The sequence below is a fragment of the Salmo salar genome, chromosome 09, assembly GCF_965601325.2.
Source record: "Salmo salar chromosome 09, fSalSal1, whole genome shotgun sequence".
NCBI lineage: Eukaryota > Metazoa > Chordata > Actinopteri > Salmoniformes > Salmonidae > Salmo > Salmo salar.
The window spans coordinates 134,852,938-134,923,326 of NC_138299.1; the positions used below are offsets into that span (position 1 = coordinate 134,852,938).

General features: G+C 42.5%; 6 protein-coding genes and 1 pseudogene across 7 annotated transcripts in view; 3 read left to right on the forward strand and 4 right to left on the reverse strand.

Moving 5' to 3' along the window:
- Nucleotides 1-6,881, reverse strand: part of itgae.2 (integrin, alpha E, tandem duplicate 2) — a 13,038-nt gene extending 6,157 nt beyond the window's left edge. The window contains exons 1-17 of the mRNA XM_014214327.3: nt 6,678-6,881; nt 6,468-6,570; nt 6,254-6,336; nt 6,064-6,137; nt 4,900-5,005; nt 4,646-4,741; nt 4,438-4,559; nt 4,151-4,299; nt 3,876-4,032; nt 3,604-3,739; nt 3,323-3,393; nt 3,018-3,144; nt 1,159-1,295; nt 854-991; nt 548-772; nt 278-417; nt 1-37 (exon numbers count right to left, since the gene is read on the reverse strand). The exon at nt 1-37 is cut by the window's left edge and continues 106 nt beyond it. Coding sequence (XP_014069802.1) covers nt 1-37; nt 278-417; nt 548-772; nt 854-991; nt 1,159-1,295; nt 3,018-3,144; nt 3,323-3,393; nt 3,604-3,739; nt 3,876-4,032; nt 4,151-4,299; nt 4,438-4,559; nt 4,646-4,741; nt 4,900-5,005; nt 6,064-6,137; nt 6,254-6,336; nt 6,468-6,570; nt 6,678-6,705 — 1,929 coding nt within the window. The 5' untranslated portion in view covers nt 6,706-6,881. The remainder of the gene's footprint in view (nt 38-277; nt 418-547; nt 773-853; nt 992-1,158; nt 1,296-3,017; nt 3,145-3,322; nt 3,394-3,603; nt 3,740-3,875; nt 4,033-4,150; nt 4,300-4,437; nt 4,560-4,645; nt 4,742-4,899; nt 5,006-6,063; nt 6,138-6,253; nt 6,337-6,467; nt 6,571-6,677) is intronic.
- Nucleotides 6,882-11,778: 4,897 nt separating this feature from the next.
- LOC106612918 (uncharacterized) lies at nt 11,779-17,077 on the forward strand. Its single transcript, XM_014214581.3, has 10 exons — nt 11,779-11,968; nt 12,258-12,442; nt 12,628-12,802; nt 13,226-13,321; nt 14,184-14,252; nt 14,506-14,532; nt 14,650-14,856; nt 14,991-15,038; nt 16,587-16,700; nt 16,889-17,077. The coding sequence occupies exons 1-10, from the start codon at nt 11,899-11,901 to the stop codon at nt 16,942-16,944; spliced, it is 1,047 nt and encodes a 348-aa protein (XP_014070056.1). The 5' UTR covers nt 11,779-11,898; the 3' UTR covers nt 16,945-17,077.
- A 5,529-nt stretch (nt 17,078-22,606) lies between these two features.
- Nucleotides 22,607-29,079, forward strand: LOC106612754 (putative ATP-dependent RNA helicase DHX40; annotated as a pseudogene).
- A 583-nt stretch (nt 29,080-29,662) lies between these two features.
- Nucleotides 29,663-32,921, forward strand: LOC106612810 (uncharacterized). 2 transcript variants are annotated; one of them, XM_014214325.2, is made up of 8 exons: nt 29,663-29,819; nt 30,058-30,177; nt 30,339-30,630; nt 30,706-31,618; nt 31,778-31,907; nt 32,024-32,130; nt 32,253-32,349; nt 32,449-32,921. In XM_014214325.2, exons 2-8 carry the CDS (start codon nt 30,076-30,078, stop codon nt 32,563-32,565), a joined length of 1,758 nt encoding a protein of 585 aa, XP_014069800.1. In that variant the 5' UTR covers nt 29,663-29,819; nt 30,058-30,075; the 3' UTR covers nt 32,566-32,921. The 2 variants fall into 2 exon arrangements, with proteins under 2 accessions (XP_014069800.1, XP_014069801.1); XM_014214326.2 differs by having other exon boundaries at nt 30,064-30,177.
- Nucleotides 32,920-38,381, reverse strand: LOC123723702 (uncharacterized). Its single transcript, XM_014214209.3, has 7 exons — nt 36,053-38,381; nt 35,592-35,715; nt 35,219-35,490; nt 34,963-35,135; nt 34,564-34,756; nt 33,527-34,094; nt 32,920-33,417 (listed from the first exon to the last, which is right to left on the reverse strand). The coding sequence occupies exons 3-6, from the start codon at nt 35,364-35,366 to the stop codon at nt 33,847-33,849; spliced, it is 762 nt and encodes a 253-aa protein (XP_014069684.1). The 5' UTR covers nt 35,367-35,490; nt 35,592-35,715; nt 36,053-38,381; the 3' UTR covers nt 32,920-33,417; nt 33,527-33,846.
- Nucleotides 38,382-39,331: 950 nt separating this feature from the next.
- On the reverse strand, nt 39,332-43,244 carry ervk-19 (endogenous retrovirus group K member 19, envelope). The gene is given in 1 exon segment (NM_001139925.1): nt 39,332-43,244. A coding segment is annotated over 1 exon segment (675 nt). The 5' UTR covers nt 41,810-43,244; the 3' UTR covers nt 39,332-41,134.
- A 1,073-nt stretch (nt 43,245-44,317) lies between these two features.
- On the reverse strand, nt 44,318-59,420 carry LOC106612809 (uncharacterized). The gene is made up of 15 exons (XM_014214321.3): nt 59,262-59,420; nt 56,032-56,361; nt 55,266-55,574; nt 53,976-54,269; nt 53,688-53,844; nt 51,898-52,067; nt 51,248-51,535; nt 50,789-50,952; nt 50,506-50,665; nt 50,033-50,314; nt 49,235-49,397; nt 48,328-48,488; nt 48,055-48,130; nt 46,850-46,883; nt 44,318-46,671 (listed from the first exon to the last, which is right to left on the reverse strand). Exons 1-15 carry the CDS (start codon nt 59,326-59,328, stop codon nt 46,501-46,503), a joined length of 2,826 nt encoding a protein of 941 aa, XP_014069796.1. The 5' UTR covers nt 59,329-59,420; the 3' UTR covers nt 44,318-46,500.
- Between the last annotated feature and the right edge of the window lie 10,969 nt (nt 59,421-70,389).

Here is a 70,389-nt window from a genome sequence, read left to right on the forward strand (position 1 = left end):
GGTCAGCTTGGGTTTAAACACGATGACAGGGATTGTTCTGGTAGAAATTCAGAGTTTTGAGATTATTCAGTAAATGAACAGCGCATATACTCTTTAAACAAGCTGCTACCTAGAACCGTAAAGCGATTCATACGGGGACAGCCAAAGAACCCTTAGGGGTTCTAGATAGCACCTTTTTTTTAAATAGCATTCTACTAAATGAAACAGTATACACATCTGTGGTGGACATATACAGTACAGAGCTTCCTGGACATATATTCCTGCTGTCTATACTCACTTCAGGACAGTGACAGTGCCTTGGCTCCCGACACTGATGTAAAGCTGTCTCCTCCCGTCAGCACTTTTTTTGTCAGAGAAGGCACTCACAGACTGTCCAAAGTGGTGGAGTTTCATCTCAAACTCTGCAGCTTTAATTCTCTAGAAGTAAGAACAAGAACAACACTATGTGTGATGTTATGTTTGGGTTCTGTATAAAGTCCTTTCACTGCAGGCATCAGGATCATAGCAAGAGGCTCTTTGTCAGCAAGCTAGACTTCTACTAAATCACCTGAGAGTGGTCCCTCAGAAGTCCTTCTTGGACTCCGTTATAGATATAGATGCTCCCAGAACAGCCACATATCTCATCGTCCTCCAGAGGAGCTCCAACTGCCACGTCATTGTATCCGTTTCCGTCCAGGTCTCCAACAGAAGAGATGGCAGAACCGAATCTGGCATATATGTAGCTGTCCAGCCCATGCCACTCCCAGGACTCCTTATCAAACTTACCCTGGGCCTGGGACACAACCCTCACAATCATCAGAAAAGTACAGTTATGAGCACTGAAATACAATTTTATGAATGCATTTCTACTGACCTGGTTTAGCTTGAAGATGATCACTCTGCCCTCCTCTCCTTTCTGGTGGAAGTACGGTGCTCCTACAAGCAGGTAGTCTGTCTTAGTGTCCCCGTTAAAGTCCAGGGCACATAGCACAGAGCCAAAGTAAGAGCCCACCTGTAGAGTGGAGATTTGGGTTATTATTTGTAACCTCCACACGATGGCAGTAAGCATCAGGTTGTGTACTATTAAAAGTGGAACCAAAGATGGATACAGTACCTGTCCAAGTTGATTTCTTAGATTTCTTGGATTTCACAATATATCTGTTATACACATAGACCTACCTGGTCACCCAGTAGTATTTCCTGCAGTTTGTGTGAAGTTGCAATAAAGACAAAGACCCCACCAGTCAGGTTGTGACGAGGGGCCCCTGAGATGTACAAAGTCCCTGAGGGGCCCATGGCAGACACAACACTGTAACCTGGGACACACAGACAGAAGTTAACAGAATACATTCAAGAAGGACTGCCAACTTTTGAAGAAAGCTTGGAGTGAGATATGCTATGTGAATTTCATTGCCCTTTGGCACAACCCCAAGAAAGGGCACTGAGAGTCCTCCCCCAGGAACATTGAACTGTTTTATAGCTAAGTTCCTGCAATTCTACATATTTTGACATGGCTTAGGCCTATGACTAGGGCGGATTTTTTTTCAATAAAAACCACAGGTCAGATGTATTCAGGATGCTTTGAACATTAAATGAACACTCCAAATTCGACGACTTTGTTACTTTTAGATTTTTGGGGGATGCCATTTAAAGCATGCAAATGTTTTTTAGGTGGTTTGACACTTTATTCAGGCGATAATGAAATGAGATTCTAGAAACAGCGGGAAGCTTGGAAGCAGGGACTGATCTCTGTTCTCAGGTGGAAAGTTGTATGTGGCATGTCCTGGGGAGTGTTTTCACTCCACCAAGGCTCTGCAAAGGAAATGTTAATATTAATGGTTGATGGCAGTGGGTAACCAAATTATATTTTGTAATTTGGGTCAACTCTCACTTTAAAATAGGGCTAATTTCGCAAAATCACCCAACCTTCAAGGAAAATCTAATGAATATAAATGTTCAGGTGGTTTATGCCTACTAGTTGAAGATCCTTGCCATCATCTTTCTTTACATAGACAAAATATGGTGCTTTGAGAGTCCCCTCACCATTTCTACCTAGCATGTGCACAACATTAAAATGTCAAAAATTATATTTGATACCTGGAGCATTTAATATCCCATGCTCCTTTTTATGACTATTCAAAACTGTCCATGAATGGCTGCAAAAATACAAGTAGGCATATCAGATTTCAAGTATGTGATTACACTTTCAAAATTTGGAAGAAGTGGAATAATAAAATGAGTGTGGGGAATAACAGTTGTGTTCCTGTTAGATTACATAAATCTGTCCCTACACCCTAACCAAATCATTATGTCTTGTCCCCGCTCTAGAATCGAACTTACACTTTTGGGTTCAAAATCTGTTTGTCAAAATGATTTTCAGAGTTACAAATCAGGTCACCCTACCAAACATACTGAGGACTAGTGAGGATTAAATCGACTTTAGTACATGCTGTCAAAAGGCTGCATTCTGCAATAGGGACAGGAGTTTTGAAATCAGAGAATCTGCGCCTGCAATTTAACATCACGAGCAGAACCTCTATCATTGTCCTGTCTTGCCACAGCAGGAGAGAGAACGTTCATAAAACAGCGCTACCATGCTGCTCTTTTTACTGTTTATAAACTCAGCGAAGAACGTTCTCTCTCCTGCTGTGGCAAGACAGGACAATGATAGAGGTTCCGCTCGTGATGTTAAATTGCAGGCGCAGATTCTCTGATTTCAAAACGATTTGGAGCACAGTTGGAAACTTAACACGCTGACTATTTAATGGACTAATTTGAAAAATAAATGCAGTAGTTTTCAATATTTGAGATATAAGAGGTGTGGCGTGAGAAGAGGGACACATTTGTGTGTCTCATGGCCAATGCGTGAGAGTTGGCAGCTCTGACCTTCAGTTATGGCCTCGGGATGAGGAATACAAAACAAAAACCTTCAGAAACTTTGTGTGTGAAACGGCATGTCCCATAATCTGTCGTGGACGAATTAAACTTTGCGAGAATTTTACTTCTGGGTAACCGAGATTACATGTCCCATAACTTACCTAAGTAGGAGAACCTTGACTCTGAGGATGACTCATTTAAGAAGGTGACCTTATTGTCCTTGGGGTGTTTTAAGATCACTCCTCCACTCCAGTCATTGGCCCCCACAGCGCCGAACAGTAAGGACCCCTAGGAAGAGGAGGGAATGGATTTTATAGCCAGATGCCAATAAAAAATTGAGAGTGGATAGAGATACTATTATGATCCTCAAACTGCATCTCATATATGGTCAGACTGCAGACTTTGGTCTTAAACCAACTAGAAAACCAGTGTGTAAAAAAACAAAGTTGAAACCCAAACAACTTACATCTAGTGCAATGTGATTACTGAATCCAGCCTCGGCGAGTTCAAATTGAAAGCCATCCCCCTGCTTGATTCCTGGTTCATAAATTGGAGCAACACAAACATTTTGTTATAAAGTGAGTCAGAAATAATATTTCTCATGGAGTAGGACGCAAACTGCACCTTACAGCCTGTCAGTGTTAGACTACCCTAGACCTCCTACATTAAACTGCACACATACAGTATATGACGATAATGGGACACAATGTAAAGGTTACACTGATGATTACAGCCTTTTAGTGTTACCTTCGATTCCTTTGATGATACTGGTCTCTAGCTTGGAGAGGATGCCCTCCAAGGCTTTATAGTCACCAACCAAGAACAGGTTACTCTCACTGTTGCTAATAATCTTCAACTCTTCTATTTTGATTTGATTACCAACCTGTGATTCATAAATGTACAGAGAAAATGTATGTCTTGACATACCAGAATATGAGCTAACTTTTTCATTGAATCGATTAAACCTGTTACTTTAGTCAGGAAGATTAATTAAAAGATACACAATAGTGAAAACTCACCCCAATAGCAAATCTGGTGATATTTTTTGTTTCAAGCAAGTTCTTAGCTCTTTCCAAATGTGTCTTATCCCAATAGGATATTGCTCCATCTGACACCACTATCATGATTTTCTTGGAGTCCTCTTTGGACCCATTCTCAGGAACGAAAACATGTTCACTGAAAATACAAATGTAAACAAATCTCAACAATGTAATGATATTTGCAATCTAAATTATCTAAAATATGGGCCTATAGTATGGTACTTACATTGTATAGATAATAGTATGGTACTTACATTGTATAGATAATAGCTGAAGCAGTTATTGTGGCATTTTCGATCTGTTCAATGTTTTTGACCGTTTCAATAGCTTTTGGCCCGTCTTTCTCATTCAATGACAGTTCAGTTCTGATTTTCGATCCATACTGAACAACAGCAAATTCACACTAAAAAGAAAAAACAATTTATTTTGTTATCACAAGAAAGCATTATCATTCATTTTATTTAATGCCAATTCAAGAGAAAGCACAGTTTTATGGCCAAATCTTTTGTTGAAGTGTGCATCAATGTTGATCAATACTTACATTGAAACATTTCTCCCAAACATTTTTCATCACAGTTGTGATGAAATCTTTTGCCCTTTTAAAGTCTTCGCTTTCAATGCTACCAGATCCATCAAGTACAAATGCAATCTCAGTCCCAGGATCTAAAAACAAAACAGCGATATTGTACATGAACAAAAAATCAGACATGAACATCACCTCCCTGTATTTGTAATAAATGTAGACCCACCATCCTTCTCATCATCCTCATCACTGTTGTTGTTGTTGTTATTGTTGTTGTTATTGTTGTTATTGATGGAGATGTTTCTTTCCAGTTGATCTACAACTTAAATTCAGAAAATGTAGACATTCGTTACTAACTTTACACTCCATATATGGCGCGGATGTACAGTGTGTTTCCATAGTCTACATTTCCCTATGTTCATCTGAGAGCTAACTTTTTAACAGCTGTTTCCATTGGTTCAATATCATAGGAATACCTACCTAGCGTGGCAGGATAATACACCTCATGCTTCAGGCCAGACAGGAGTGTACAGTTTGCATTAAGATCCTCATTCATGTTCTTCTTCTTCCTGACCTGTTGGCAGACCTGGTGAGAGGAGAGCAGAGCAAGTCATCAGGCCACATGGCATACTGTTGAGCAGGATAACTCTATGGCCCGATCAGTTTGATAGTGTACAAGATAACTTGCTTACTGACTTAATCCTCTTAATTCCTGGAGCAACATAGGGCCCAAGATAAAGACGATTTGAACTTTATTTAATTCGCTGGACAAACACCTTTCTTTGAAGATAAAAAATATGATGTCTGAAGTGGAACAGGAAACAAATCGGACATGACACTGTAAGGTACCAGGGCAGTGTATGGTATTTCCTACACCTTGTGCTCAAAAAGCGGATGTGGATGCCTGCGTGCATGCAAGTGTCTGTCTGAATGTGACCACAGTGACACTTAATGGTGAGAACACAACTAATATCTGCAGCAGACACAGTCAGAGAACACTCTCAATAATCTTATCAACAGAGTTTGAGGAAGCATTTCTATGCTAGACTTACAGACAATTATGTATTGTTTTAGACCAGAGATGTGGTCCTTCTCTGTGAGTCTATCTAGCAAAAACAATCTAACAGTAGCAGAAAATAATCAGTTACATCGGAAAAAGTGTTAACGGAAGAGTGGGACCCATTGATCATGCTGAAAGGGAAGTCATGTGAAAGGCAGACGTTACTAGCATCTGACGCCTACAAAGGAGGAAGCTGTGGCTTTGCTGAGAGACAATTGACTAGGCGACGATTCTGCTGCTACTCTTATGTGATTTACTGCTGTACAAGTACCCATGGCACCCACTCCAACCTGCAGCCCCCCCCCCCCCCCCCCCTAATACTTCACTCCTCACTCCCCCTCTCATTTATACACAGAAATGAAATACAACACAGCTCTTAGTTGTCTTGAACTACTATAACTATTTGTCATACAGCCAATATACTGTGTCATCATGTACAAATCATGGACAAATGTCATAAAAATTCATGACACTTTCATGAGTGACTTATTGTGAATGGCAAATTAAATGACTCAATAAAAGGCAACACAGCAGGTTAAATTGGTTATCTCTATGAATGTAGAAAACTGTTGTAGAATAAATACCATGTGCTGCTCCATCTCTCCAGTCAAACTGTTGGTTACTGCCACGATGGGTCGCAGTCCTTTACCTGCATTGGCTACAAAACAAGTTGACTTGGATTCAGCATATGGTTAACAAAAATAAGCCCTGAAATGTACTGGAATAACTGAACCTACTTCTGAAATTTGGATTAGCAAGAGTGGCATAGTTTACCTGAGATATTGACTTCTGTGCATTTTTCCAGACCACAACTGAATACTTTCTGGTGTCTAGAATTTGGTGATGTAACCAATACCCTGTTGAATTACATAAGAGAACATGGATAAGGAGAACAAAGTCTAGATGTAATACAGTACTGTAGGTCTATATGACATGAACACAAATTCATTTGACATAACATATAACAGATGATGCCATAGTGACTTACCCAGCTTTGGACTGAACAGTAGTTTGCCCAAATAGTTTATCATCATTCTGAAAATACTTTACTGGTTTTGTGAAAATGTTGAAGCCTGCTACTGTGCATATCACTGTAAAACAAAGAGATGTCAGGTCTGAAGCAATGATACAGACCTTTTATCACTCTTTACATTAATTGAATGAATGAATGCCTAATGCTCAAAAACAGAATACATACCAGTCAGCAAAATGTGTCCTCGAATCATGTTTCTAGTGGAACATGTTAGGTCTAAGAAAAATAAACTGCTTAAACCAAATCAGTCTGATTGTAACTTGCTTGTAACCTATCAAAAGTTTTTGATAACTTCTCATATATGCTCTTCCGTACACTGCACATGAAAAAAGTTATTCTGGTGTGCTCAATGCTATGAGGTGATGACATCACAACCTCATTGTCAGACAGACAGACAGTGGGGGTTGTGGGGGGTGGTGGCTCTTGCCTTGTAGTCATGTAAACCCTTGGGTTGTGTAAAAGTATGAGATCAATATCATGCCGAATGTTTTGTGAACACACAGCATGCATTTTGTGGTCATGTATCATGATCTGTACAAATAAGTACCAATCCACAAATGTAAATCACTTTCCACAAATGTAAATCACTATCCACAAACAAACACCTTTTGATTTGTATTTGTAAATCGATATATTGCATTAGAATGTTTTTAAAACTGCAGATATGCAGGTCATTTCCAAGGGCCTTAAGTAAAATGAGAGCCATAAAGATTTGTACCTAGGAGAGATATGGCAAACCTGCAACTTGTGTGTTCACAATACATTTGGCATGATATTGACCCCATATGAAAGTGCTTGACATGCAATACATTACATTACATACAATGTATCATTACAATACAAATACATTACATATAATACATTTAGTGTGAAGTGGAAACAGTAGGCGTGTATCTTCAGTTCTGTTTTTGTAGGGAGCATTGTAAACTGTAATTGATATTTTGATATGTTTCCTTTAACTGCTCTCTCTCCCTTGTCTCCAGCAGACCAGCAGAACTGAAAGTGGGTTTCAGCTGTATCTGGTCTGGACCACAGACAGTGACATTACTCTAACAAAGGTGACAAGAGGCCCTCTGTGTACCTCTACAAAGTTGCTTTCTGTCACCAGGGTCAACTATGAGAGCACATGTCTAACAACTTAGATTAAACAACAAACTAGATTGACAAACATTCCCCATTTTCTATTTAAATTGATGAAAGGTGTTGCATGAGATGTCTGATATGAGCTACTCAAACTGTGTTGGCAGATGTAGCATGGCTATGAAGGTTTTATGATTTGCAATGCATGAACCAGGTTGGAAAAGAAATTCAACATGGAAATGATTTCCTGGTTGTCTTCAGTGTCAGTCTTTGGTTTTAACCACAAAGTTATGTGTCACGTCAACAGATGATTTGTTTTTCCTTGTTAAAAAGGAAGCAAGTTGCTTGAGTTGTCATGGTGAATGTATTTTGTGACAACACACACAATAGTTACAAAAACTATAGTGACAAGACGAAGAGAGAATCTCCATTGGTTTTGTTCGACTCCTCGCGTCCTCTCCTCTGTCCTCTCCTTGCCTGCTTTTGAAAAAGGTCAAAGGTAATCACTGAGTGGAGGCAAGGAGAGAAAAGTGAAAACAAATGCGCTTCTATGAAATGAGACTCTCCTTCTCCACTCATGGGTCATCAAGCAAAAGACATCTAGAGGGGTGGAATCCCCAAATAAATGTGTAAAGTGCAAAAACCAATTGAACTAGTTGTATGCAAGACATTATAGATAAAAGGATAAGTAGCGTATCATTTTTAAATGTGTGCATGCTTTTCTCCTTCGAGAAAACAGCAGCTTATTCAAAGGGGGTGTGTATACAGTGAGTGAAAAAAGTATTTAATCCCCTGCTGATTTTGTACGTTTTCCCACTGACAAAGAAATGATCAGTCTATAATTTTAATGGTAGGTTTATTTGAACAGTGAGAGACAGAATAACAACAAAAAAATCCAGAAAAACGCATGTAAAAAATGTTATAAATTGATTTGCATTTTAATGAGGGAAATAAGTATTTGAGCCCCCTACAAAACATGACTTAGTACTTGGTGGCAAAACCCTTGTTGGCAATCACAGAGGTCAGACATTTCTTGTAGTTGGCCACCAGGTTTGCACACATCTCAGGAGGGATTTTGTCCCACTCCTCTGTGCAGATCTTCTCCAAGTCATTAAGGTTTTGAGGCTGACGTTTGGCAACTCGAACCTTCAGCTCCCTCCACAGATTTTCTATGGGATTAAGGTCTGGAGACTGGCTAGGCCACTCCAGGACCTTAATGTGCTTCTTCTTGAGCCACTCCTTTGTTACCTTGGCCATGTGTTTTGGGTCAATGTCATGCTGGAATACCCATCCACGACCCATTTTCAACGCCCTGGCTGAGGGACGGAGGTTCTCACCCAGGATTTGACGGTACATGGCCCCGTCCATCGTCCCATTGATGCAGTGAAGTTGTCCTGTCCCCTTAGCAGAAAAACACCCCCAAAGCATAATGTTTCCACCTCCATGTTTGACGGTGGGGATGGTGTTCTTGGGGCCATAGGCAGCATTCCTCCTCCTCCAAACACGGCGAGTTGAGTTGATGCCAAAGAGCTCCATTTTGGTCTCATCTGACCACAACACTTTCACCCAGTTGTCCTCTGAATCATTCAAACTTCATGTATATGTGCTTCTTGAGGAGGGGGACCTTGCGGGTACTGCAGGATTTCAGTCCTTCACGGCGTAGTGTGTTACCAATTGTTTCTTGGTGACTATGGTCCCAGCTGCCTTGAGATCATTGACAAGATCCTCCTGTATAGTTCTGGGCTGATTCCTCACCGTTCTCATGATCATTGCAACTCCACAAGGTGAGATCTTGCATGGAGCCCCAGGCCGAGGGAGATTGACAGTTATTTTGTGTTTCTTCCATTTGTGAATAATCGCACCAACTGTTGTCACCTTCTCACCAAGCTCCTTGGCGATGGTCTTGTAGCCCATGTGGTGGATGAATCAGAATTAGTTGGGTAACATAGATAATTAAGATGTTTTATTAGTATAATATGCTTATGTGAGATACTTGTCATTAGAAAGTGTCCTTTGGACTCTGGTGTCTTTCAGTTGAACGTTTCCCTTAGCTGGGGCTCAGTCACTTGGGGCCCAGAGAGGGGAGAGGTCAGACTTGTTTTTTACATGTCTCTGTTGCTATGCAGAATATCAGCAAGAGAGGAGGACAGAATGAAACATTGTCTTCATATGTGAATGTGTCTTTACCTATTCTTAAACCATGTGAAGGGATGACGTGATTAATGGGGAACCAATTATTTGTCTCCACAATGTCTGTGTGCAGGTCACTCCCCTCAGTGAGCTTGTCCAGGAGTGGGGACAAGAGGTGTCTTACTGAGGATGGGCCTCTATGAGATAGCACTGACAGAGGAGATTTATGGTGTATTTTGATAAGAACGCCTAAAAAGCATTCCAGAGGACATGAGCTAATGGTTTTGTACTATACCATACCAGGGAGGGAGGGTTCTAGGGAGACCAAATACCGGTCTATACAATGTTGATATAGCAGTTGCTGTCTGCTGTGTTGTATAGATATCTTTTCATACAAAGCTTAACCTTTGTGAACTGTTCCTAAGATTTGTGATTCGTCAATGTACATTGAAGCGGTGGGTTCTTGGGTATAAAATATCTCAGTAGCCATTGTGTTGGAACCTTCCTTTTTCAATGGTTCATTCGAGAGAGTGCATTATTGAAGGTCAAGTGCTTTTGCAAAAGTATCTTAATTATTAAATATGTAGTTTAACTCAGACTGGTGTGTTTGTAACTCTCCTCATTTGGTAATGTAGAAATTAGCCACCACACCCATTCCAGCCTTGTGTAGGTCTACAATCTTGTCCCTGACATCCTTGGAGAGCTCTTTGGTCTTGGCCATGGTGGAGAGTTTGGAATCTGATTGATTGATTGCTTCTGTGGACAGGTGTTTTTTATACAGGTAACAAGCTGAGATTAGGAGCACTCCCTTTAAGAGTGTGCTCCTAATCTCAGCTCATTACCTGTATAAAAGACACCTGGGAGCCAGAAATCTTTCTGATTGAGAGGGGGTCAAATACTTTGTTCCCTCATTAAAATGCAAATCAATTTAAAACATTTTTGACATGCGTTTTTTTTTATTATTTTTTTTTATTCTGTCTCTCACTGTTCAAATAAACCTACCATTAAAATTATACACTGATCATTTCTTTGTCAGTCGGCAAACGTACAAAATCAGCAGGGGATCAAATAATGTTTTCCCTCACTGTACACTCTTGAGTATTCTCTGCCAAAGCAGTTAATCAAGGGGGTGAGCAGACTCCTCTGTTTGCCTTCTAACGAATTGAGTTCATGCAGGAGAGGAGGACGGAGGAATCGAGGAGAGGGTTGACTTTTTCCAATTGAGATCCTCCAAAAGACCCAAATAATAATAAATACATTTATAATAATAATAACAAATAAATGGTTGATCTTAGTAAAATTTCTGCCTCTTTTATTTCCATGATCAGTCTTTACAATATTAATTTGTATGCATTTATTTTGTATATCTTTTCACTAGTCATTGTGTAGCACACAGGGATTCATATTGAAGGTGTGTTCATTACAACCTCTACTTTCTTGTCAAAAGACATGTTAACATGAGGACTAGAATAAAAAAATACTTTCAACCAAATGTTCATCTACAGTACATATGCTTGTGTCTCACTCTTGACTATCAACCCACCCCACGCTGCATCCATCCAACAGACAGAGGCCTTGTTAGAGAGTGTGGTTCACCACTGCATATCACTGAAGGCCCCCTTCAACAGGAAGGTACTGTGGTCTTCTGAGTAAGAAGACCACATCTGTGCTACTGCTCAGAACTTTGTTCCATTGGCTGCAGCTACAAATAGTATTGGGGTGAATACAGTAAAATAAGCATTTATGAACCTAAATTAACTATGTGTCATGCACATAAACCAGGTTATTTTAGTGCATGAATATGTTTCATAGTTGTTTATAATCACAGAAAAAGCTGTCTACATGAACATAATCTAAGTACTTGAGATTGTTATAACATGTGAATAACATGTAATAACGTTGTTAAACATGTTATAACATATAAAATAAATCAATTACCAGTTAAAATGTAACACTATATTAAATGTTTTCAGATATGTATAAAATGAAATGGGAAGAATTGAAAGAGGCACAGCTGCTCAGACAGGAAGTGACCTAATCGATTGCCTCTGTGTCTGAACTTAGTTGCAGAGGCTTGCCATTTACCTTGCTCATATAGGAGCTACTGGATGTATGTGCCTGATACTTTCACTTAAATTTCTGATACCACTCACTACCATATATTAAAATACAGAAAATGTTTTTGGTCAAAACTGATGGCTGTTTTTTCTGGATAGTATTATGTTATACCTCTGTTGCTTCAATGGGTAAGTGCTTAAGATAATGATAATATAGATATAGCATTTTATGTAGAGATATGAGAGAATGCATGTAGAATAGGAGAGTAGAAATTGAAGAGAAGCTTCCTGTCGTGAATGTGTTGTGCATCAGGAAAATAATGGTGTAATTTTTCAAACCCTATTTTTAGCTTACAATAGAAAAATGTATGTATGCTGCAGAGAATTTAACATAAAATGCCTGTATATTTTAACCATTACATTGCAACGTTTTGTCTATGAGCCTGATAATCGTCCAAACCCAAAACTCCTCCTTTAGGTAACAAACATTGCCATGACTCCTGTAACACATCCATCCTCCAGGCTACACTGGGCTCTGTGGTGCTCTTGTCATGCAGCTTTGGGTCTACCTCTCTGGGCATCAGCCCTGGCCATGGATGGGTGGTGTGGAACCAGATCTCTGGTTCTGGTGCCAGCCTGGTCAACATCACATCCTCTGGGAAGGTTGTTGCCGCCTTCAGTTGTCTGCATAACATATACAATACTAGCCTTATTTTTTAGCTTTGAGACTTTAGCCTTGTAAAAGCATTTTTAACCTTATTTTTAATGTACAGCTTTGTAATTTCTGCATGTAATGAAAAGCGCTCTTCAAATAATATGTTCATAAAATATGAATGTATTATTATCAGGTGGACTTTCTAGACCCTAGGCAGGGCAGAGTGAAGGCTTTCCCCAATCAGGGAGGTCTGGGGAACTTCTCCATCAGCATCGATGCCCTTCAGGCCTCAGACTTGGGTTCCTACTGCTGTGAGCTACACAGTAATGACCAGTGTCATCGAGTGGAAGTTGAGGAACTTGATCAAGGTAACACTATGCTAGTATCTACAGTAGTATATTGTTCCAGTGGCTCAGTTGGTTGGAGAATGGTGCTTGTAACAATACCTGAGTTGTAGGTTTGATTTTTCTTGTGACCTCAACCAAATATTTGTATCAAGAGAAAGTCAGTTTATTGTTACATTAGAACAATAATCTCTTATACTGTTGTATTCGGAAATCTAGGACCCTTTCAAGTCACCAGTAATGAGTCAAAATAATTGGTGCAGGCTTCATACTGTGTATGCAAACTGCAGAGATGCACTCTGTATGCACAGCATGTGGTTGGTATTTCCTTACACAATCACTTTATGTAAAGGCCAACCTATTTCTGGTCGGGTTAGACCAGGCAGCCCTCTTGCTTAATGTTTCCTGTAAGGTACGTGTAAATAAACCACCTCTTCCTCTCTTCAGACAGAACAGATCTCCAAGTGTTGTTTTTCTGCGTCGGTGGTGTGGCCGTCCTCATAGTGCTCCTGAGTGTCTGTTTCTGCTGGGTGAAATGGACACGTGAGCACCTCTATGTTCCTCTTTCTGACTCCCTCAGTCTTACTTCTGTACTGGAATGATATTGATGAAGCAGCTAGCATGGCATACTGCATAGTATAGAGTACTCTACACTGAGTACATTGACAGTTATTCAGGCTAATTTGAATCCTCCTATGAGCATTAAGCAGCATCCTTTCTTTCTGATGTAACTGTTATGATGCTGATTGGGCAACTTTGCAAGCTGCTCTCATGTGTCACATGAATTGACGCTGAAGAGACGAAGCAGGTACGGGGAATCAAACATTTACTAAGGAACGGACATGGAAGGGGACAGGAACAGATTCAGCACAAGGGTAACAAAGACAAAACAATTACTGCATCAGCAGGGAACAGAGCAGGGGAACTGACAAATATAGGGGAGGTAATAAACAGGTGATGAGTGAGTCCAGTTGAGTCCAATATCGCTGATCCGTGTGACGAGGGAAGGCAGGTGTGCGTAATTGTTGATGGCAGGAGTGCGTGATGCAGGGCAGCCTGGCGCCCTCGAGCGCCAGGGGGGAAGAGCGGGAGCAGACGTGACACCATGTCAGTTATGTAGCTACATATCCTACTAAAAAGATGTACATTGCACAGTTTAAACAGGCCTACATGCATGTCTTAATGCCACCCAATATGTGGCATTAAGCGGTGGAACATTTCAAAGTAGCTTAATATGTTTGTGAAATGTGATGTACTTGTACTTTCAATGAAGACATAACGCCTGAAAAAATGATAATCTTATAGCAGTGCCTTTTCTTGTTTTATTACCTCTATGGCATTTGAGCACCCCTTTCAAATCTGATTGAAACATGAAATTAATGTAGAATTCTGTATAATATGACAGGATCCATTAAACCTCCTGAGGACGTTGCATGTTGTGATGATGTTGGGAGAGACGTGACACAGAAGAGAGGTAAAAAACGTACACACACACACACACACACACACACACACACACACACACACACACACACACACACACACACACACACACACACACACACACACACACACACACACACACACACACACACAGTCTTATAATGTCCATGTGGTTAAGTTTATGCAACATTACATAATTCTATATTTACCAAAACAAGACCACAGTACAAAGTCATGGTGCATTTACAGACTGATGCTCACATCTGTTTTTTGTCTTACTTTAGGAGCCGGCAATGAGCGACCTATCTATGGTACGTTTATTATTTTATATTTACCATTTTCATTCAATGGACTGGAATGGAATTTTAATGTTGTTTTCTTTTCTACATGGACCTAGTTTGAACTGTTCTCTTCCCTCCTTTCAACAGAAAACAATGAGCACAATCCAACCAGAATGCAGCATGAACCGACCAGAATTCAGCATAATCCAACCAGAATTCAGCAGGATCCAACCACAATTCAGTATGATCCAACCAGAATTCAGCATGAACCACCAAGAAACCAGCACGAACCAGTTACATACCAAAATAAACCAGTGAGAGATTTGAGTGAGAAAAGAAGAGGGTTTCATAGAGGTGAGCTACACTTTATGTAACAGTCACCATTCTATAATCATTTTCCCTTGTTCAATGATACCAATATTTTCATCCTGCTTGGTATTCATGTTGCATTCAGAAGTAACTGAACTTAATGGACTTTCCTTCCCCAGAACTCATGAGCAGATTGCGCCAATCAAGTCTCGGACAGCATTACTATGGTAAAGTCAGAGATTTTTATCCTCTCTAGGGCTAGGTGGGACGAAATCGTCCCACCTACTCAACAGCCAGTGGAATCCCGTGGCGCGATATTCAAATACCTTAGAAATGCTATTACTTCAATTTCTCAAACATATGACTATTTTACACCATTTTAAAGACAAGACTCTCGTTAATCTAACCACACTGTCCGATTTAAAAAAGGCTTTAAAACGAAAGCAAAACATTAGATTATGTCAGCAGAGTACCCAGCCAGAAATAATCAGACACCCATTTTTCAAGCTAGCATATAATGACACATAAACCCAAACCACAGCTAAATGCAGCACTAACCTTTGATGATCTTCATCAGATGACACTCCTAGGACATTATGTTATATACAATACATGCATGTTTTGTTCAATCAAGTTCATATTTATATCAAAAACCAGCTTTTTACATTAGCATGTGACGTTCAGAACTAGCATACCCACCGCAAACTTCCGGTGAATTTACTAAATTACTCACGATAAACGTTCACAAAAAACATAACAATTATTTTAAGAATTATAGATACAGAACTCCTTTATGCAATCGCTATGTCCGATTTTAAAATAGCTTTTCGGCAAAAGCACATTTTGCAATATTCTGAGTAGATAGCTCGCCATCACGGGCTAGCTATTTTGACACCCACCAAGTTTGGCACTCACCAAACTCAGATTTACTATAAGAAAAATTGGATTACCTTTGCTGTTCTTCGTCAGAATGCACTCCCAGGACTTCTACTTCAATAACAAATGTTGGTTTGGTTCAAAATAATCCATAGTTATGTTCAAATATCCTCTGTTTTGTTTGTGCGTTCAAGACACTATCCGAAGGGTAATGAAGGGTGACGCGCCCGGCGCGTATCGTGACAAAAAAATTCTAAATATTCCATTACCGTACTTCGAAGCATGTCAAACGCTGTTTAAAATCAATTTTTATGCGATTTTTCTCGTAAAAAAGCGATAATATTCTGACCGGGAAACCCTGTTTTCGTTCAAAGACTCAAAATCTAAAATGGACTCTTCACGTGCACGCGCCCCCCCGTCTCATTGTTCTCAGATCGACCACTTACCAAATGCGCTACTGTTTTTCAGCCATGGGCTGCAAAGTCATCATTCAACATTCTGGCGCCCTCTGAGAGCCTATGGGAGTCGTAGGAAGGGTCACGTTACAGCAGAGATCCTCAGTTTTCAATAAAGAGAGTGTAGAAGGCCAAGAAATGGTCATAGAGGGCACTTCCTGTACAGAATCTTCTCAGGTTTTTGCCTGCCATATGAGTTCTGATATACTCACAGACACCATTCAAACAGTTTTAGAAACTTTAGGGTGTTTTCTATCCAAATCAGACAATTATATGCATATTCTAGTTTCTGGGCAGTAGTAATAACCAGATTAAATCGGGTACGTTTTTTATCCGGCCGTGCAAATACTGCCCCCTACCCTAGAGAGGTTAATGAGCAATTTACAGTATTCGCTTGCAGTGATCCTTTTATGAATTACATTGACTTGTCGTGAACTCTGACAGCAAACCAAGCAGAGATCAATGAGCAAGCCAGAGCTCAGATCGACAACCACCAAAGAGCAAACGAGGCAGAGACCAACCAGGAGGGAAGATTCCAAATGGACAACCGCCAAAGAGGTATCCTACGCACTATGCTTTACAGTAACCTCTGATACAAATCAATATGCACTCTAGCATTTTGTTATCAATGCCTTGTCTCCTTTTCATTGCAGGAAGCTTTTTTTCTTCCTCACAACATACTGTATAATCATAATCGTTATAACTTATCTTACATTGAGACCTCTCTCTCTCGCACTCTCTCCCAGAATGTGAATATGAAAACCCAATCTACAACAAGAATACAAACCAAATCAACAAATGATGGGAATGACGAGTATACTGGGTCTCAACACCTTGGTCTCATTTTTGTTTGGGTTGTATTTCTTTTTTTATATAAAGTACATAACATTGTCTTGAAAGTGAAACAAATATGAAATAAAGTAAAATCAATTTTGCTTCAATGGTTTGAGATTCTTTCATGCACCAATGAATCATCAAATGTGAATCAGAAAGGCTCTAATCAATGCAATTAAACCTAACGACCCCCAGCTGTGTCACCCCACCAGTGGATGGTCACCCAGGCCCAATGTCCACTGTTTGCTGACCATCAGAGATGAAGAGATCATTTGTTATTGTTACTCGAATCTGCGCGGAGCGAGAGGGATATAATCCATACTTTGAACTGCACTTTAAATAGACATAAATGACACTGTGAGTAGTCATAATGGGTATATGTCTCTCTACGTTCCTAAAGAGCAATTCATCCATTTTCCATTTAACATTTATGTCCAAGGTAAGTAACTTATGTATTCAATCCTGATCAATCAAATGGTTTTGGCTAATTGATAATGTCCTGTGTATTCAAATTCACACAGATGAAAATGGTGGACACTACAGGGCAATAGATATTACTCTTCAGTGCCACTAGCTCGTGGGAGTGTAATGGACATCGTAGTAAGTGGACCAAAGCGCAGCGGGTTGAGTGCTCATTATATATTTATTTTGAACACTTAAGAAAACCAAAAACATATGACCGAACAGGACCACAGACTAACCACAGCTATGCAATCACAACTTCCCACAAAACCCAAACAAAACACACCCCTCTATATAGGACCTTCAATCAGAGGCAACGAGGAACAGCTGCCTCCAATTGAAGGCCAAATCAATAAACTAAACATAGAACTAAAAAGACTACACTAGAACATAGAAATACACTAACATAGAACATAGCCCCAAAACCCCGGAAAACACTAACCAAACACCCCTCTACATAAACACACACCCCGAACCACATAAAACAAATACCCCCCTGCCACGTCCTGACCAAACTAAAATAACAAATAATCCCTTTACTGGTCAGAACGTGACAGGGAGAGACAGACCGGTTCGTTGTCTTTTCTGTTCCCTATTATGGCTGTCTCGTCAAAAGACAAGTCGGCTAATTATTTCCGCTAATATTCCATCTCTTTCTTTTTTTGCTGTAGCACATAATGGCTGACGTTAACCTCGCTTGTATTCTAATGTGATATTGCCAGCTTGACAGTGGTCATCAAGGCTATGCTAGATGAGGGCCAAGTTGAGATCACCAAGAGAGTGCCTCTCATCTGTAAAATGCATCCTGTAAGGTAACAAAATATTTGCCTTAATGTTATATAATGCAAAAGTTGCATTGTGGAAAGAATGTATTCAGCAGCATTATAGTGTGAGATTATATCAGTTATCAGCAGTCTGTAAACATTCCCTTCAGAGGAAATCAACAAGGTTGACAATCAACCATTGAGAAGTTCTCCTGGGCACTGCGACAAGGACAAGGTTTCTCATCACCATCTTCCAGAATGCCACTTTCTCCCATCTGAACCTGGACACAGTCCAGATCCCCTCCAGCCACAGTTCAAAACCAGAGCTGACCTCTTTGTTACCTTTCGCTTTCCATTCACCTACTGTGGCACTCAATCACAGGTGTGTACCATATTGATGGTCTATTTCTCTATCAGATCTCTTTCCCTATCAGGTCAAATTGATTATTTTCCTTGGGCCTACTTTCAGATTGTTGATAAAAAAAATAATCTATCGGCCTATTCCACACTAGCGTAGGCTGATAATATTTTTGGTATCAAATTGTTCTGGCAATTCTCACAGAAAGTTAATTGGTAGGAAAATGTTTGACATGCCTTTTACATTTGTATTACACAAACAATTTCTTAGAAAATCATGATGAAAGTGGCAATTTTAGGCCCTTTACAGCCCTTTACATGCCTCCTGTAAGACCCTATGACCCTATTCTGGTGTCATCAAACTCCTTATAGTGTACTCTCAAATGTAGAGGATGTCTAGACAACATTTTTCACAGTCATTTATTCAACATTTAAAATATTAATATCCTCTTACAGGTACTTCCACACTCCCTGACAGGAACCGCCAGTGACTGTGTGCTCTTACATGTTTATTACCAAAACCAACAACTACAAGCCAATTGCAATTGTTCACAGACAATCAATCCCTATTGACTTCTTTTTCAATGGTAAACCACTGGGTTCAGGACTTCTTGTTTCCATTGTCAGGTGTCCCTACAGTGGTGCCAGCCACAGGACTGTGTTTCTGCCAGTGGTCCGCAGTAAGGGAGTTAAGTATCCATCACATCACAATTGGTTTGTGGTCAGGCCATTCTCCTTTGTGAAATTCCATGAGTTTACAAAGTCTGAGTGCCTGTTAACTCATATACAACTCAAATTGCATTGTGTGAAAATTATTAGATACTTTTCAGTAACTGGGCGGTATTCGTCACCACTTTCTGGGCACAGAGGCTTGAATGCTCCTGTTTACAGTGAAAATAATGAACTTATTGTGGACAAACACTTATGTCAGTCAATTAATAACACTATCCCCCAGGTATACTTTCATTATGATACAGAAGTCTGCAAAGGAACCAGCTGCTCAATGCCCTGTAACAGAATAATTTATCGTATGAGTGAAGTGTTTACAAAACAGCTTTGGAATAGGTCCATTCTCTGGATTAATGTCTTATCAATAAGTCCCATGTCTATTCTCCCTAGGGAGGAGGTGAATGGGAGTGCTGAGAGAACAGCAGAGGAAGAGTGATCTGTAGCACACCATTGTCTCTGGTGGACCTGTCATTCTTCGGGTGTAAATAATTTGGGACACAGTTACTCTTGTTTTATTTTATTGATGTATTTATGTTTGACTGATTTGTAGTGCTGGAGACTAGGGAGCTCCCCCCATGCTTCCAATGAGGTGCAGTCCATGGTTCTGAATCAAATCAAATCAAATGTATTTATAAAGCCCTTCTTACATAAGCTGATATCTCAAAGTGCTGTACAGAAACCCAGCCTAAAACCCCAAACAGCAAGCAATGCAGGTGTAGAAACACGGTGGCTAGGAAAAACTCCCTAGAAAGGCCAGAACCTAGGAAGAAACCTAGAGAGGAACCAGGCTATGAGGGGTGGTCAATCCTCTTCTGGCTGTGCCGGGTGGAGATTATAACAGAACATGGCCAAGATGTTGAAATGTTCATAGATGACCAGCAGGGTCAAATAATAATAATCACAGTGGTTGTTGATGGTGCAACAGGTCAGGACGTCAGGAGTAAATGTCAGTTGGCTTTTCTTAGCCGATCATTCAGAGTATCTCTACCGCTCCTGCTGTCTCTAGAGAGTTGAAAACAGCAGGTCTGGGACAGGTATCACATCCGGTGAACAGGTCAGGGTTCCATAGCCGCAGGCAGAACAGTTGAAACTGGAGCAGCAGCACGGCCAGGTGGACTGGGGACAGCAAGGAGTCATCAGGCCAGGTAGTCCTGAGGCATGGTCCTAGGGCTCAGGTCCTCCGAGAGAGGGAAAGAAAGAAAGAGAGAAAGAGAGCATATTTAAATTCACACAGGACACCAGATAAGACAGGAGAAATACTCCAGATATAACAGACTTACCCTACCCCCCGACACGTAAACTACTGCAGCATAAATACTGGAGGCTGAGACCGGAGGGGTAGGGAGACACTGTGGCCCCATCCGACGATATCCTCGGACAGGGCCAAACAGGCAGGATATAACCCCACCCTCTTTTCCAAAGCACAACCCCCTCACCACTAGAGGGATATCTTCAACCACCAACTTACCATCCTGAGACAAGTCCGAGCATAGCCTACAAAGATCTCTGCCACGGCACAACCCAAGGGGGGGCGCCAACCCAGACAGGAAGATCACATCAGTGACTCAACCCACTCAAGTGACTCACCCCTCCTAGGGACTTCATGGAAGAGCACCAGTAAGCCAGTGACTCAGCCCCTGAACAACTCTTATTTGCACATTTACTGTAATAAAAGACTGACAAAATTGGCTCATTGTAGCAATCGAACTCTTGTGTGTAACCTGTTTGGGATAGGGGGCAGTAGTATTTTCACATTCGGATGAAAAGCGTGCCCAGAGTAAACTGCCTGCTACTCGAGCCCAGAGTCAAATATTTGCATATTATTAGTAGATTTGGATAGAAAACACTCTGAAGTTTCTAAAACTGTTTGAATGATGTCTGTGAGTATAACATAACTCATATGGCAGGAAAATTCTATCAGGAAGTGGGAAATCTGAGGCTTGTAGTTTTTCAAGTGATTGCCTATCCAAACTACAGTGTCTGTGGGGTCATTTTGCACTTCCTAAGGCTTCCACTAGATGTCAACAGTCTTTAGAAACTTGTTTCATGCTTCTACTGTTACTGGGGAGAGAATAAGAGCCCATTCAATCAGTGGACTGCCTGAGACCAATGAGTTCTTTACTGCGCGGTCACGCAGGCGCGCCATTCCTTCTTTTTCCTCTGTAATGAATACGCTATTGTCCGGTTGGAATATTATCGAATATTTATGATTAGAAAGACCCTAAGGCTTGATTGTAAACATCGTTTGACATGTTTCTACGAACGGTAATGGAACTTTTTGACTTTTCGTCTCTGGTTTTGCGCTCGCGCATTTTGCCTTTGGATAGTGATCTGAACGGGCGAACAAAAGGAGGTATTTGGACATAAATATGGAGTTTATCGAACAAAACAAACATTTCTTGTGGAAGTGGGAGTCCTGGGAGTGCATTCCGACGAAGATCAGCAAAAGTAAGTGAAGATTTATAATACTATTTCTGAGTTTTGTTGACTCCAGAACTTGGCGGGTAACTGTATAGCTTGCTTTGATGGCTGAGCTCTGTACTCAGAATATTGAACAATGTGCTTTCGCCGTAAAGCTATTTTGAAATCTGACACAGCGGTTGCATTAAGGAGAAGTGTATCTATAATTCTTTCAATAACTGTTGTAAATTTTATCAACGTTTATGATGAGTATTTTTGTAAATTGATGTGCTCATTCACCGGAAGTTTTGGAGGCAATACATTATCTGAACATCACGCGCCAATGTAAAATTGGGTTTTTGGATATAAATATGAACTTTATTTAACAAAACATACATGTATTGTGTAACATTGAGTCCTGGGAGTGTCATCTGATGAAGATCGTCAAAGGTTAGTGATTCATTTTAGCTGTATTTCTGTTTTTTGTGATGCCTCTCCTTGCTTGGAAAATGGCTGTGTGGTTTTTCTTGTTGATGTCCTAACATAATCTAATGTTATGCTTTCGCCATAAAGCCTTTTTGAAATCGGACAATGTGGTTGGATTAACGAGAAGTTTATCTTTAAAATGGTGTAAAATAGTTGATTGTTTGAGAAATTTGAATTATGAGATTTTTGTTGTTTTGTATTTTGAGCCCCATTGGCTGTTGGCGAGGTGTCCCGCTGGCAGAACGGGGTTCCGCTAGCGGAATGTCTGTCCTCAACAGGTTTTAATGCAATTGTACATTTTGTCATGAATTATTTAATAGTCGAAAATTGTGCATAAAGGCAATACTTCTGCAGGGACTTTTCAGACATGGGGAGCGCCTTACAGTAAACGTCAGGGTATTTGGCCACGACAGGAACCAATGAAAACATAGAATGCATTGTATCCGGAAGTCGCTGTGTTTCAGCGTTTGCCGACAGAAACGTGTGTAACTTGGAATCTTTACGACCTAAAAGTTTGAATATTGTGGCGGAGAGTCAGACCTACAACTCTATATAAGTAAGCAGTTATGTGTTTACTCTTTGTTAGTGTATACGTGTAATATAAGTTATTGGAACCAGCTATTGTCATCATTCCCCTTCGCATAGTTTAACAACAATAGAGTCCATCATGTCGAAAAGGACGGAGTGGGATACATACCAAGGGAGATTCAGACGAATCAAAGAACATGCCGATATATCAACATAAGGCCAAACTTCAACAGGCTGTCAAAGACAATTCATTCTTGGTTATCACTGGCGAGACTGGCAGTGGGAAAACGACTCAACTTCCCCATGGGACCTGTGTACAGAATTCAAAATTGACCCCAAGCCTCTATACCCTTTATTATAGCATTCGTCTATGAGATACCCTTATAGAGAGGTCTGAAAGGTTTGGATAGGTGTAAACTTGTATTAATTATGTAGGATTTTGGAGTAATAGCAAGATTGGCATCACCCAGCCTCGGAGAGTAGCAGCCATCACTGTAGCCCAGAGGTAGAGAGGTTGGATATCAAGTGTGCTTCGATGACTGCACGACACAGGTGAAAGAGCTCCAAGACACCTGCCTACTGGATCAGTGTTTCCCAACGCTGGTCTTCGAGTCACCCAACAGTACACATTTTCATTGTAGTCCTGGACAAACACCTCATTCAACTTATTGAGGGCTTGATGATTAGTTGACAAGTTGAATCAGGTGTGCCTGTCCAGGGATACAATAAAATGTTTTACTGTTTGGGGTACTCAAGGACCAGGGTTGGGAAACACTGTACTAGACTGCTCAAAGTGATACTTCACATAAATTATTAGATACGCTTATGTGTTAGGCATCTTGAAAGTGTTCTATAGGTCTACGTATTGTCGCTGAAATGTAAAGGGAATTAGAGTATTGTGTATATCAGCAAATATGTGTCCCTGAAAGGAGATGTGTGTGTGTGTTGTCAGGACACACTGGTAAAGTACATGACAGACGGCTGTCTGCTGAGAGAGATACTGGCAGACCCTGTTCTGTCTCAGTACAGTGCGGTCATTTTGGATGAAGCCCATGAGAGGAGCCTTAACACGGTCAGTAGTAGAGGCAACTACTTCAAAACAGTAATCTGATTATATCCCCAACTCCATCCCTCAGTTATATACCAAAGCAAGTGGTGGGGCTGCTGGTTTGCTGAAAAACAAATCCCAGATTGTAAACAGTTGTGTAATATGTGTTTTACTTTAGGACATTTTGCTGGGTCTGTTGAAGCCGACCCTCTCCAGTCCGGATAAGGCCTCTAAGGGTCGCTCTGTCCCCCTGAAGGTGGTGGTAATGTCAGCCACCCTGGAGATAGACAAGCTCTCTGTGTTTCTGGGAGGCTGTCCTGTCTTCAGCATCCCTGGAAGAACCTTCCCTGTCACCTCCAAGTTTGACTGATACAGAGAGCTCTGTTTACGTTAAAGAGGTTGGGAGTGAGCTTGCTTTTACTGACATAGGCCAACTGTTAGTATGATGTATGATAATGAATAAATTCAGTGATTGTACCACCACAGGATTTAGCTCATTTAAACTCAGCTGGTGATGCGCAGGTTGGCTCATAACCCACAGTCCCGGTGGATATCTGCGGGGCGGATGGGTTTAGGTTCATTAAATATTGTGTGGCTGAAGGGCGGGCGGGTTGAATAAAGAGAAACAATACCTTAAAAAATCCATGAATGTATAATTATTGTGCAATTTATATAGTCTACATTTAGCCTAAAATAATGAAAGAAAAACCTATCTGGTATTAATGCATAAGTCTAAACGCTTAACTGTATGCATGCCAAATTGCCAACACAGCCAATCACCAAATAAGGCTTTTGCGAACTGGCAGAAAAGGTTTGGACACACCTACTCATTCAATAGTTTTTCTTTATTTTTACTATTTTCTACATTCATAGAATAATAGTGAAGACATCAAAACTATGAAATAACACATATGGCATCATGTAGTAACCAAAAAAGTGATAAACAAATCAAAATATATCTTATATTTGAGATTCTTCAAAGTAGCCACCATTTGCCTTGATGACAGCTTTCTACTCTTGGCATTCTCTCAACCAGCTTCATGAGGTGGTCAGCTGGAATGCATTTCAATTAACAGGTCTGCCTTGTTAAAAGTTAATTTGTGGAATTTCTTTCCTTCTTATTGCATTTGAGCCAATCAGTTGTGTTGTGACAAGCTAGGGTTGGTAAACAGAAGATAGCCCTATTTGGTAAAAGACCAAGCCCATATTATGGCAAGCTCAAATAAGAAAACAGAAACAACAGTCATCATTACTTTAAGACATGAAGGTCAGTCATTCCGGAAAATTATGAGAACTTTGAAAGTTTCTTCAAGTGCAGTCGCAAAAACCAGCAAGTGCTATGATGAAACTGGCTCTCATGAGGACTGCCACAGGAAAGGAAGACCCAGAGTTACCTCTGCTGCAGAGGATAAGCTCATCAGAGTTACCAGCCTAAGAAATCAGCAATTAACTGCACCTCAGATTACAGCCCAAATAAATGCTTCATAGAGTTCAAGTAACAGACACATCTCAAAATCAACTGTTCAGAGGAGACTGCGTGAATCAGGCCTTTGCGTTTGAATTGCTGCAAAGAAACCACTACTAAAGGACACCAATAAGAAGAAGAGACTTGCCTGGGACAAGAAACATGAGCAATGGACATTAGACCGGTGGAAATCTGTCCTTTGGTCTGATGAGTCCAAATTTGAGATTTTTGGTTCCAAAAGCCGTGAAGCATGTGTGGTTCCCACCGTGAAGCATGGAGGAGGAGTTGTGATGGAGTGGGGGTATTTTGCTGGTGACACTATGATTTATTTAGATTTCAAGGCACACTTAACCAGCATGGCTACCACAGAATTCCGCAGCGATGCGCCATACCATCTGGTTTGCGCTTGGTGGGACTATAATTTGTTTTTCAACAGGCTGTGTAAGGGCTATTTGACCAAGAAGGAGAGTGATGGAGGTCTGCATCAGATGACCTTGCCTCCACAATCACCCGACCTCAACTCAATTCAGATGGTTTGGGATGAGTTGGACCACAGAGTGAAGGAAAAACAGCCAACAAGTGCTCAGCATATGCGGGAACTCCTTCAAGACTGTTGGAAAAGCATTCCAGGTGAAGCTGGTTGAGAGAATGCCAAGAGTGTGCAAAGCTGTCATGAAGGCAAAGGATTGCAACTTTGATGAATCTCAAATATATTTAGATTTGTTTAACACTATTTTGGTTACTACATGATTCCATATATGTTATTTCATAGTTTTGATATCTTCAGTATTATTCTACAATGAAGAAAATAGTAAAAATAAAGAAAACCTTTGAATGAGTAGGTGTGTCCAAACTTTTCACTGGTACGGTATATTGTCTCTACTGTATGTATGGGGAAAAAATATGGGGGAAACTTTGAGTATGAACAAACCTCTTGTCTGTGACAGGTTATCAAGGTGGAATTGGATGTGCACACAAGTGAGATGGCTGGAGATATCCTTGTGTTTCTAACAGGTAAACCTAATGATAATCTCCAGAATATTAATGTACTGATTACAGGTTCATATTTTTTCCTTTTTATAACAGGGCAGTCTGAAATTGAGAAGGCCTGTGAACATGCTGTATGAGAAGGCTGAATTCATAGACTACCGTTACGATGTGCAGGACCGTGAAGTGGAGGGGCTGCTGATCCTGCCCCTGTACAGATCTATGCCCACTGGTAAGGTTTCCGGCACTGTCCGAGTACCCCTCACTGTGACATTCACATATAGAAAAACAGATGGAGTTCCCTTTTACACTTAAGTAGACACAGTTTAGCATGTCATTTGCTTGCTAAATCAAAAATATAAAGTAATGACATGACTGCATAGAGCTGTTTTTATCCATCACAGAATACAAGGCCTCAAATTTCATGACTGTAATTTGCTCACTGCAGGTATATTGTTGACAGTGGGTTAGTGAAGCAACTCAACCATAACTCAAGGGTTGGCATGGACATCCTCGAAGTGGTTCTGATTTCAAAGTAAGTCCCGGAAGTCTCTGTTTGTCTGCTTCCTTTTGTTTTGTTCCTAATGAACAGGACTGTGATGTTGTATGGTGTTGTAGGAGCGAGGCCCTGCAGAGAGCAGGCCGGGCAGGGAGAACCTGACGGTTGACAATACAATCCAACAAGTCATTTGAGGCCATGGTTGCTTGGTGTGTCCCTCTTAAGGTTCTCTTACCTGGACCATCCAGAGGAGAGGTTCATCCTAGAAGCATTGAAACGGCTTTACCAATGTGACGCCATCGACAGGTGAGAGATATAGACATACTGTATATCCGTGTACATCTGTCATTGCTTATAATAATCTCCACCAGATACATCTACAACCACATAGGGATACAAAATTCAGCTGTTTTCACCATCAATAACAGAGGGAACCTACCACATACAGTACTGGCAGTTCTTCATGACTATCACGACTCAATCTTTTTAATAGCTCTTGTTAGCTCTTATCAATATCCCCCTCCCCTGTGTGGTGTCTGTAGGAGAGATAAAGTAACCCAGCTGGGTGAGCTGATGGTAGAGTTCCTCCTGCCCCAGGGCTGACCCGGGCCCTGCTCCAGGCTGCCTCCCTGGGCTTTGAGGACCTCCTGTTGCCTGTAGCCGCCATGCTGTCTGTGGAGAACATTGTCATCAGACCAGGTGGACAATAACGGCATGAGGCCTCGGTTTAGCCAATGAAGATGTGGTTATGTCAGAAATACACATGTATACATCATGGCCTTTACCGTTTTATTCCACTGGATTTCAGTCAGACATAATCCCAAATCATAGTTCTAATCTAAATGTTTGGCATTTCTCTCTCTGCAGGCCATCCAGAGAAGCAGAAGGAGGCAGATCAGAAGCACAGGCAGTTGGGAGTGCAGACGGGCAGCTGTAATCACTTCACCATGTTGCTCAGTGTGTTTGAGAAGTGCAAGGCCAGGTATACAACCTTAACTCCTCTTAATGTATTTAATAAACTACATTATATTCACTGCATTCATGTTCATGGGTCTCCATCTAACGTGAGCTTGTTTTGCTACCTATTTGTTGTGATACCCCGTCAGCGTGATGTAAAGACAACTATATACACCGGAGGGCGCTTAAGTCAGCCTTCAGCGTGGAGACCCAGCTCAGAGAGATCCTTCTACGGATACAACAGGTCAGTTTGTTGTTTGTTTATTTACTTATCTTATTAGTTTTTGTGTAGCTAAAACTATGATGTGAAGCTCTGAGCGTGTATGTACAGATTTATAATCAGGGTATGTCGGTGTTTCCAAAAGAGAGATTTCCCTATGGAGAAGTTTGATGGTAATAAGAGTGAGCTGTTCAGGAGATATCTATGCACTGGTTACTTCACCAACGTGGCAAGAAGGTACGGCTTTTATCCCAGCAATATTAAAAAGTCAAGATAGATAACTGAAATGTTGTGGTTTTCTCTCAGGTCAGTTGGGAAGGTGTTTTGCACAATGTATGGGCACGGATCCATGGTTCACATTCATCCATCATCAACGGTAAAGACTTCCAGGACTATATTCTGATCAATTCAGAACAATCCCCAAAATGCATATTACACATCAATCCCCATCTCTCCTGCATGTTAACCTGACTCCCCCTCCCCCATAGCTCTTTGACCAGCTGGACTGGTGATCTTCCATGATTCCTAAGCTCCATGAGGTGGATGTGTATGAGCTGAGCAGCGTGGCCAGAGAGGAGGTGGCCAAGTGGGAGACAAGGAAGCAGCTAAAAGGCAAACAGGTGTTTGATGGGCTCTGGTGATGAGCATGAATTTACTGGTATAGAAAGAATTGTATACCATTTGTATCTGTAGCTGCTCTTTTATTATATACAGCACAGGTCTCATAAAGAAATGTCTAATGGGGGCAAAGGTTTTTTAAATGGAAAACGTAATTGAGTATTCCTATTGGACAAGATAAGTTACTGTAGAGCCTTTTCTGATCAAGCCAGGCCCCAAGGTGATTTGTATGCTTTGTATGCTTGTTTTGTTCTTGACAATCTAATAGTCATTATGTGTGTTTGGTTTATTCCAGAGGTGTCTGCTGAAGACGCATTCAAGAAACTGTAGAAATGGAACGATGAAAGCTCAGTGAGCGATGCCCATGCTCGCTACCTACAGAAAAAAACAGCAGCGGCAACAAGGCAAAGCACTGTGAGGGGGGAGGACATTGGACACTTATCCTCAGGGGAAGAAGGACTCCGTTATTGGACTGACCAGGACAGAAGAATCTCCACTCAGGAGTTAAAAGTCTGTCTGTTATAATAAACTGCACAGGCAGTGTTCAAAACAATGTTTTCCAACACAGGAGTCTGAGAGTTGAGGGTCAAACGTTGTCCTTTGTAGCTCAGTTTGTAAAGCATGGTGCTTGTAACGCTAGGGTAGTGGGTTCAATTCCTGGGACCACTGATGTGGAAAATGTATGTATGCATGACTGTAAGTCACTTTGGATAAAACTGTCTGCTAAATATTATATTTAAATATACATTAATAATGGACTAGGTGCAGATAATGAATCCCAGTCATATCAAATGTACTGCAGATGTTTTATGCTATGTTATCTTTTAGTGGTATATTTCTTTTTTAGTTTCATACCAATCAACGTTTTTGTCATGAGAGTACATTTTCCCAGTGGAGGGCCTCCATTCTCGTCTGGTTCTGGGACAGTTACAGAATTACATACAGTATGTCAATATGTCAACCAACAGTGTTGTCAAATTAGCACATTAGAGAACAGGAGAACAATCACAGGCACTTTATTTTGTACATCTCTGCCTTTTATATAATAAAGGTTCATTTCGTAACTGCCATTGATTCATGATTTTTTAAAACGTATTTTGGTGTCCTCCATTGGTAGTCATACAAATCAAATAAGACTCATGTCCCATCATCCTTTGCGGAGAGACTTACGTCATTCACATGCGCTTGTTTTGGTCCGTCAATGTGCGAGCCAAACGTGGCTTAACAAAAATTGGCAATATCCACAGATAACCTTCTAAACCTCCACATTTGATCGATTAAATTAAGTCCGTTAACATATCGTGTTGATAAGTCATCTGACAGGTGAGTGAAGTTGTCGTCGCTGTATTGGAATGAATGTTGCTAGTTGTTTTGACGTATGGCTGCTAAATACCATGTCTGATATAACGCTAGCTTGTTCAATCTAGAAGCAGGTTAGCGTTGATTTCATATTTTTTGGAATCTACTGCCATTACCGAAAAACATCACACTAGTCTAGAGACCATTTATTCTCATACATGTGCGTTATTTTTTACCTGTTCACGTAATGCATTACCGTTAGTTACAGCGCTGGTCAAGCATGTTCGCTGAGGAGGATGAGTGGAACGATGACCCAGAAGCCAAAGCTCTGACCAAGACGGTCATCAGCAGTTTCAAACTGTCTGACAGCACCAATATCACGGTGAGCAGCCATCTCAATTTTCTTTATAATTAAATGTACCTATGTAGCTAGCAAGCCAGGCATAACTCACGTTTCCAGTGACCACTTATTCAAATAGAGGGTTGAATTTTGGTTTTCCCATGGTATTTAATTTGACACCTTCACTCTCCTTTCCCGAACAGACAAAATGTGTTGGGAAGAAGAAGAGTTTGTTACGGACCCTCCAAACACTGGGGTCAGTGCCAAACTGGAGCAAGAGCAATGGTGCCCCTCGGGAAGCAGGTAGTGACAGCGAAACAGAGGCCATACTGACACCACACACCAAGAGGAAAAAGAAAAGAAGCAAAAGAGGATGCAAGAAAGTAGCTGCTTCAGGAGAAGAGACCGATAAGGACAGTGGAGATTTGTGTGCCGAGGAGACTGCAGTGCCTGAAGCTAAAAAGCCAATAAAAGCAAAGAAACCAATAAAAGCAGGTGAGTTTCACAAGCACAACTGTCAATTGATTGTCTTAAGTTGAAAAGAGGTTTGAGGTTCTCTCTATTTCCTAGGGTTCAAAAAGGTAAAGAATACAGAGTCCATTATGGGTGGTAGTAAACAAGGAAAAGCTGCAACAGATGCTGAGATTGAGAGATTAAACCGAAAGCAATGGAAAAACAAGATGAAGAACAAGAAGAAATGTAAAAACAAATACAAAATAAAAAATGGAGAGAATACCACCCCCCCAAAAAACACAAAAGCAGAGACCACTGTGCAAAAGGATACAGAAGATGGGCAAAAAACAGCTTCTGGTGTGAACAGGGAAACAGTGGTTGTCCAGACACAACGCCATACAAAGAAAAACAAACAGAAAGAGGGTGAGCGTAAAACACAGAAAAGGAAAAAGGTCCCAGAGGGAAAAGAGACGACTTTCAATGAGACTGCTTCCACTCCAGGCACAGAAACAGTCCAAAACAATAAGAATTTGTCAGAGAAAAAGACAAAGGGGAGCATTCAAGAAAAAGCAGTTCCACTAGGTAAAGGGTTAAAGACAGAAGAGACACCTCGGGTGGTGGTTAACGAGGAGCAGCAAACGGAGCCGTCCGGCGTGAAGAGGAGGAAACGGGACGAGAGTAAAGGGCAGGACCGGCGGAGAGAAAAGCTCAGGAGAATGCTCCATGGCCAGAGCCTGGAAAAGAAAGATCAACCTACAGAGCAGGAGGAGGAGACACGCACCACAGAGGAGGTGAAAGAGGCTCCTGCAGACCGCTCAGCTGCTCTGAGGTCCCGCATGGAGCAGCGTTTGGAGTCAGCGCGGTTCCGCTATATTAACGAGGTTCTGTACACCACGTCTAGTGGGGAGGCAAAACGCATGTTCAGACAGGACCCCCAGGCTTTTAGCATCTACCACAGGGGCTTTACGGCACAGGTCCAGCGCTGGCCAGCTAATCCTGTCGACGCCATCATCTCCTACATACGCCACAAGTGAGTTGTGTTATGCTTCTATCTGACCCTAACATACTTGCAGTGTTTGCAATAAGTCTGCATAGTTTTTGTATTTTTCTTGTATTCGTTCTGGGGTGGGGGAATCCACATTGAAATAGCATGTGGCTTTCTTTGTAAGACCATTTGTGTTGATTTCAGGCCTGCCTCTCTGGTAGTGGCAGATTTTGGCTGTGGCGACTGCAAAATTGCTCTTAGCTTGAAGAACAAAGTCCACAGTTTTGACTTGGCACCCATCTGTGACTGTGTAACTGTCTGCGACATGGCTAATGTGAGTCCAACTTTACATTGATCCTGAATCTGTTTCATCCATGCCTGTTTACTATGCAGTCTGTTTTTCACGTAATAATGATGTATGATTTCTGTTGTTGTCCCACCTCTCTGCAGGTACCACTCAAGGATGGTACTGTGGACATAGCTGTATTCTGTCTCTCTCTTATGGGGACTAACCTTGGGGATTTTCTATTTGAGGCTAACCGTGTGCTGGTGATGGGGTAAGATATATTGTGCAGAAAAACAGAGCTACAGTATGGCAATATGCTGGAGTAGAAGGTGTTCCCATTTATTTTCCCTATTGATGTCATCATTTATTATTAAACACTGTCATTTTTTGCAGGGGTATCCTGAAAATTGCAGAGGTGGCAAGTAGATTTGAGAATATGAGGAACTTCATGGGTGCTTTGTCCAGCCTGGGATTCAAGTTGGTCACAAAGGTAAGGCAGTAATCATAGTAAACAGGGATGGCCATGTTTTTAGCTTTAAGAAATGCATCTTTACAATACCCTACCCTATTCATTTTGCTCCCTCCTTAGGACACAGAGAATAGCCACTTTTACTCCTTTGAGTTTGAAAAGATTGCAGAAGCTCCAGAGAGGGTAAAGAAGGCAGGAGGACTGGAGCTGAGGCCTTGTTTGTACAAGAAACGATGAGGGTAACAGTGATGAGAACATGGGAGAAACTGTTCCAAACATATGTTACAAATGGCACTCTATTCCCTTTATACTGCATTACTTTTGAACAGGGCCCATAGGGCTCTGATCCAAGGTAGTGCACTATATAGGGAATAGGGTGCCATTTGGGATACACACCCAGGAGAGAAGTCAAGCAGGAAGGGCAGTAACAGAAAATGTATCTTCTACTGGATGTAACTGTAAATATGAAAATAACTTTCATAGATGAGCTGGTGTTTTTGACCCCCAAACAATGTATCAAGGATTGCTGATATTGTCAATAACCTTTTGTGGGCTTTCATATGTCTGTTTCAAAGAGAACATGTTCAAAAGTTGTTGACGTCATTGGTATATTTTTTATTAAAAACCTTCTCTGTCTAGAAGTGCTTCAACATAATCGCAGCATTGCATTCTGCAGTCTAGTTTCAAAGGGTATTCGCAGGCCTCACTCGTCTCAGTGTACATGGCACAGGATCTAGATTGGCCACTAGGGGAACACGGGTGATAATGTTATTCTCAGCCAGTTCCCAGTATCTTCTATACCCATGCTCTCCATCCAGATAGAGGGGGCAGGGAGGAGGCGTTGCAGGGGGGGGCTGTCTGGGGCTCGGACAGTGTCTGTGTTCCTCACCCGTGCTCTGACCCAGAGGAGGGGGAGCAGGCAGGGATGGAGAGAGCGTGTGCTCCCCGTGCTCTGACCCAGAGGAGGGGGAGCAGGCAGGGCTGGAGAGAGCGTGTCCTGCAGTGCTCCAAGGCCTTGTATCCCACAGTGCCCCTCTCAGTCCTAGAACACACAGCTCAGGGGAAGAGAGGCTGGGGTTGTTTCAGCACCTAGTGAGACAAGGTGAAACAGCAATTCATAAATGGATTGTGATTTTTAGTAGGTCTAATAAGAACGAGTGATACTGGTAGCTTTGGGAGGCAGTTTAGAGATGACTACCTGGAAATGCAGAGAGATGTTTCTGATGTCCCTCTGCTTGGCATGGGCAGCCTCCCTGATTAACACACACAAAGGCCCTGGCCTTGGAGAAGGCAGACAGGCAGTAGGCATTGGTTGGACCTCATCACATAGGTACGCCTTCAGCAGCTCTGCTCTCGGCGGAACAGGCTTGAGGCGGTCAGGAGAGAGGCTTGCTGTTTCGCATGGGCAGGTTGAGCTCAGAGCGCAGGTAGGAAACCACAACCAGTCCGTCCCACTCTGCCTGGAGGAAGTAACATAGGGGTCGCAGGGATGGAGCTCCTACACTCACGACCCTGATGTCATCCTTGCGTCCCAAGCTGTCCTTCAGGGCTAGTAGTCTGTCCCGGGCCTGGATGGGTCAGCTCATTGGTGCTCCTGACCCTGCCAAAGGGCTTCTTGGAGTCTTGAAGCAGGGTGTTCAGGGTTTGGCTGTGAACCTTCACCAGCTCTCCTGCCAAACCAGCACTAAAAACCAACACAAAGGGGTCGCTGGTGTTGGCCAAAGCCAGAACACGTTGCTCCAGACTTTGCAGCAGGCCTGATAAGTCTACAGAGATGGCAAAAGACAGTCAAAGAAATGTTCCTTCGTTTAATCAGAAGAACAGATTCCTATGACTGCTGAAGGTTGAACATGTAAGTAGGGTAATGTACTTAAAATTCATAGGATATGAGTTCTAATCTTTAATACAGTAACAGTCAACTTTGGACACACCTACTCATTCAAGGGTTTTTCTTTATTTTTACTATTTTCTACATTGTAGAATAATAATGACATCAAGACTATGAATGAAATAACATATATGGAACCATGTAGTAACCAAAATAGTGTTAAAGTAGCCACCCTTTGTCAGCTAATGTTTTTAGCTAGGTTTTTTTTAGCCCATTGATTTTGATGTAATGTTTGAGTCACTCATATCACAATTGCAGGAAATTAGCTTTAAAACTGCGGAGGTTGCATGGGTCCCGAGGTGGGGATTTGTTACTACGCCACACTACTACAGAAGCACTGGTCTAACCTTTGAAGATGATCTTCCAGTGTTTGTGTTTGAGTGTGGGGCTGCTGAGTTTGGCCAGCACAGGGAGCTGCTGGATGAAACGCTCAAGCAAGGTCTCCTGCAGCACAGCATCTTGGGAAGGGATGGTCCTGGCAAGGGATACCGCCTGCTGCAGCCGCTCATCCACTTTCTCCTGGGCTCTCGACACAACAAACTGACACCAAACATTTATATTTTTTTTTACTTTGGTCATTTAGAAGACGCTCTAATTCAGATCGACTTAGTCAGTGCATTCAGCTAAGTTTAGTAGGAAAAAACTAACGTCACAATTCTTGCAAGTAGACTCACATTAACATGAAATTAACAGTAGGTGAAAATATTAGTCCTTCCCATATCAGATTCAATAAGCATACTAGGTACCTTGTTGATCAACAGAGAGGCTATTAGAATAGAGCAACCAGACAGACACCTTGCTGATGAGCAGCAGCCTCCACTCTTGGATCTGGGCGGTGGAAACATCAGCTCCCACAGTCCTTTGTGAGCTTCCATCTTCTGCCTGGCTTCGGTTACAAAAGTAAAATCCAGAGGGTTTCCTACAGAGAGGACAAAGATAAGAGAGTGAGGAAGGAGCAATGTAAACACAGGGCAGGAACCCTCAGTCCCTCTCTCATCTCACCTCTGAGACTGTTACTGGTCCTGCTGAGCTCTGTCAAGGCGAGCAGAGACAGCATACACCTGTCTGCACATGGTCTTGAGCTTGTTGAGCATCTGAGCAGCATTCTGAGTGGGGTCCAGATATGGTCCAGAGGTGGTTTTAGTCTCATCCAGGTCGTGGGCCAGGGAGGAGAAGGTGTTGTCCATGGTGTCAGCCATGGAGGAAAGATGCTGGCACACTGTCTCTGCTCGCTGCTTCAGGAGAGGAACAAAAATGTCCCACAGGTCCAGCATCTAATAAATAATAACAAACAATATCTGTAGGTAGCTCTTCTTCTGATGACTCAAAATAGGTACAAGAAAATTATTCAGACAAATCAAAAGCTATGTTTAACCTGTTCCTCCAATACCAGCTCATCTGGGGTCATCTGTCTAGTTGGTGCGAACGGTTTCGTAGAGCGAGTGTAGGTACTTCAGTTGTTATTGAATGTCATTAGACATTTTCGCACAGCGTTTCACCTGAGGGAATAAATCCAATGGGGTTGATTAAAATATAAAGTATTGATTAAAGGAAGCTCCTCAATCAACAGTCAACAAATCCCCCCTCTATGGAGTTCAACAGAGGCCCTGCATGGGGAAGCAAAACCACACATTCAGTATTCTTCCCAAATGGCTCCCTATATAGGGCACTACTTTTGACCTGGGCTGATGTGCAGGGCCGCACAATCAGATAACAAGACCATAAAAAGTCCCCAGTGATACCAGTAAAACACTGCCACACACTCGCACACACATGCAGTAACTAAGTTGATCTAAAGTCACACAGCACATGCAACCAAAAAAAACACCAACATACCCACACCTATCTTCTCCTGGATGTGGGAGCAGGTGACGATGAGCAGCTTTTTTGAGGTGGTGAGAGAGGGCACTGTGCGTACCCTGTCAGTCCAGAAGCGCACCTTCTGAATGTGCTCCTCGTAGTGTAAGGCAGGCATGCCCCTATTGGTCTCCAGAGAGGCTGGATTCCATTGGCTGGTGAACAGATGGATGTCAACCAACCGGGAGTGTCCCTCACACAGCTGCTGGATCTCAAGCCCAGCCTCCTGTGGGTCAAGGGAGAATCAACAAACATTCCATGGTCCGAAACCAAACGTTTTGAAAGATAGGGCATCGTTGTAGAGCTTTTCAGAGAAAGTAGTTAAAAGATAAAGTGTGAATGATCTGTGTGATCCTGGCTTGCTCTCTCTGGACCTCCTAAACCCCAGCGTTGAGGCTGAGCTGCCATTCCAGCTGTTTCCTGGACAGTGGGCAGTACTGCCCTGTCAGCCTTTGTCCTGGACCATCAGAGGGGTCAGCTTGGGCAGCACCAGCCTGGGAGCTGATAGAGCACACTGATGCTCCCGCTTGTAGAAGCTGCTGACACCAGTCGGCTCACTGTCCTTCTCCCAAAAAGCTGAGAACCATGCACATACAAACACAAGCGATGAGCGTAAGAAAATGTATATCGTTGCCTGTTTTTCCCCCAGTGCTTTAACTCCTGTTTACCATGTATTAGACATTTTTCCTTGGTAAACCATGTTATGGGATGAACAACATATTCTATCAAATTATGGACTGTGGTACAACTGGGGAGATAGCTAATCTCCTGTCCTGTCCAACATTACCTGTGATAACTCCACACTGCCCTTTCCCACCTGGACAAAAGGAACACCTATGTGAGAATGCTATTCATTGACTACAGCTCAGCGTTCAACAGCATAGTGCCCTCAAAGCTCATCACTAAGCTAAGGACCCTGGGACTAAACACCTCCCTCTGCAACTGGATCCTGGACCTCCAGACGGGCCGCCCCCAGGTGGTAAGGGTAGGTAACAACACATCCGCCACGCTGATCCTCAACTCAGCGGTGCGTGCTCAGTCCCCTCCTGTACTCCCTGTTCACAATGACTGCACGGCCAGGCACGACTCCAACACCATCAAGTTTGTTGATGACACAACAGTGGTAGGCCTGATCACCGACAATGATCAGACAGCCTATAGGGATGAGGTCAGAGACCTGGCTGTGTGGTGCCAGGACAACAACCTCGCCCTCAATGTGATCAAGACAAAGGAGATGATTGTGGACTACAGGAAAAGGAGGACCGAGCACGCCCCCATTCTCATCGACGGGACTGTAGCGGAGGAGGTTGAGAGCTTCAAGTTCCTTGGTGTCCACATCAACAAACTATCATGGTCCAAACAGACCAAGACAGTTGGAAGAGGGCACAACAAAGCCTATTCCCCCTCAGATCCTAAAAAGGTTTTACAGCTGCACTATCGAGAGCATCCTGACTGGTTGCATCACTGCCTGGTATAGCAACTGCTCAGCCTCCGACCGCAAGGCACTACAGAGGGTAGTGCGTACGGCCCAGTACATTACTGGGGCCAAGCTTCCTGCCATCCAGGACCTCCATACCAGGCGGTGTCAGAGGAAGGCCCTAAAAGTTGTCAAAGACTCCAGTCACCCTAGTCATTGACAGTTCTCTGCTACTGCACGGCAAGTCTAGGTCCAAAAGACTTCTTAACAGCTTCTACCCCCAAGCCGTAAGACTCATGAACAGCTAATCAAATGGCTCCCCCCCCATTTTATGCTGCTGCTACTCTCTGTTTATTATCTATGCATAGTCACTTTAACTCAACCTACATGACTAACCAGTGCCCCTGCACATTGACTCTGTACCGGTACCCCCTGTAAAAAGCCACGCTATTGTTTTTTTACTGCTGCTCTTTAATTATTTGTTACTTTTATTTTTTACTTAACACTTATTTTTCTTAACTGTATTGTTGGTTATGGGCTTGTAAGTAAGCATTTCACTGTAAGGTGTACACCTGTTGTATTCGGCGCATGTGACAAATACAATTTTATTTGGCTATGGTGTTCACTACCTGAAAGGGCCATTGTTCACAGCTTTCTTTGCAAAGATTTCTACCACCTCTGTGCCAGTCAGAGGCTCTCTGTGCTTGGCATCTTTTCTTCTGTCTCTGTCTTGATCAGCCATCTTTACCCGGGACACGTCTCCATGATCTGTAAAGCTGAATCAACAATGGACACCACAATACTAAATGTTCTATCTGAATTTTTTGGAAAGACCACTGTCACATTTGAACACAAGTGAAATGAAGCAGCAAACACACATGCTCACTGCTTAACCTACTTGTCCAGTGCAGATTCCTCAAATGACACTGGAGTAGCTTTGACAGCGATATCAGTCCCCAGCACTGAAGCAATCAGACGAGGTCCCTCCATCCACAGTGACTTCCCCAATGCCACCTCAAGACCCACTTCTGCCACTAGGCGAGGGAGATCCACCATGGACAGAGGAGTGAGAGCAGGGGAGATGTTTCCAGTGCTGAGGGCTCAACCTGGCTTGGGCTTATACATGAAGGCTGGTGAGGAGGCATGGTGCTCCTGAGACTCCAGTGGTGGTAGTGAGAGTAAAGAGGCCAAATTGGCTGCTGGGATGGGGTCCCTTTTCCTCCCTCTAGGGAACCATCCCTTGGCCTTGCTGTGCCTCATGCATGGTCCTGTGTTGACTATCTCTTTTTGGAGCAGGCCTAATTGCAGGATGTTCTGTATCATTAGTTCTGCCACAAAACGCCAAGCTTTAGCCACTATTTGCTGAGTTCGTCTTCATATTCCTCTGTTGAGCCCATTAATGAAAAGAAAACTCCCAAGAATTCCTGCCATAAATGAGGCAAACAGCACAACTTATCATTTAAAGGGATGTCAGATTTTGCAGATACAGATGACATTGACAGAAAAGATAAAGTCATGGGTAGAAACTTTGTTGTGGCCTACATTATCTTTGACAGGTTAACTTTTTTTTAGGCAAGAGAAGATATTAGAGAAGAGACAAAAACAGGAAATACCTCAGACAGCTTCGCTACCCAACTGTTAGTTAGCTAACGTTACAGTTAGCAATGAGGGCTCGAATGCAAAAAAAAAAATCACTGCGTGTAAAAGTTGATCTTATGGGAGCTAGCTCGGTAGCTTGCATGAATATATAACTGTCCATTTAGATGGGAAAATGGCTAACTAGCTTTATTAACTATCTAACTTAGCTGTTTGAATGTTAAATGATGAGACAGAGGCATTGATGCGAGTAACCAGTCTTGTTCAGTATATAGCAATACATCCGGGTATTTCAAGCACACCGGTAAAAACACTGGAGTTGCAGTAATTAACATTTACCAACAGATGGCATCACTGTGCCATCTTACACCCATAACATCTTCCCTTTTATAAAATAGGACAGGAGCTGTCAATTCACTAACAAAACAAACCTAGTAATAATTTCCAACATGAACAGTTTAGTTTTTTTTTTTCAGGTAACAACTTAACACATTTTGATACGCTCTTCACTTTTATCTCTGTCTGTCAACAATCCCTAATGGGAAACCTACAGATTAAGTATTTTTGGTGGCTGGGACAGACGCCCACAGCGTGAAAAGACTTGTCTGCGAGGACTGCGGGTTCCCGCACAGGCGTGTCACCTGACTGTCTAAGGGGAGTATTGATGGGCGAGGGAGCGGCCGACCTGTGATCCCCTGGCTCTTCGCCCAGTGCCTCAGGCCCCATGTGACTTGCTGGGGTTCTGTCTTTTGTCATGCGACCCCTTTGACCATCAGGGTTCTGAGTAGGTGCTGGCTCAGCAATCCGAAGGTCAACCCTGTTACGAAGGTACAGTGATCCATTCACCTCGACCAAGTAGGAGCGTGGTGCCACTTTCTGTACACAGGATCCGAGTCTCCAGAGGCCAGTCCGGTCCCCTGGTAGTGTCTTCATCCGCACCGTTTCACCCACCCTGAGCTCAGGTAAGTCTTTTGCTGATTTGTCATAGATGAACTTGGAGACCTGTCTTCTGTGACGTAGCTTCACCAGCACGTCTGTCACCACACATGGCTCCAGGAGAGTGCTGGCTACTGGCAGAGCTGCTTTTAAGCGCCGTGCCATGAGGCGCTGGGCCGGGCTGCTATCCATGCCTTCTGTCAGAGTATTGCGCCACTGCAGGATTGCTTTCCAGGCATCTTTGCCCTCTCGCAGAGCTTTTTTGCAGAGGTTCTTTGCGATTTTGACTGCGGACTCCGCCTTCCCATTAGCTTTTGGGTGTCGTGGTGATGAAGTGAAGTGCTCGAATTCCCAATCTGCAGCAAATTTTCGGAACTCAACTCCGGAGAATTGGGGTCCATTGTCTGAAATTACCCTATCTGGCTGGCCATAGCGGGCAAACTGAGCCTTGCAGCGTTTGATTGTTGTCTCTGCTGAGAGGTCGGGGAGGAGGTCAATCTCCCAGAAGTCTGAGTAATGATCGACTACCAGCAGAAAGTCTTCGCCACTGTGCTGGAAGAGATCTAGACTTACTATCTGCCAGGGGCGCATCGGTAGCTCGTGGGACATCATCGTCTCTCTCTGTTGCTCAATGGCATATTCATTGCAGATTGTGCATTTACTGACATAGTCTTTGATTTGACTCTGCATTCCTGGCCAATACAGTGTGTCACGTGCTTGTCTGTAACAGGCCTCATTTGTTATGTGACGAGTGCACGCGCGCCAACATCTCAGGGCGCAGAGACCGGGGAATAACGACTCTCTGACCCTTGAATATTACTCAGTTTTGAACACTGAGCTCCTCTTTGACTGGCCAATAATCTCTGACGGCTAAAGCAGTTTCTTCCTTGCAGTCGGGCCAGCCCATCAGAATCACAGACCTCAATGCCTGGAGTTGCTCGTCCCTGTCTGTGTGCTGTCTGATTTGTATAAGGCGCTGGTCCGTGACATTGAGGTAGTCAGCCTGGTTGATGTGTTCAACATCCACTTGCTCTGTTTGTAAGCTGCACACTGTGTGTCGTTCATGCATGGAGCGTGTGTGAGTGCCTGATGCAGTAGCCCTGCTGAGCGTGTCACTCACATACATCTCTGGCCCTGGCTTGTACACCACCTTGAGGTTGTAGTTTTGTAGGGCCAGTAGCATGCTCTGCAGTCATTTCGGGGCATTCAGGAGAGGCTTGCTGAATATAGCAATAAGGGGCTTGTGATCTGTCTCTGCGGTAATATTGTTGCGCCCGTACAGGTAGTGGTGGAAGCGTTGGCATGCAAACAATGCTGAGGCACTCCTTCTCTATCTGGGCATAGTTCTGCTCTGTTGGGGTGAGTGCCCTAGAGGCGAATGCCACAGGCTGGCCCTCCTGCATGAGGCAACAGCCAAGTCCATACTGGCTTGAGTCACTCTGAATCGTGACAGGTTTTGACACATCGTAGTATCGCAGTACAGGTGTCTGGGTGACCAGTTGTTTTATTTCCCTCACCGCTGCGTCATGTTTTGGGAGCCAATGCCAGATGGTGTCCTTGTCCATGAGCCTCCTTAGTGGCTCACACACTTCAGAGAGCCGCGGTAGGAACTTGGCCAGGTAGGTGACGAATCCAACGAAACGCTGCACTGCCTTCACGTCAGATGGGTGGGGCATTTCCAAGACAGCCTTCACTTTTTCAGGATCCGCCTTCAATCCAGTGAAGGACAAGATGTGCCCATGAAAGCGGACCTCTGGCACTTTAAACTGGTGCGTTGAAGACATCATGGTACTTGCTTAGGAGTGTCTCCTTGTTCAGGGGCCCAGCCTGGACATCGTCTATAATGTTAAGATCAGCTGGGATGGTGAAGTTAATAAGTCCAAGGCGCTCGCATGTAGAACCTGACAGTAATGGCTGTTGACTAGCCTCAACTATTTCAAACTCAAGGGTGTGTTTCTGGCCACGTAAAACACACTCTGTCACAAACAGGCCTAAAGAGGTCATGAACTGTCCTGAATACAGTTTCAGCTTGGTGCTACTCTGTGAGTTTTCTCTGGGCGCGAGCCTCCTTTTGTCTTTAAGGCTCATAATGTTACATGTGCCCCCTGAATCTAGCTGGCATTGCTGTGGTTTATTATTAAGTAGCAGACTGACAAACCACTTTTGTCCTTTTGCCCTCACTGCCCCTATGCACTCGCTAGCATATACATCCTCTGTGCTGTTGTTCCCTTCATCTGTGTTTGTTTCAATGGAGTGCACTTCACCCTCCTTTCTCTTGCTTTTCATGCAGACCCTTGCGAAGTGATTAGCTGTACCACAGGATTTGCATATTTTCCCATAGGCTGGGCAGTGTTATTTTCCTCATCCATGAGAAATGCCACAATATCGGCACGTATTGGGGTTGTCTGCTGCAGAGTTGGCTGTAGTATTAGCATTAGCTGTGGCAAAGGGGAATTTCATATGTTGTCTGTCTTTCTAGTTCCATGGACCTTATCCGTATATCTGTAAGCTCTGCTGCACGGCATGTCTCCACTGCCAAGACCAGCGTCAGGTCACGTTCTCTCAGCAAACGTCTGCGGGGGCCCTCATCAGTTATGCCAAGCACTATCTTATCTCTGATCAGTTCATCTCTTAAAGCACCATAGTCACATGTTGCTGCCTTTTCCCTTAGCCTAGTAACAAAGCTGTCAATGGACTCCCCGTCCTCCTGTTTGCAACAACCGAAAACATAACGCTCGTAGATAACGTTCTTTGCTGGCTTAAAGTAATGTTCAAGAGCATCAAGAATAGCTGTAGCGTTACCTTGCTGAGCTGCTGTTAGGTTCAGGTTGTGTTTGTATACGTGTCGGCATTCTGTTCCCATTATAGTCATCAAAGTGGCAGCCACTACCTCATCGTCCTTTTCCTGAAGTCCCGTTGTAGTGCATAGTCCTCCCATTCACCTCTAAACGTATCCCAGTTTGTGCTCCAGTCTCCGCTAAGCTTAATAACGGCGGGAGGGGGAATGTTCGCTGCCATGTCTAACCGGTGCTAACAACACTGAAGCTAACTAGCGAACTCACTCTAGCTAAGGACAATTCCGGCGTCCGGCGAAGTTTTACTCAAATAAGCATTTTTAGGGGGTAAACCAGAACAGGTGACTTTCATTTGCGGAAAGCATGGTTAGTTATCCGACTCTGACACCATGTTTGAATGTTAAATGACGAGACAGGCATTGATGCGAGTAACCAGTCTTGTTCAGTATATTGCAATACATCCGGGTATTTCAAGCACACCGGTAAAAACACTGGAGTTGCAGTAATTAACATTTACCAACAGATGGGATCACTGTGCCATCTTACACCCATAACATTAGCTACCTAACATTTCAAACTTGGTCCACCGCAAAATATTAGTAGGTCTCGTTCCCATAGTTACATGGGACGTTACGTCAATTTTTATGGCCCATGTTGTGGTATCTCGTATGTTCCACAAGGGGGCGCTAGTAGATGCTAAATAAGTAATTGGAGTGTGAAATATAGTTTTTGTCCATGCATGAATAAATGCTCATAATAGGATGTCAAGGTCCACGTCTTAGTTTGAGAGAGAGAGAGAAATATTTGTAATCCAAGTGTATCCAACTTTGCGCTGGATTTGGTAATTGTGCAAATGATAACTGATGTTGATCTCAGGACAAAAATGGCACACTCTTTTGTATAACATTCATAGCCTGTCACTCACTATAATAAGGAATTGACGTATATATTTTTGTTAACTTTAATTTACATAATTTAACATGGACTAACCCTATACCAGGATTTAAACTGCATTATTCACAACCAGAGTAGTATAACATATAGTTGACTCCCCCAGAATTGGTAAACAAGACACTAATTTCTTACTTTATGATCGGTATGAAGAAACTTGTCACATCACACATTTAGATTAAACTCATTACAGCCAGCAGCAGTCTGTATTGAAATTATGCAAATCCTGATCCAACCTGATTTACTTTATTCTCTCAGGTGAGAATAAATATTACTGCTCTTCTGCAAGTGATGAGGTGAGCTCTATTAGGAGTGTCTTATTTCCCAGACACCCTCAGGGTTAGTGCAAAGAATTTAAACTGCGTGTGTGTGTGTGTGTGTGTGTGTGTGTGTGTGTGTGTGTGTGTGTGTGTGTGTGTGTGTGTGTGTGTGTGTGTGTGTGTGTGTGTGTGTGTGTGTGTGTGTGTGCACTTATGTGTGTGTCAATTAATTTAGTCTTAAACCTGTCAAACAAGGCAGTTTCAATAACAAGATAGACATAACAAGATACACATTTACAGTAACTTTAATGATAATGCTCTGGATTTTACAACATTAGATAACCAAATTGAACAACATTTCAGAGTTTAGCATGACAAAACAGTAAAACAAACAGTTGCTACGCTCAACATCATTTCTAGTAGTTTTACAAAACATTTCTTTACAACATATTATGATTATTGAAAACACCAAAACATGACATACATAATAATACACTAATAAACAAAACAACATTTTCTGAAAAATTCACAAAATAATGCATTTTAATATCCTGGCACCAGACCCATCTCAGTGTTCTCTGACATATAGTATAAGCCTGTGGTTGCCTACAGTCAAAAGCTTGCTAATGGAGAAAAAAAAATGTCTATCTATGTAATGTATCTGTATCTACAGTTGAAGTCGGAAGTTTACACACACTTAGGTTGGAGTCATTAAATCTCGTTTTTCAACCACTCCACAGATTTCTTGTTAACAAACTATAGTTTTGGCAAGTCAGTTAGGACATCTACTTTGTGCATGACACAATACATTTTTCCAACAATTGTTTACAGACAGGTTATTTAACTTATAATTCACTGTATTACAATTCCAGTGGGTCAGAAGTTTACATACACTAAGTTGACTGTGCCTTTAAACAGCTTAGAAAATTCCAGAAAATTATGTCATGGCTTCAGAAGCTTCTGATAGGTTGATTGACATCATTTGAATCAATTGGAGGTGTACCTGTGGATGTATTTCAAGGCCTACCTTCAAACTCAGTGCCTCTTTGCTTGACATCATGGGAAAATCAAAAGAAATCAGCCAAGACCTCAGAAATAAAATTGCAGACCATAAGTCTGGTTCATCCTTGGGAGCAATTTTCAAACACCTGAAGGTACCACGTTCATCTGTACAAACAATAGTACGCAAGTATAAACACCATGGGACCACGCAGCCGTCGTACCACTCAGGAAGGAAACGCTTTCTGTCTCCTAGAGATGAATGTACTTTGGTGTGAAAAGTGCAAATCAATCTAAGAACAACAGCAAAGGACCTTGTGAAGATGCTGGATGAAACAGGTACAAAAGTATCTATATCCACTGTAAAACGAGTCCTATATCGACATAACCTGAAAGGCCGCTCAGCAAGGAAGAAGTCACTGCTCCAAAACCGCCATAAAAAAGTGTGAAGAAGGATAATTATGTGGATACATTGAAGCAACATCTCAAGACATCAGTCAGGAAGTTAAAGCTTGGTCGCAAATGGGTCTTCCAAATGGACAATGACCCCAAGCATACTTCCAAATTGTGGCAAAATGGCTTAAGGACAACAAAGTCAAGGTATTGGAGTGGCCATCACAAAGCCCTGACCTCAATCCTATAGAAAATTTGTTGGCAGAACAGAAAAAGCATGTGCGAGCAAGGAGGCCTACAAACCTGACTCAGTTACACCAGCTCTGTCAGGATGAATGGGCCAAAATTCACACAACTTATTGTGCTTGTGGAAGGCTACCCAAAAAGTTTGCCCCAAGTTAAACAATTTAAAGGCAACGCTACCAAATACTGAGTGTATGTAAACTTCTGACCCACTGGGAATGTGATGAAAGAAATAAAAGCTGAAATAAATCATTCTCTCTACTATTATTCTGACATTTCACATTCTTAAAATAAAGTGGTGATCCTAACTGACCTAAGACAGGGAATTTTTACTAGGATTAAATGTCAGGAATTGTGAAAAACTGAGTTTAAATGTATTTGGCTAAGGTGTACGTACACTTCCGACTTCAACTGTATGTGATGTTGTAATGTTTTTGCACCATGGAATTTAGGGACCTCAATGGAAATAAGTCTCTGACTTTTGTGATATTACATTACATTACATTAGTCATTTAGCAGACGCTCTTATCCAGAGCGACTTACAGTAGTGAATGCATACATTATTTCATTTTTTTTGTACTGGCCCCCCGTGGGAATCAAACCCACAACCCTGGCGTTGCACACACCATGCTGGCATTGCAAACACCATGCTCTACCAACTGAGCCACAGGGAAGACATCCTTGTCAAGTTTTTTTAAATGCATTTACTGAGTATGTTTTTATTTTTACCTACCAAATTAAATCAACCAGTCTCAAATGACACCCTATTTCCTATACAGTGCACAAGTAGTGCTCTATATAGGGAATAGGGTGGCAGTAGGGGATGCACCCTGTTATTTACACAGTGGATCTGGCATCAATGACAATAGAGTAGCTGAGCAGCTGGTTGTACTCCTGGCCTCCTCCTCCTGGTACTGTCACTGCTGCCTTCTCCTTCCTCAACTCTGGAGAGCACAGGTCCTGGGTCAGAGAGGTCAGGGGCGCCAGCGACTCGCGCTTCTTACAGGACTTCAGAGAAGATAGGAAACAAGGGGACAAAGCATATCAAATGTTGAATAAAGACCTATGGATAGAAGCTATAGGAATAGATGAATGAACGCAAGAGGACCATTCTCAAGAATTCAAAGCGTGCATAGTGTTTTTTTGAGAGCTCAACAGTTAGAGAAAAAATCTAAGAAAGACTGACCTTAGATGCTGGGCGGTCTCCTCCATTTATTTTGCTGTAAAAAAACAATTAAAACAATTAATTGTCCTCATCCTCACTAAGAAAGTTGCATGGCCAAATGTACCTGCATGGCCCAACTGCACCCCTTGGAGACGCTGTAGTATGAGTGAAAATACTTCCACTGAGCCACTGAGTGTGTGAACTGTGAATGCATTATGCTACGTGAATATATAAGTAGAATGATGGTGACCCAAAACATCATCATTGATCTCTCTGATGTCAGAAGCAGTAACTCTCATCTCTCATGATCCCCATGACATCAACCAGGCCAATGAAGACCTGCTCTTTTCAAAAAGTGTTGCTAGTGCTGGTGACCCGTGGGTGACGCAAATCTCGGAATAGCTATTCCCCTGGGGCGTCATGTTTTCTCTTGCGTATGCTGTCCGACTGACTGACCTTTCCAAATTAGCCTGACGGGATCTTCCCACAGGAACCAGGGATAATGGGACAGTGATGCTCATCGCACCAATGGCACCTTGACCAAATGTACTGACCAAAGACACAATGAATCAGCCTGAAGTGCAGTCAGTGTGTCTGTGTCTATATATTTACCATCCCTTCTCACACGAGTCATGACAAAGAGGAAGTTAGTCTACATCCCAAATGGCACCCTATTCCCTACACAGTGCACTACTTTTGACCAGAGCCCTGTGGGAGAGTTTTCATTGACCATTAGTGGATTTGTGGATCAGATGCTTTTAAAGACATTTAGGATCTCAAAGTGTATCCAAACATTGTGGTAGTGAGACACCTGTCTTATTATCTGATCAGATCCAACGACAGCAACAAGAGACAACTGCTTTATGCATTTCTTTTATTCCAAGCATTGCAACTGGGATTGAATTACAATATGAATTCTTCAGCTGTGAAGTTTTTGTATAGCTTACCTTACTTCCAGAGTAGTAACTCAGAGTACAGCTCTATAGTTGCCCTATGATAACATTAGATGGAAAATAAATCTGTCTTTACCACAGAAACGGAGAGAAGCAGACTGTGTGAGTTGTCTGGCAGAGTTGTGGTGGCTGATGTACCTGTCTGCTCCAGCCACAGAGCATCCTGTTTTTTGAATAGCTCTCTGCTACTTTTGTCATGCCTAGCTGTAGTAACCATCAGACGCACAGACCTGGTTTCCTGTTTGTCACCTGCCAACCTGCTGGTCGACTCACCAGAAAACACACAAAGTGACGATGAGGAGGATCGTGATGGCCGCAGCCGAGGAGAAGCAGACGATGAAGACCATCACTGCACAAACACACAGGAGAAAGACATCAGGTAACACAAAATGGAAGTAAATGGAATGGAACACCTGTTGTAAATGGAAGTTAATGCCAATGATATGTAATAATATGCCAATCATTTTGGGATGTTCACCAGAAACCATTGACATATCTTACATTTTGTTGTATCACTGATGCAAGATAAGGTGAGTGTACACTCACTGAGCTGTTGATTTTCACTGGTGACCTCCACTTGAATGAGGACTGAGGCCTTATGGTGGTAGAAAGAGGCGTGGCAGGTGTAGAGGCCCGCATCCTGCTCCGTGACCTTTGATTGGAACAACAGAGCTCCGCCATCCATCTGGACCAATGAGCCATCATTTCTTCAACACACAGCAGGACACAGAAGGTCATTACATAGTACACACGTTTCTTTGATCTGTTTATCAGCTAAGTGGCAAAGAAGACAGTCATGAAGAGAGAATAAGATAAGCAAGTGAGGGGGGAAACTGCTATCACAACACTTTTTGATACCTTCCAAATTATGTGGAAAACAGACAAAAAAGTAATACAAAACCACTGCTATAGTTGACATTGAGTGGCATAAATCTATATCTGTATATCTACTTAGGTGTATAAATAAGTAACTGTATCGTCCACCTTAGCAGATACGAACACAGCTTTACACAGAATAGCTTGACAGAATAACTCCAAACACAATTTATGAGCCTGTGTATGGGAGGACAGGAGAGTGTCAGGTTTATGAGTCACTCATTGTCCCTGATAAAAGGTGTTCTTTAGTACCACTGACCACATGGCCTGCCAGTTAGGAAAACCTTCTCCAGGCCCCACAGCACAGAAGTCCTGATAGTATCTTAATAAGCCATAATGGCAGCTTTACGACACTGCACTTATTTGATTGTCTAGTTAAAAGCTCTCATAAAACAATACATATGAGAACTTCCATCTCGACGAAAACAATGTTTGTACAAATTACCGGCCCTGTGTAGTGGTAATACTACCCTACTCTGTCTTCCATCCTACTGTAGTGCTCTCACTCAGCCTCCACAGCTCAGAAGCTGAAGGAAAGGAATACAGTAGTAAAAGAGAGTCTAGCAAAGAGTATTACCTGTGACAGGTGAGGTTGTAAGTTGGTACACTGCCATAGACTTTGAGCAGGATCCTCTGGTTTTGGAAATTCTCCTTTAGGGACATTCGGTGTATAACGAACTCATCTCCATAAGGTTTGTACAGGGGAGTGGTTTGGTTCAGTACTCTGACAGATGAGATGTCTAAGAAGGGGAAGGGGAAGTGGTCAGCAGGGGGCAAAAAACAAACCACTCCCTAAATACATACAGTTAATAGACAGGTAGTTATATGTGCTTCTTTCACATGCATTGCTTGCTGTTTGGGGTTTTAGGCTGGGTTTCTGTATAGCACTTTGAGATATCAGCTGATGTACGAAGGGCTATATAAATAAATGTGATTTGATTTGATATTTGACTGTTGACTGGGATGATGGAGCATGGCATGCCTGGCAAGTACTGTATGTCTATGAATGTCATGACAGAACTGTCAGTACACTCTTAGAAAAAAAGGTGCTATCCAGAACCTAAGAGGGTTCTTCGACTGCCCCTATAGGAGAACCATTTGAAGAACCCTTATTGGTTCCAGGTAAAACCATTTTGGTTCCAGGTAAAAACCCTTTTGGGTTCCATGAACAAACCTTTCTACAGAGAAACCAAAGAGAGTTCTTCCTGGAACCAAAAAGGCTTCTCCTACTGGGACAACTGAAGAACCCTTCAGGAACCCTTTTTTCTAACAGTGTACAGAATGTATGTGTAGTATAACAAGTCTTTTGTGGTGCTGGGTGCTTTATATAAAAAAGGAATCATTTCTGTTTGTATTTATTCTCTATTACACTTACAGTATCTGGGGACATGGACTGTCCTCCGCTCCTTAAGTCCATGGTGATTTTGAATGAGGCAAATCAGGTCCTGTCCCTCGTGGAGGGCAAGTGGGAACTCATAGGTGAGGTTGGTTAGCACTCTCACACCTTCATACCCAGAGCGGAAGGAGATGTGGCCTGTGGTGTTGTCAGGTAGAACCCAGGAGAGGTGTGCTCTGATCCCGTCCCCTCTGTACTCACACACAGCCAGCCACAGAGATCTGCTCTGCCTCGCAACAAAAACACGCATCACAGGGGACTCTGAGGGAAGGGAGGGAGGGAGTGACATTGTGTGGTGGTTGGATACAATGGATACGTCCCTAAATGACACCCTATTCCCTTTATAGTGCATTACTTTTGACCAGGGCCAATAGGGGGAATAGCGTGTTATTGGGGATGCACATAATGTATTGTGGAGAAACATGGATGCTACAAGTCATAAAGTCATTTACCGAGTCCACGCAGCAGTATCCCTCTTCTCTCTGGCCTCTCAAGACCCAGCTGATCCACCACACAGGTGACATTCTGACCAGAGAATATGGAAGTGGGGAGCCTCAACACACTACAGACCGTCACAGAGCCATTGGCATGGTGCTCAGGCTGCCCCTGAACCTGCAAGCGAAACATATGATAGAATTTGCAAATTATATCCAAATGATTGCTGGGTTTTTTTCTTCATTTTTGCTGTATCTATTTTTGGTTCAAATCACCCTTTCATTTGTTCTTTCCCTTTACCTGCTCCTGCCCCTCTTTAAGCTGACTGGTACTATTGTCACTGTCTCCAACACTCCAGGAGATAGTGGCAGCAGGTCCAACACTGTCCACAGTGCACTGCACCAGTGTGTATGCTACGTCTTCCTCCCACTCAGAGCTGGACTGGATGGTGATGTTAGGAGGAGCTGCATGTAGATAGAACAGCGATATAGGATACATGTTCTCAATGTAAATAAAATAACAGAGATATAGGATACATGTTCTCAATGTAAATAAAATAGAGATATAGGATACATGTTCTCAATGTAAATAAAATAGAGATATAGGATACATGTTCTCAATGTAAATAAAATAGAGATATAGGATACATGTTCTCAATGTAAATAAAATAACAGAGATACATGTTCTCAATGTAAATGTTTTATTTTAACACTAGAGCTTTAATTGATGGTGTTTTAATTGATGATTTGTTGAACATACCACACACAGGTATAGTTATCTGTCTTCTTTCTGGCAATACAAACACAGAATGATCTATCACACACTCCATACTGAGCTCCTGGGCTGAGCAGGCAGGCAGGACTAACACACTGCTGACAGAGTAGGTTCCATTATGGGATGTGAGACTGGACCAGGAGGGCCCAGACACACCCTCAGGTAGAACCCAGGACACATTGGCAACAGGGACAGAGTCTGCAGCCAGGCACTCAATGAACCTGTCACCCAGTCTATCTTGAACATCAATCCTTATGCTGGGAGGAACAGTCACTAGCACACAGAGAGGAGGAGAGAAGGCAATAAACATGCTAATCACTTAACTTTACAGTGTGCAGGAAAATAAACATTCTGATTTATACTAACAATATTTCTTACATTTAAAAAATACAACTTATGATAGAAGTCACTTGTATTAACATAATGCTGGCTCGCTACAAATTACAGACTGCCAGATATGGCTACCAGTTGTCAAATGATGAAGATGATATGTAACCTGCATCCCAAATGATATGATATGTAGTCTACATCCCAAACATTTTAACAGGGCCCATTGTCACTATAGTGCACTATATCAGGAATAGGGTGCTATTTGGGACGCAACCTATGATATGTAGATAAGGCTCTGCTCGTACCAGACTGCTTGACTTGTGGGTTAATGGCAATGTCCAGCAGTACAGATGCCCTGTGGCTGTAGTAGGAGGCCTCACACTCATACAGCCCTGCATGGTGGAGCTCCACAGGACCCTGCAGGGTTAGAACACTGCCAATCACCTCCACACCCTCAGGGAGAGACTGCTCTTCTCTAGGAGACAACACAAGACCAGACACTGTTACAGTTAGACACTCAATTCAATTCAAAGGGCTTTATTGGCGTGGGAAACATATGTTTACAAGGCCAAAGCAAGTGAAGTAGATAATAAACTAAAGTGAAATATACAATAACAAATTAACAGTAAACATTACACTCCAACGGAATAGAGACATTTCAAATGTCATATTATGCCTTTATACAATGTTGCCACGATGTGTAAATAGTTCAAGTACAAAAGGGAAAATAAATACACATAAATATAGGTTGTATATACAATGGTGTTTGTTCTTCACTGGTTGACCTTTTCAGGTCACAAATATTGCTGCTGTGATGGCACACTGTGGTATTTCACCCAATAGATATGGAAGTTTATCAAAATTGGGTTTGTTTTCGAATTATTTTTGGGTCTGTGTAGTCTGAGGGAAATGGAAATATGTGTTTCTAATATGGTCATACATTTGGCAGGAGGTTAGGAAGTGCAGCTCAGTTTCCACCTCATTTTGTGGGCAGTGTGCACAGTGTGCACTCTCCAAAGGAGGCAGGTAGCCGTGGTTGGAGCGTTGGGCCAGTACCCGAAAGGTTGCTGGATCAAATCCCTGAGCTGACAAGGTAAAAAAAAAAAGTGAACCCACTGTTCCCTGGTAAGCCGTCATTATAAATAAGAATTTGTTATTAACTGACTTGCCTAGTTAAATTAAAAAAGAGCAGCACCTCTAAGAGCTTTTCTCCTCGCATAGTTAGATCCAGGAATAATGTCACCAACTTGGTGATTGCTATTCAAAGTTGATTAAAAAAAATTGGTCTGGCTGCAGCAGATATCTTCTCACGCCACAGATGCTGTGAGACATACACTATTGTTGCTATACTGCGACATATAGCTCAGACAGGATGGTGCGTTACCGCCACCAACAGCACAGGTGGTGAAATTACATTTACAATTATAAGATCGGTACTACCTATTGTGTACTAGCTAGCTAGCTAGTGTGTACTAGAACAAGCATGTACTATCTAGCTAGCTAGTGTTGTACTAGCTAGCTAGTCTGTGCCAGCTAACTAGTGTGTGCCAGCTAGCTAGTGTGTGCTAGCTAGCTACACAAGCAACAGTGGTTAATTAACATAATGCCCAGACGGATCGGAGCTAGTGCGCCGACTGGTATGTTCGTAGCACGTTACCAACAAATGTTTCAATTACAGGTTGTACATAAAACGCAAAAATACCATATGCGACGCATGTGCTTTGAGGTTTGTCGCCCATGCGGTGTCAGCACGCAAAATCTGCAGCTGGATGCTTCTAAAAAAATCTCCAGGATGTGTGTCTAGTGCCTGTCTATTGCCTGTGGTTTTCAACCAAACCTCTCACCACAGCTGCCTAACACGATATGTATGTGATGTTAACACCTGTGTTAATGATGCAAATAGTAGTATAGCAACAATAGCAGAAATGAATTAAATTGCTATAAGGCAATTTTATTTTTTGTAACTGTTTGCTGATTGATAAGATTATCACAACATGTTAATGTTGTCCTTTATCTGAGATGAACTGAAGTTAACAATCAAGAGAGATCAACAGAGATCTTGTCTGTATTATGATAGTAGTACAGGTATTCTTACTTGGTGCATACGATACTGTAACGTGGTACATCCCCAACGACCTCTAGCCCGATGGTGATGTTGCTCTGTCCTTCCACCAGCACCACTGACTCTACAGCCTGGCGCTTGTAGCTGCTGTCTGCCAACCCTGGGTTCAGCAGCCGAACAGCAGACAGATCTACACAATAGGAAGTGAAAACAGAATATCCAACACAGAATCTGTTATTAAGTAGAGTAAATGAAAAGCAGTCTCCGAAGACCATACTTTTGGCTCCAAATCCTCAGTTATGACTTGTGATCAGTACTCACAGAATGCCGGCAAAGTGGTGGTCCGTAGCTCTCTGTGTGGAAATTTGGGGTGGTCAAACAGGCAGGTGATGTTTTCCCCTTCATGAAGCTCAGCTGGGAAGCGGTATGACCTGACCAATGTGTCTGCTGCATCCATGACAACCTCCTTCTGTAGCATGGAACTGGTCTCCTGATTGGGCAGCACCAGGGTGATGTCAGCTCGGGGTCGTCCTCCAGCAGCACCACAGGTGACCACCCAGAACTCCTCTCCGTCCTCTAGAACCAGGTATGTCTCAATGGTCACATTGGGAGCCACTGCAGGCAGAGAGAAATACTAATTTTACATGAGCAGGTGGGAATGGTCCATCACTATAACAGCAGTGAGTCCTGGGCCTCTAGGGCTGAGGTTTAGATTTTTGAGAAGGCTGAAGTGAAAGGATAGACGTATGAAAGATAAACACAGGGCATAACAGGGCTGCCGGTTGGGTTTAGGAGGAGAGTGCTGACTCTTCTCACCTGTTCCATCTGTTCAACAGGCTGCAGCTGAGTGCAGATCTGCTGGTGGGGCTGGAACTACAGGACTATGCCTACATCCCAAATGGCACCATATTTCCTATAGGACTCTGGTTAAAAGTAGTACACTATATAGGGAATAAGGTGCCATTTGGGAAGCACCCTATTTCACACATCTCAATACAGACTGACTGCTGATATTGAAAGGCATCACTCTATTGCCGATTATCAAAGGCTTTGTTTGATACTACCACATATGGATAAGGGAGGATATTTCTGTCATATGATCCTCTTTGACATATGGATACAGGCTGTATATCAAAACGTGTCTCCTAATGTGGTAGGGAGGGATATCGAAATATGATGAGAATATGATGATGGTGTATGATCTGTCTCTGTCGTGCCACAGCTGATTGCGAGGACTGTACAGGAAACACACAATACCTGGTACATGGGGGGGAGTGGGGAGGTGACCACGTGGAACAACAGGCTGGGGAAAGGAAAGTAAACATCTGTGCCAGTGAGCTCAGGGTGGTGCCAGCCCCAGCATAATCCAATATCTACAGATCATTCTCAGACATTGATTCTTAGCATCACAGGTCATGTCAGAATTAACCTCTTCCCAAACTAAATCCTTGCCCACGAAAGTAAGAAATGCCAAGTACTGTACACACAAACATACACATCAAGGATGCATCCCAAATCTTGTCCCTATTCCTGGTCAAAAGCAGTGCTCTATAAAGGGAATAGGGTGTCATTTAGGATGCAGTCCTTGTGTACATGAGCTGGCAGGCTTACTGAAGGTCTCCACCCCCACTGTGACATGTGTGGTGGGGTCAGGCAGGGTTGGGTGCTGGACCACACAGGTCACCCTGTCCTGGTCCTGTAGGTGGGTAGGGAAGCGGAGGATGCTGGTCATAGTGGCAGTGCCATTGGTATAACTGGTGTTCCTCATCTCCACAGAGGAGTTGTCAGTAGGAGGACTGCCGTTGATCTCCCAGCGAATCAGAGCCATAGGTTTACCATTGGTAGCTGAGCATGTGACTGACTGGTAGTGGGTAGCGTTGTCTGTGTCCTCTGTCACCACTGTGTGGATATCAGGTCGAGCTTCAAAACAAAAAAATTCAAACACATGACGGGGATGATGCTGGTACAAGAAACAGTTATGCAATGGATGTCTGTATGATTCTGTCTTTGCTATGACCTTGAAGGTACGGATACAACAGGCAATGATAATGTCAGCCACATATTCTATCCAACCCCCCCTTCCCCCCCATTGTCATCATGAGGCCATATTTTCTTCTGTTGTTTCTCTCTACAATCTAGGTGTTAAGTACTTTTGCATCACCCATTAGAGGCCCCCTTTGAATACTCTTAAAATGCATCCTTCCTTCCTCACTTCCTTGAAGTAATCAATGATCTGACATGACATAACTGGTCAAAGCAATGCAATGGAAAGTTTGTTTACACCAATTTTGTCATCTCAGATTAGTGATTACTTTTAGGAGGGGAAAAAGGAAGGATGCAGTATTCAAATTGGGCCATATTCTTCAATCAAGCTTACCCAGGACAGTGAGAAACATGCTGTTAGTGATCTCCTCTTCATCAGTGGCAAACACACATGTGTACTCCCCCTGGGCCTCCAGAGTAGACACCCTCATCTTCACAGTCAGATTGGTGGGAGAGGCTGGGGCAGAGAAGTCTGGGTCTTTGCTGAAAGCCTTGTTGTTCTTGTAGCCTGTTAATTTCTTCATCGATCGCTTCATTCTAGAGTCTGGGCGTTTCCATGAGGCGTCTGTGATGTCATTCTGTCCCAGGTACTGACAGCGGAGGAAGATGTCCTCTCCAAGGATCCCAATGACGTTACGGTCAATCTCCATGTCCTCCTCCATATCTGTGAGAACAAAAACATTGTGATATGCATAAATGATTAGTAATTCTGTCATGATGTGTCCCAAAGGGTCACCATATTCCCTAGTACACTACTTTTGACCATAGCTCTATGGGCCCTGGTCAAAAGTAGTGCGCCATTTGGGACACAGTATGAAGTCACTCACAATCACTCATATCTCAGTGGGATGCACTTTGATTCATTGACGAGATATTCCATATACGTTGCTAAAAACAACCAACAGCAAATGTGATTTATGTTGAGAAGGAGGGGCAGTGAGATGGTGGATGTGTGTTGGTGTGATTTCTATAAAAAGGGTTCCCTGTCTGTGTGTGTCCATCCCATTGTCTCTTGGTGAGACTGGATGAAGCAGCTGCTTGTGTCCCAAATAGCACCCTATTCCCTATGGGCCCTGGTCAAAAGTACTGCACTATAGTGAATAGGGTACCATTTGGGATGCCACCCTTGTATATGGGGCAGAGAACATAATGACTGTCAATGGAAACAATCACTTTGTGGAATGCAGAAGATAGAGATGCTGCAGTGCTGATAAGTAAAAAGTAATATGCACTAAGTGATGAGACATCTCTCTAGACTAACATGGGTTATCTGTTGATCCAAGGCTAAAGACGAGGACTGAACTGTGCACATTGATTGTGACACTTAACAAATGCAGCCGGGACTGATCCCACCTGTGGAGATTTAATGGAAGACTCCATTTTGTTAAAGAACGGAGCTACAGTCTGTCTCTAAGACATTGGACCTGATTATGGGATTTTTCAGTGAAGGGGACATATAATAAAGCAGCCTGACAGTTTTGAGTGTTGGGAGGATGATAGTACACAGAGTCCAATGCATACCAACTCAGTCTCCTCTCTCTGGTCTCTCTATTATGGAACACTTAAGGACACAGTTGATCTATTAGCCAGTGAAAATGGGAGTCAAATGGAACCTTAAGTGCCGAATGATGACAGCTGAGTACATTGGGTCATGGGGAACACTCAATGGATACCCAGTCTAACACTTCACATCACCTATCCTATAAAATACTGCTGTTGGAACACTTTGATGAGGACCACACTTATGTCTCCAACTATAAATACTCTGACCAAATCAATTCAGAGAACAGCAAGAAGTGGTGGGTTGTATATCACAACACATGGAAACAATCAGAACGTTGAGAATATCCCAAAATGCTCACTTATTCATTTGTCACAGAAATATATCTTGTCTTGTGGGTTTATGGTTCATAAAAATGGAAAAGGCATAAAAAATGTGCATAACTGAGGCACACTTAAAGGATGCACTGCAAATAAACACATAGTAACAGCCTGAAATACACAATAATGTCCACTAGCACTTTTTCTGTGGCCCTAAGACACTGACAACTATCTCTGTTTAAAGTTAGGTTGCTTTATGTATAATGAACAAAAATATAAACACAATATGCAACAATTTCAAAGATTTTACTGAGTTACAGTTCATATAAGGAAATCAGTCAATTGAGATACATGAAATAGACCCGAATCTATGGATTTCACATGAATGGGCAGGGGCGCAGCCATGGCTGGGCCTGGGAGGGCATAGGCCCCTCCACTTGGGAGCCAGGCCCACCCACTGTGAAGCCAGGCCCAGCCAATCAGAATGAGTTTTTCCCCACAAAAGGGCTTTATTACAGACAGAAATACTCCTCAACACCAACCCCCCACAGACGATCCCTTGTGGCTTATGGTAGAGAAATTAACATTACATTCTCTGGCAACAGTTCTGGTGGACATTCCTGCAGTCAGCATGCCAATTGCATTCTCCCTCAAAAACTTGAGACATCTGTGGTATTGTGTTGTGTGGCAAAACGACACATTTTAGAGCGGCCTTTTATTGTGCCCAGCAAAAGGTGCACCTGTGTAATGACCATGCTGTTTAATCAGCTTCTTGACATGCCACACCTGTCAGGTGGATGGATTATCTTGGCAAAGGAGAAATGCTCACGAACAGGGATGTAAACAAATGTAGGCTACCCAAGTACCATATAGGGCCAGTATATCGTAGTATAGTCACATGACGCTGCTGCGGTTTCATCTTGGCTTCTACCCAACAGCAGGTGTTCACGTACATGGATGTTTGCAGATGATTCAATGTTCAGAGGGTAGCAAGACAACTGAAAATGTAAACCTATATTGACAAAGAACTGCTTTTGGTCAAACAAATAGATCAGTGCGGTGATGTAACTAATGAATTGTATGATGATGTGTTAGTGGAGAGATCCGGGGATGGAAAGTCATACTGTCAGTGTAGTGGTTCTAACCTACAGACTTATTTATTCCTCAGAGGCACTCATTCATCTGCCGATTGAAAATACACTCTGAAGAGGTTCCTCAGTTAAGTTCAAACAGATCAAACTGTGAGGTTTTTATGACTAACATAAAATATAGTTGACTAACACCACAGGGATTTCCCCTAAACACAGTGGTACACTTAGTGGAGCCATTGCAATACTATTAATGGTATCACTGAAGGTCATGAATGGAACTGAAAAGGTTATAAAGCAACCAAAATGGTTTTAATAGCTGACACCATTGGACAATAATTGCAGACTAACAGCCAATATTGTAATATAAACATATGTCAGCAATAAACTGTTGTTTAAAATAAAATTAATCGACTCCATCCTTTTAGTGTGTTGATAATGCTATAGTTAAAATGCATTCAGAATATTTCAAATGGATTCTGCTCTTGGGTGTATTGCTTGTAAGCCTTTATATTTAGACTAATCAGGCAGGAAAACTATTGCACCTCTGTTCGGTGTAAAATGCCACAGGTTAAACAAGCCTTTAAGGTCTAGTAAACTTAACCCATAAACAGAACTGTACACTCACAGATGGATTATAACTCCTCAGACTTACCCAGCATGTCCAAGCAGTGAGACACATTTAGGACAAAGCCCAAAATCAACAGCCCTGAGCGTCTCATGGTGGTATCACTGAGAGTGATGATTCAATTTGACTACAGCAAGTCTTCCTATGAGGGTATTTAAATGTGTGTGTGTGTGTGTGTGTGTGTGTGTGTGTGTGTGTGTGTGTGTGTGTGTGTGTGTGTGTGTGTGTGTGCTGTGTGTGTGTGTGTGTGTGTGTGTGTGTGTGCGTGTGTGTGTGTGTGTGTGTGTGTGTGTGCGTGTGTGTGTGTGTGTGTGTGTTCAAGAGAAGCTGTCAGTCAGCTGTAGAGGGTGTGTGCTCCAAACGTCTGAGCAGAGCTGTTTTTATAAACACACACACCACACACACACAGTGTAGGCTATGTTGTTTAGAACCACTTTGCCCTAAATGTTATTATGTGCACAAATCTGTTTGAACAGAACTGCTTCTTCTATGGATTAGTTGTTATTTCACATCTCACTTAGTAGAAAACCAGCGTTTTCACTTCCTAGTAGTAGCAGCTGAATGTCATACTGCAGGATATGTCTGTTCATCTCCTCAGTAGCCTCATACTGTATAACAAAGTATCCCTGTTGCCCGCGATGATGCCATGCATCCTCCAGCCCAGCTCATCCCTTCAGGAGTCCTAAGAGACAGAGAGAGACACAGCCTGTCTACATTGAAGTAAACTCACTGTTTCTCGCCTGCTGCTCTGGAAATCCCTCACAAAGGCATTGTTTTACAAGACAATATTTCCCACTAATTCACTTCATGGCTGTGTTTTCCTTTTAGTCAGACTTGGCAATTTACTAAATATAATTTGTCATTAGAAATGCCCTGCCGGGAAAATCACAATGGGAAACAAATGTGTAGGAATACTATGCGCATAAAAAATACTCTTCAGTTCTCCAGCTGGCTACAGTATGTTTTACAAAAGCTGTGCTGCTGTACCTCAGGAACAACGGTCTACCAGAGTATGTGAATCATGTAGCAGAATGTGCATGAAGCAAGACCCTCTTTACTTATTTTACCCTTTATTTAACTAGGCAAGTCAGTTAAGAACAAATTCTTATTTACACCGGCCAACACTGGACCATTGTGCGCCACCTTATGGGACTCCAAATCATGGCTGGATGTGATTCAGCCTGGATTTAAACCAGGGACTTTAGTGACGCCTCTTGCACTGAGATGCAGTGCCTTAGACCGCTGCGCCACTCGGGAGCCCCTTTACACAATAGGCCAACTAGGAATCCTCCTCAAATTCAACAGCCTTTTTCCTCAGTGTCTCCTTTAGCTAACTTTAATGTTACACCAGTTTTCCAGTATCATTCTGAGGTCTGATGAGCCCAGAAAAACAAAATATACAAAGGCTTGACTCCCTTGAATTTGTAAACATGTGGTCATCTGTCAGCCACTATGTAATGTAAGCTAGTACAGTATCTTAGAGGCTGCTACAGATGGATGAGTATTGCAGGGTTTGTTAATTTCACTAACATTCCATCAAATCTTTAGTAGTATGGTTATTTTTTGCATTGAGGACTACACGATCACCCCCTTAGTAAATGCGTTTCCTGTCAAAGCTGATAACCTTGTACTCACCTTTGGTACTAGTGTTACAGTACATCATAGTGATCTATTGGCAATGGCACTAAGTGAAATGACTTGACTAAAAAAGCTGTTGAGTCATCAGATAGTTTGTGGTTTGTTTGTAACGACATTTTGACTCATTCAGAGAGATAGAAAACCGTTTCACCACACACAGCTGGTACTGACAATGACTTTGTAGCTGAAGCATCCTCTAGTTGTGTCAATGGACTACAACTTCATCTGGAAGTCATTAGAAAATACATTGTACTTTTCATTATGTCAAATAAGTATTCTCTTTCTCTACTCTCACTCTCACTCTCTCGCTCTCTCTCTCTCTCACACACACACACATGCACACACACACACACACATATCCACACACCCACACACACCACAGACTGCCGGTTTCTGCAGTAAACAGGAAGACCTGAAGTCAAGTAATAACCTCCCTGCGTTTCCTGTTGTGTCTTCATTAAGGTCTATTCATCAGGCTGACAGAGACTAGGAACAGCAGCAGGACATTTTGAAAATATACTATAATCCATATTCTGATATGTTTCTACACTACAGTAAATCACTTTAGTCAATACTATGAGTTGTATACAATCACTCTATATCTGATGATTCTGTCATTTACTGTCATTGCTGCAGGCATGATTTACAGGCATAAAACACTGATGATTTTATCACCCAATAGTAAATCATATTTGACATCATGCGATACTAATTTCAAAAACATAATTGAATTACATGGGCCATTAGCTATTAATTGGAAACACTTAACATGGAGTTAGCTTGTCTCTCTCTTCCCTGACATAATGTGAATAATCACATGAGCATAAAGCCTTCTAACTGTTTTTCCACCCAACGAAATGACCTTCAATGGTTTTCCTGAAATCTGGAGAGAGGGGGAGTTTAGCAGTGGGAATAGTCAGGAATTTTAACTTCTTCTCATTGCCATTTACAACCTATTGTCTGCGGACTGTCTGAAACCTTCTGTAATTCACTAGGGATAAAACATGTATTATTTGTGGTATTTATGAACTTCACAGATGTACTGTTGGCATCCATCTATCTCATAAGTATAGTTACACCCTTCTCTCTCTGCTTCTCTCTCTGACACACGCAAGTGTGCACACACACACAAACAGCCACGCACGTGCCCCCCCCCCCCCCCCACACACACACACACACACACACACACACACACACACACACACACACACACACACACACACACACACACACACACACACACACATTGTGTCTTTGGAAAAGAGAGTGGAAAAGGTAGCAGATGATCAGGCCAGTAATGATGTTCATGGGACAGATCATTGAGATGGGACTCTTAAGGGCTCTGACGAGCCACTTAACCCGATGGAAAGGAGAATATCATCATTCTTTCCAGAAGTTGAAAAAAATCGTAGAAAATGTCTCTCCATTCTTCTGCACTCCCCTGTTCCTCATATGAACCCTACCTCCCAACCCCCATCCCCTTCCTAGGCATGGCACTGTTATAGATTCCACATTGACTCCAGACTTGATTTATATACTATTACTCGGGAAGCAATCTGAGGTATGTGGAAGAATGAAGACATATGAGATTTCTGTGCTGCAGGCCAAACTGAGAGGGGAAACACGTCTGTGTCCCAAATACCACTTTATTCCCTTTATAGTGCACTACTTTTGATCTGGGCACATAGGGCAGGTTCTGAGACGTCATTCTCCACAGCATGGACAGCTCACAAAATGACAACTAAGACTAAAGACCAACTTTCTTTTGAGGAACTTGTACCTGGCCAAATGCATTGGTTAGTTGTCAGGGCTTCTCTTCTCCTCAGGCGCAGGTAAAGTGTCCTGGTTTTCAGACCACCTATTCAGAACCCATGCCTACGAAACAAAAGATGGGGAGGGAAGTGATTGTGGTGTAAATTATTTGATGGTATTATTTCCTTTCTTTTTTATGCAAGAGAGGTACAGCAACATTTCACTCTTTACTCAGCAAGGCATGGCCCATTCATGCATTGTACTGAACTCTCCTCCCCTGAAAATTACGTTTTACTCACGCTTAGAGCATGCTGAAAGGCTGAGTGCTTGATGGCTGTTGAGTGGAGGGAAATTACTCTGCCGGTCTCTTAGACTAGAGTGCACAGCAGCAGATTGTGTTGACTCATCTATCATTAGAGTAGTGGTATAGCTTACAGTGATGGCTGTCTATGGTAAATGGCCACCTGCATACTGTATGTGAGCTACTCCTACAGTATCAAGTCATTTAACTTTTTAAGGTATGGGGGCAGTATTTTCAATTTCGGATGAAAAGCGTGCCCAGAGTAAACTGCCTAATACTCGGGCCCAGAGTCAAATATTTGCATATTATTAGTAGATTTGGATAGAAACCACTCTGAAGTTTCTAAAACTGTTTGAATGATGTCTGTGAGTATAACAGCACTCATATGGCAGGCAAAAACCTGAGAAAAATCCAACCAGGAAGTGGGAAATCTGATGCTTGTAGTCTTTTCAAGTCATTGCCTATCTAACACACAGTGACTTAGGGTTCATTTTGCACTTCCTAAGGCTTCCACTAGATGTCAACAGTCTTTAGAACCTTGTTTCAGGCTTTTGCAGTGAACAGAGAGCGAACAAGAAGGCCGGGAAGTTGGTGACTCAGAAAATGACATGAGTTCATTGGCGCGCATTCACGTGATGAGGTAGTTGTGTTCCATAACATTTTTCAAGACATTGGAATCGTCCGGTTGGAATATTATTGAAGTTTTATGTTAAAAAGGCCCTAAAGATTGATGCTATACAACGTTTGACATGTTTCTACGAATGTAAATATAACTTTTTTTGACTTTTCGTCGTGAAATTTTCGGCACGCTTCCTACATTTGGAGTAGCTTACTGAACACGCAAACAACAAGGAGGTATTTGGACATAAATTATGGACTTTATCGAACAAAACAACATTTACTGTGGACCTGGGATTCTTGGAAGTGCCTTCTGATGAAGATCATCAAAGGTAAGTGAATATTTATAATGCTATTTATTGCGGGTATCTTTATTGCCTGATGTATGTTTCTGAGCGCCGTACTCAGATTATTGCAAAGTGTGCTTTCCCCATGAAGCTTTTTTTAAATCTGTAACAGCGGTTGCATTAAAAAGATGTTTATCTATAATTCTTTGAATAACAGTTTAATATTTTATCAACGTTTATGATGAGTATTTTTGTAAATTGTTGTGCTGATTCACCGGCAGTTTTGGAGGCAAAATATTTTCTGAACATCACACGCCAATGTAAAATTGAGTTTTTGGATATAAATATGAACTTTATTCAACAAAACATACATGTATTGTGTAACATTGAGTCCTAGGAGTGTCATCTGATGAAGATCGTCAAAGGTTAGTGCTTAATTTTAGCTGTATTTCTGGTTTTTGTGACCCCTCTCCTGCTTGGAAAATGGCTGTGTGGTTTTTCTTGTGTTGGCACTGTCCTAACATAATCTAACTTTATGCTTTCGCCGTAAAGCCTTTTTGAAATCGGACAATGTGGTTGGATTAAGGGCAAGTGTATCTTTAAAATGGTGTAAAATAGTTGTATGTTTGAGAAATTTGAATTATGAGATTTTGTTGTTTTGAATTTGCTGCCCTGATATTTCACTGGCTGTGTTCCGCAGGACGCTAGCGTCCCACGTAGCCCATAGAAGTTAATACAGTTTGTGGTGGCTAGGCTGCTTTGCACTGGGGGCACCGTACCCAGGTGTCCTTTTGAAATACAGTACAGCGAGGTGCAGTCTGTATTTAAAAAATAACTCACAATTGCCATGTGTAGCTCAGTTGGTAGAGCATGGCACTTGCATTGCTAAGGTTGTGGGTTAGATTCCCACAGGGACCAGCATGAAAACAATGTATGCACTCACTACTGTAAGTTGCTCTGGATAAGAGCATCTGCTAAAATCTAAATGTATCACATTACTCAATCTGACATAAAAACTTACCAGCCCCTGTCCATAAAAGCAGAGATCTTGCCATAGGAAATGGGCTGTGCTGTGTTAATGGAATAGGGACTGGACACTCAGAGTAGGCTTGGTTGGCGGGGGTGTGTGTGTGTGTGTGTGTGTGTGTGTGTGTGTGGTGTGTGTGTGTGTGTGTGTGTGTGTGTGTGTGTGTGTGTGTGTGTGTGTGTGTGTGTGTGTGTGTGTGTGTGTGTGTGTGTGTGTGTGTGTGTGTGTGTGTGTGTGTGTGTTCACTCCTCGGGTGAAGTGCTGTTGGCAGGGAGAGTATCAAAAGAGCATGGCAGTGAAAATGGACAGCAGATGGGGTTCTGGTTTGGTTACTGGCTGTACTGTATGTGCCTGGCTTGTCCTGGCTAGGCCAGTGAGATCCAAGGTGGGGTCCACCATGCCTGGCACCACTCCTGGTATCTCCTGCTGCAGGGATCTTTCCTGAGTATAGGCAGAGAGCTTCTTCCAGTGCCAACCAAACCTACAGGTTCCAAGCATGGGGGAGGTGACTCATAACATCAACCCATCATCCAAGAGCTGGTCAAAAGCAGTGCCCAAATATGGGAGGCATACATGGACATGTTCTTTGTTCACAAACAAGACCCTAGGCTTGGACTAAAAATGCCTTTGGCTGTTGTTGTTTTTGTTGGTGCGCTAGCTAGAATGTTCACAGTACCTCAGGAAATTCATTTTTGAACCACAATGCTTCAAGAAGCAAAGCAGAGGAGCCACAAATGAAAAGGTAATTTATGTTGACAGTCAACAGTCAACCAAGCATCATGAACAAACCATTGAATATCACAAGAAAGCTGCATGCTGTACATCGTGTGGCCCCCATTCTCCTACTGTACACTCCGCCACAAAACCTCTACTCTCTGCTTGAGGGAATTATCTTAAGAGTGTTTTCGTGAAAGACTGAGGGGCACGCAGACTTCTATGCGGATCTTGATAAATGTGCCCATCGCAGTTTGGAGATGTCCGGTTGCTAGAAGCAATAAACGAGTTAAAGATGTTGCTTTCCTTGGCAATGAGGTCTTAATTAAAAGCAGTGGAATTTAAGTTCCACCTCTGAAGCGAACAAGCAGCGCTACTGCATGTGGTGCTGGCTGCACCCAGCTCAGCTGACACAACAGAAAATTCACACGCAACCTTAGACCTGAGGGAAGCAGCAAATCAATATGGTTTTATAGGCCTGAATCATACATAAATGTTCTCTCTTAGCAGGCCTATTTTCAGTCATGTTTGATCTAGTCTTTCCAGGGGAGGACTGAGAGGAGGCATGGGGAGGGTCCCACATGCAGGCTGGCTGGTGAGGTAATGGAGAACATTAGGTCTGTGTCCCCAATGGCACTCTATTCCCTTTATAGTGCACTAATTTTGACCAGGGCCCTATGGCCCAATGGGACTCAACCTAGGACTGTTAGTTTTCCTTCACGTCAACCTTCCTCAACAATGTTTCAAAACCTGCCATGCACCCACACACTCAATATTCACCTTTAAAGGGACATAAAGTAAAACATACTGTAGCAGTCAGCCTCAACTCATGGCTGCCATCTATAGGCTTGCAGTTACTAATGGACATTTCTGACATGAGGAAAGAGAAAATAATGTAAGAGCCAGGAAAAGCTACAGTACACTCACAAGCTCATAGTCTAAATGCTACGCTTGCAAATGTGACAAAAAAAAAAAATCCATGACATCATAGCTCTGTAAAATAAAAGAAGACATTTGCTCTTTCCTAGACAAAATCTCTCTCTTTTATATGAGACTGCATCCATCCACTAGGCCAGGGATGTGACCGTGGGTCTAAGTGCTGTGTCATCCTTACTTCCACCTCCTCCTCGCTCTAGATCCCTCAGATCATAATTAAACTACAATTAGCCTTAAAGTGGCAATTAGCAGTAGAAACAATAACAAAAGTTCCCCTCCCCTGTTTCTGTAAAAAGCTGAGGGTAGCCTAGCGGTTAAGAGTGTTAGACCAGGAACTGGAAGGTTGCTGGTTTGAATCCCCAAAACTGACTAGGTTGAAAATCTCTCTCTGTGCCCTTGAGCGAAGTAATTAACCCAAGTTGCTTAGGATAAGAGTGTCTGCTAAATGACCAAGAATGAATGGGGTTGGAGAAATGTAACCACTTTCAAATTCATAGACAGAGCTAGGATGCAAGGACCTCATCCATGAGACCACATCATGTTTTGAGGCTTGTTACATTTACTTTGTTTATAAACATTGGAGAAAATAAGCTTATATTTTGGGTTCTGATACGACAGTTGAACTAAGCTCATGAGGCATTTCTAAGTTATATTCTTGAAGATGGATATATATGGATACATATAATTTATTGATAGGTCCAAAAATGTATGTAGCAATTGCTGACTGCCCCTTTAAATCAGCCCAGAATGCAATGGAGGATAAATATTTCAAAGCTCTTGCTTATGATAATGGCATCAACTGACTCTGCATGCGTCCCATGGCACCCTATTCCCCATATAGTGCACTACTTCTGACCAGAGCCCTAAGGGTTCATGTCACGGATCCCTCCGTAACTTTCATCATGCACACCTGTCCCCTTTTCCCACTGATTAGTATTTGTTTACAGTTGAAGTTGGAAGTTTACACACACTTAGGTTGGAGTCATTAAAACTCGTTTTTCAACCACTCCACAAATTTCTTGTTAACAAACTATAGTTTTGGCAAGTCGGTTAGGATATCTACTTTGTGCATGACACAGGTAATTTTTCCAACAATTGTTTACAGACAGATTATTTCACTTATAATTCACTGTATCACAATTCCAGTGGGTCAGAAGTTTACATACACTAAATTGACTGTGCCTTTCAACAGCTTGCAAAATTCCAGAAAATGATGTCATGGCTTCAGAAGCTTCTGATAGGCTAATTGACATCATTTGAGTCAATTGGAGGTGTACCTGTGGATGTATTTCAAGGCCTACCTTCAAACTCAGTGCCCCTTAGCTTGACATCATGGGAAAATCAGAAGAAATCAGACAAGACCTCCACATGTTTGGTTCATCCTTGGGAGCAATTTCCAAACGCCTGAAGCTACCACGTTCATTTGTACAAACAATAGTACGCAAGTATAAACACCATGGGACCACGCAGCCGTCATACCGCTCAGGAAGGAGACGCATTCTGTCTCCTAGTGATGAACGTACTTTGGTGCGAAAAGTGCAAATCAATCTCAGAATAACAGCAAAGGAACTTGTGAAGATGCTGGAGGAAACAGGTACAAAAGTATCCACAGTAAAACAAGTCCTATATCGACATAACCTGAAAGGCCGCTCAGCAAGGAAGAAGCCACTGCTCCAAAACCGCCATTAAACAGCTAGACTGCGGTTTGCAACTGCACATGGGGACAAAGATCATACTTTTTGGAGAAATGTCCTCTGGTCTGATGAAACAAAAATAGAACTGTTTGGCCATAATGACCATCGTTATGTTTGGAGGAAAAGGGGAAGGCTTGCAAGCCGAAGAAGACCATCCCAACCGTGAAGCACGGGGTGGCAGCATCATGTTGTGGGGGTGCTTTGCTGCAGGAGGGACTGGTGCACTTCACAAAATAGACGGCATCATGAGGTAGGAAAATTATGTGGATATATTGAAGCAACATCTCAAGACATCAGTCAGGAAGTTAAAGCTTGGTCGCAAATGGGTCTTCCAAATGGACAATGACCCCAAGTATACTTCCAAAGGTGTGGCAAAATGGCTTAAGGACAACAAAGTCAAGGTATTGGATTGGTCATCACAAAGCACTGACCTCAATCCTATAGAAAATTTGTGGGCAGAACTGAAAAAGCGTGTGCGAACAAGGAGGCCTACAAACCTGACTCAGTTACACCAGCTCTGTCAGGAGGAATGGGCCAAAATTCACCCAACTTATTGTGGGAAGCTTGTGGAAGGCTACACGAAGCATTTGACCCAAGTTAAACAATTTAAAGACAATGCTACCAAATACTAATTGAGTGTATGTAAACTTCTGACCCACTGGGAATGTGATGAAAGAAATAAAAGCTGAAATAAGTAATTCTCTCTACTATTATTCTAACGTTTCACATTCTTAAAATAAAGTGGTGATCCTAACTGACCTAAGACAGGGAATTTTTACTAGGATTAAATGTCAGGAATTGTGAAAAACTGAGTTTAAATGTATATGGCTAAGGTGTATGTAAACTTCCGACTTCAACTGTATATGTGCACTTTGGTTTCCATTGGGGGGTCGATTATTGTTACTATGTCCGTTGGTCGTGTGAGTACCTGTGCTGTGTGTTTTGGCTTTCGTGCCATTGTGGATTGCGCAAATGGTTACGCTGTCTCGTCCCGTGTGATAATCATTGTGCGTGTGTGTTATTTATTCGATGTACTCCTCGCTCTTTTGTTTGGGTTTCAACCCTGTGTGTTGTATACGTTTATGTTTGGTCCCTGTGCCTTTACATGGCATGCTGTAATTTGGGTGCAATAAAAAAAACTATTATGCATTCCTGTCTCCCGATCCTTCATGCCAACGTGACAGTTCCATTTGTAGCTGAGTTGGTAGAGCTTCTAACACAAGGGTAGTGGGTTTGATTCGCGGGACCACCAACATGTAAAATGTATACACGGATGACTATAAGTCACTTTGGATAAAAGTGTCTGCTAAATGGCATATATTATTTGGAATAGGGTGTCATTTAGCACTCAAAGGCTGACTCCAGGGATGGAAGTGCAGAGTGTTGGCCCGACAGAGTGACCAGGGATGATCCAAAGGTCTGGGCCAAGAATACACATGCATGGATGATGAGAGCAGAGCTCCCTGAAATCCTTCATGGACCAATGCATTCCTGTTACTCACTCTAATGTAGGTTGGAGGCCTAGCTGTGTTGATACAGGAATCACCATAATCACAACTGGATCTGTAGAGGCATCCTCTCTCTGTCCAATTAACCTCAGCAGCAATAGACCTGATCACAATAGACCTGATCACGACCTGGCCTGATCAATATATAACCATTCACCCAATGCTTTTCACATAAGCATCCAAACAGAGAAATATTTCTCGCTGACTCTGAATGACCTTTATCCCTATTCTCTTCGCCTTATGGATCTTGACCTGTGTTGAACCTGTGCTGAGTTAGCGTTCACACCAATGTTCACACAGTCCTGGTGTCTATCTACGAGTGTGATCTATGGTGCTGATTGCTGATGACAGCCCAGTATAGGTTTGAGAGGCAATAGTTCAAACCCCAGCCCTACCTCTCCGCTCCCCATCCTCCTCTCTCCAGGCTACAAGCCTCATCCACCCTGGATCATTGTTGATGGAGCCATTGATCCCCTTAATGGGCCAAGGTTAATTAAAAGCAATTAGTCATGTCCTGCACCTATATTGTGAGGAATAACCTATAGTCAACTCTTATCTATGCCCGAGGCTCTGATCCCGTTGATATCTATTCTGCTACTTCATACAATATGTGCACACACATATTAACATAAAATCTAACATAATAAATAATAACTATGGTATGTTAAATATGAAAGATG

What these genes read in the sequence shown, in the direction of transcription:
- LOC106612918 (XM_014214581.3), top strand. Translation starts at nt 11,899, where the DNA reads ATGTTTTTGGTCAAAACTGATGGCTGTTTTTTCTGGATAGTATTATGT. An exon ending in AGTTGAGGAACTTGATCAAG is followed by an intron (nt 12,803 to 13,225) that starts GTAACACTATGC and finishes TCCTCTCTTCAG; the next exon opens with ACAGAACAGATCTCCAAGTG. An exon ending in CAATGAGCGACCTATCTATG is followed by an intron (nt 14,533 to 14,649) that starts GTACGTTTATTA and finishes TCCTTTCAACAG; the next exon opens with AAAACAATGAGCACAATCCA.
- LOC106612810 (XM_014214325.2), top strand. Translation starts at nt 30,076, where the DNA reads ATGTTCGCTGAGGAGGATGAGTGGAACGATGACCCAGAAGCCAAAGCT. An exon ending in CTGACAGCACCAATATCACG is followed by an intron (nt 30,178 to 30,338) that starts GTGAGCAGCCAT and finishes TTTCCCGAACAG; the next exon opens with ACAAAATGTGTTGGGAAGAA. An exon ending in GATTCAAGTTGGTCACAAAG is followed by an intron (nt 32,350 to 32,448) that starts GTAAGGCAGTAA and finishes CTCCCTCCTTAG; the next exon opens with GACACAGAGAATAGCCACTT.
- LOC106612809 (XM_014214321.3), bottom strand. Translation starts at nt 59,328, where the DNA reads ATGAGACGCTCAGGGCTGTTGATTTTGGGCTTTGTCCTAAATGTGTCT. An exon ending in AGTGGGGGTGGAGACCTTCA is followed by an intron (nt 54,270 to 55,265) that starts GTAAGCCTGCCA and finishes CTCTGCCTGCAG; the next exon opens with TGGCTCCCAATGTGACCATT. An exon ending in CCCACAAGTCAAGCAGTCTG is followed by an intron (nt 51,536 to 51,897) that starts GTACGAGCAGAG and finishes TCTGTGTGCTAG; the next exon opens with TGACTGTTCCTCCCAGCATA.
- LOC123723702 (XM_014214209.3), bottom strand. Translation starts at nt 35,366, where the DNA reads ATGAGACTAAAACCACCTCTGGACCATATCTGGACCCCACTCAGAATG. An exon ending in GACCAGTAACAGTCTCAGAG is followed by an intron (nt 35,136 to 35,218) that starts GTGAGATGAGAG and finishes TCCTCTCTGTAG; the next exon opens with GAAACCCTCTGGATTTTACT. An exon ending in CCTCTCTGTTGATCAACAAG is followed by an intron (nt 34,757 to 34,962) that starts GTACCTAGTATG and finishes GTTTGGTGTCAG; the next exon opens with TTTGTTGTGTCGAGAGCCCA.